At 39.4% G+C, this 72,089-nt stretch overlaps 1 pseudogene across 1 annotated transcript; it reads right to left on the reverse strand.

Annotated features, from left to right (window-relative positions):
- Positions 1-29,678: 29,678 nt before the first annotated feature.
- On the reverse strand, positions 29,679-32,206 carry LOC128780768 (DNA polymerase delta subunit 3 pseudogene; annotated as a pseudogene). Its single transcript, XR_011651117.1, has one exon. The product of XR_011651117.1 is annotated as a DNA polymerase delta subunit 3 pseudogene (transcript).
- Between the last annotated feature and the right edge of the window lie 39,883 nt (positions 32,207-72,089).

Consider the following 72,089-nt stretch of genomic DNA (forward strand, 5'->3'; position numbering starts at 1 on the left):
AAAATTTCCTACAGTAAATTTCCTACAGTACATTTGTAATGTCTGTAGGAAAATTAAAGTGGTATGTGTAAAAGAAATTTTGAGAAGTTTAATAAGTTGAGGGAAATCATAGCCAGTTGAACAAAAAAGTGTCAATTTAGGAGAGATATTAAACTAACTAGCCATCAGTAAAAATACTAACATGGCCAAAGGTTCTATATATTTCCATAAGTGGTGGTTTTAAAGTAACATTTGAAAGCTCATATCACACTAGCTGTGGTGCAGCTGCTGTGCTGTTTTTCTTGGCATACATCAGGGTCCTTGTGGGGACTGAGCAACTCTAGAACCACAGTGTTGGATGGTTCTCCTGAGAGTTCAAGCATTTGAGTGAAAAGATATGCATAAAACTCACTTCTTGTTTGGATGCAAGGAAATATAGACACTTAACCAGGTGTGAAAACATGGCTGAGCTTCTGTAAATGTGGTATTGGATATCGCTGATCTCAAGGGATGGTGGGACATGAGCTTTCCCAGGCCACAGACTCTCAGCAGAAAAACTCACTTCCTCAGCTCACACTAAGGAGTGTCCATCTCTACTTTGTTGGCCCAGTTTCCATAGGGCTTTCAATTAGGAGCACATTCTTTTTCTCCCTTTACTGTTTTCAAGTTTAGCCCAGGTCAATAAGCACCTGAAGATTTTGGACAGCAAATAAAAAGCTTAATCAGCCTCCTGATGAGTGAAAATGCTCTCTGAGTCTTACAGCACTTGAGCCTTTGGCATTCTTCTATTCAAGATAAGCCTAGATAATATCTGGGATCAACGTAGTTGATGAGGTTTGAAGTGCCCAAATGCTTGCTCTTTTTTTTTCTTTTAGAGAGAACTTAACCCTATTATACTCAAAAGTACATTAAGAACATGGTTTCCTCACCAAAATGTTTTATATCTTTAAAGTTTTTCTTTAAAGACAAAATATAAAAGTGGCAAGAAATTTTTGCAGCAAAATTAGTTGCACATGGGATGCTAACAAGACAAAGAATATGTTTCAAATTGACAGAGCTGAAAAATACAATCTTAATATCTGCAGGAGTTACTGAAGGCTTTAATTTGAGAAGAGCTGGTATAAATTGAAAGAATAGTTTTATAGAAGTAAAAAATCCATGCATATCACTTTTACAAGAGATGACCACTTTTCCTGATTACTAGGGCATCGTTCAGTACAATAGAAGTCACAGTCATTTCAAAATGTACTTTACATCATTACTTACTGTCAAGTGATAGGCAAAAACATGTACAAGTCATATATATTCCTCATTAAAGGACCTAGTCTCCTTTTTCCATCTCCTGAGATGGAATTATAAAGAAAGACCTGTCACCCTATTGACAGAGAAACTTGCTTCAGTCAACTTGGCAACATAGGCCACCTGCCTAGAAAGAACCTTTTCTGTGGCACTTGACTTGCATTGTCCCTGCCTTTTAACTTATGGTTAAGGGCCCGCAAACATGACTTCCTGACTGGCTGCCCCCTCCCTCTCTGCAAACCCAAAGTCTACTCTGCACATGGCTGGGTGCGCCCAGCAGCATGCCAAAGAACAGAACAGTTGCTTCCTAAGTACACAATGACAGTCAAAGTACATTGCCATAATGTAGTGGTTAGTCATGACAAAGTGAACATCGTCTCTGTGACATAGTGGGGGAAACCCATGAATGACATGCATCCTTGTCAAAATTCACCTTCCAGTGCACCTTGGAGGTAAAGGTAAAGTGAGTGTGGGGTTTAGACACAGCTAGGGAGTGTTGGTTTGAGAAACAATACAGTGTCAAATGAGAATGTTTCAATTCAAATAATTTCAACTTATTTAATATTGTATGTTATAGGAACCCAGGGGGGAAAAGATCACTCTGACTAGGAAGTTTGGAAGAACTGTATAATGAAGGCAGCACTTGAGCGAGATTGGAAGATGAGACAGAGTGTGGACTCATCAGGTGGAGTGTTGAGGAGAGAGCATGTGGGCAGAGGGAATAGCCACAGTCAAGCAGCTGGCCAGCATGGGCATGGTACAGAGAGAAGGGGCAGCAGAGAAGCTGTGGTACAGCTGGGGTCCTATATCACTTGCTCTCACTTCTATGCCCAGAAATCTAGACTACTCTGTAGACAAAGGGGAGCCATTAAGGTTCCTGAATAAGAGACAATCAGGATCACAACAGTATTGTTAGAAAGGTGAATCTGACCGTGCAAATGGATTGGGAAGAGGAAGGACAGCACTTGGAAACTGTTGAGTAATCCCCATGTGAAGAGAAGATCTGAGTCACAGGTGACAGTGGGGCTAGAGGTCAGGGACAGATGGTAGAAACAGAACAAAAGATGGTCAAAGACTCAGACTTGGACCTGAGGGGTGAGAGAGGAGGAAACTACAAGATTACCCATGTCCCAAGCCCAAGAGATCAGGATGGCTATGTCACCAAGCATGGATCCGGAAAACCTGTCTTGGATATGTCTCATTTGAGGAGAAATCAGGCATTCAAGTCTAGCCTTGAATACAGAACTGCAGAATGAAAGAAGCTAAGAGCAAGAATGATGATGAGTAGGAGGGGGCAGAGAGTGGTGGAGTCTGCATAAGGTAAGACCCCAAGGCAACTAGCACAGTGCTGCTCACTTAATAAATATCAATAAGTACCCATTAATTAAATGAATGAGAGTGGAGAAGGGGGGAATATATGAAAGTGTATTCATTAGCCCCAGTTACAACAAAGATTGAACTCAACGAAAGTCAGATACAAATAAAGGCTGAAAAGTATCAGACACCTTAAAAAGCAGGTGTGCTCCAGAAAGCTTAATTAAATTGAAACTATTCCTGCCATCTAAAATTTTCTTAACAAAACAGGCAAATGTGATGTACTTGTATCATAGAGCATCACTTCCATTAATAAACTATAGCAACCACTTTGCAAATTCAAGAATATTTTGAGTACTACTCTGCTCAATCAATTATGAAATCAAATGAAACCATGACATTCTGCTAAAGCAGGGGAATTTCTGAATCCAAGAGCACAGGCACCCTGCTACCAGAGTGGCTCATTATACCGGATGCCCAATAGTTTGAATGTCTCCTTGATTACAAAGCTTCAGTTCATCAACTGTTGTAGATAGTTTTGTTTTGTGAGGATTTTCTTCCTGAAAAGAGCAGCATGTTATAGCAGTTGTTATAAACAATAGTTATTTCTCCAAACACTTGATTATATTTCTCTCTCATTTCTGGACAGGTTGGGTGTTAGTGGAAGATAAGTGTGGGTACTTGTCCAAAAACCTGTCAGTGGCAGAAAAGAAATGGAGAACTTTAATGATATTAACAACTTCTATTTCTATATCATTCTTACATAAAAGAGTTTAGAGTGATTTTAGAACTTTTTATTATACCAGTGTACATGGAAAATATAGTATTCATGTTATTAGTTTTTTAGCTTGGTCAATAAAACTTGTTGTACTCTACCAATAAAGAGTATTATTAAGATGTCAACTTTTAAATCTGAGCCCTCCTTTCATGAATGGTTAGGTTTTTTTTCTAAACCTTCATAGTGAATATATCATCTGAAATGATTTTCACTTGGCTGCAGAGCTAACCAGGATTAATAATTTAAAGAATGATGGCCTTTCATTTCGTTATTTTTTTTAAATAATTTTTTCACAAGAGTGATGATGGGGAATGGATATAGAAAGGAGAGAATGGGCTAGTGGAGATAGGAGTGTATAGAGAAACCCCATATGCAAAATTTAGCTTTTAAATATAAAAAAATAATAAATTTTTTTAAAAGGACATTCTACCTCTGTCAGTAAATTCCAGAAATTTCTTAGTTACTCCTCACTTTTTCTCAAGCCAGCTGCCAAGGATAAGATAAAATTAGTTCCAGCTAATGGAACTCATAAATCATTTGTAAAAGCCTGGGCATCTTTCAACTTTAGCATTCTTTGGTATTATTCTCTTAAAAATTGGCAGCAAAGGCATTTAAAATCCCTCTCAGCACTGTCCCGTACTTGCTGCTACAAACACACAAAGGAAAAAGGAAGTGAGGGACTGTTGGGAACTGTCTTGCCTGGTTTCAGAAGCTATAACCCTGCTGACAGGCAAAAAGGTCCCATGGCTAGGGGATCTTGGAACCATAGGCCACTAAGGAGACAAAATTTATCCTCCTGGCAGGGACGCAGCCTCTGCCCCCTTTACTTCACTGTGCTTGGCCCTTGGAGGATGACTGGATAGTCAGTGATGGGTAAGAGTCCTCAAGGGAGGAACAACCTAAGACAGGCACAGTCATGAAGGGACTATCAAGGAAGGACTTAGGGGATTGTGGAGGAGGGATAAAAGACTCCTACCCCTCAGCTTTATCATCACCTAAGTCCTCATTCTATCTGTAAAAAGTCTCCTAATCTCTTGGCTGCCTGCATCCCCCACCTGATTCAGGTCTGAAACAATGCTGAAGGGAGGTTCAGCCCTGTGCTGGAATGGGCGGTTCCTGGCAGGGGGCAATCAGGCCTAAGAAAGAATGTATAAAGTCTTATGAAACTTACTTTGCTAAGAATGTCCTCAATTTAAATGCTAAGGGTCCAAGCACAAAATAAGTTTGTTTCTCAAGGTTTTATAGTCAATTAGTGTCACCCTGTCTACCAGATCCTGACTCAAAATGACCCCCATGATCCCAGAAATGTTATCTGTAAACCATATCTCCTTTCTTTAATATGCATCCCTGTGCAAGCTAAACTCAATAAAGCCCATTGAGAGGCAGGCCTGACACACTTCTCCTCTGAGAGACTGGTCAGCCTTTCCTCCCCAGGCAGATCATGTCCTGGTAGACTTATTCTTATCCGCGGCGGCCAGGGGAACTCTGTGGACAGAGACCCCCCAACTGTTAGGGGGCTAACAGTTTTGCCTTCCTGACCTCCAAGTGATTTTGCCACAGGCAGATGGGACCAAAGACTGGATCTGGGTGGTTATGAGAACAGTTAGCAAAGGTAGAAAAGCACAGCATTAGTCCTCAAATATTCACGGAGAGGCTGCTGAAGCTGATCTTCTTAGGGATTCAACAATAAATAAAACACAACTCCCGCCCTCAAAAAATATATCAAAGGAGAAACTATAAAACTCCCCATTTTCTGCCACTGTTAGTGATAGTCTGGGCAAGGTTCCTTCACTCTGGACCCCTTGGGCTATTGCAGGCATCTCACTATACATGTTCTCAGCCTCAGGGATGTAACAAGGGAGAATGTGAACTGTTTAGTGTGTATTGGTCCCACTCTTTTCACTCCTTTGTGGTGCTGCTTCCTGGAGCTCCTCACCAGCCATTTCAGAAACCTGTCTTCTTGCTCACACCTTCCTCCCTTCTCTCATTCATCAAGAACCAGCATGCATTTCTCTTGTGATCAGACACAGCAATGCAACTTTAACTCTAAAGTTAGGAGGCTGCTATTCTTGCATGACATATGGAAGGCCAGGTCCTCCTTTACTTTAGAGCCACCATCATCATCCCAACCTTAACAAGAATTTAAGAGTCTGGATACTTACATTTCAGGTTTTTGGCTTAGTCAGCTCAGGCTGCTGTATCAAATTACCAAAGACTGAGTTGCTTAAACAACAGCCATTTATTTCTCACAGTTTTGGAAACTGGGAAGTGCAAGGTCAGGGAACCAGTACAGTTGGGTTCTGGTGAGGTCCTTCTCCTGGTTTGCAGATGGCTGTCTTCTTGTGTGTCCTCACACAGCTGAAAGCTGAGAGAGGAAGCAAGCTCTCACATGTCTCTTCTTATAAGGACATTAATCCCATTCATGAGAGCTTCACCATCTTGACCTAATTACCTCCAAAAGGTCCCACCTCCTATTGCTATCACACTGGGGGTTAAGATTTTGAATAGGAATTTGGGAGTGGAGGTGACACATTCAGTCTATAAGTAGCTTCATTGCTGTTTAACTTATTCCAAGCATTATGAGCTGGTAGGTGAGGCAATAATTTTGTAGAAAGGGCCCTTCCTGGTATCTCTGAAACCACTCCATTCACATGACCAGCCTGAATGATCCATTATGACAAACAATAGCCACAAGTGACTGTTTAAATTTAAATTAACTAGAAATAAAATTTTAAACTTATAGTCTCAATCACTTTAGATATATTTTAAGGGCCTAGTAGCCACCATATTGGACAACAAAAAAAATTCCATTTTTGCAGACATTTCTGTTGAACAACTCTTCTCTGAATCAATATTTAAAGCATGACTGAGGATCACTTTCGGATGTAAAGTTCACACAATAGGAATTTAATCACTTATATAAAAAGATCAACCACAATAAAGTATTTAAACTATAATTATACATAACAATTTATTCTCCCATACATGAAAGGATCGGAGACTGTATTTTTTATTATATATCTGAAAAAGAACATAACAAAGACTTTCTAGGTTCAGTAAGGACTCAACTGAAATGAATTTTTAAAAAACTGCTTATCTTTTAAACTGGCTTAGTCTTTGGAGATCTACATAAAGAGGTTCTTCATAATTATAGTAACCCTCACACATACTCTAAAATTCACATAAATATTATAATCTTTGTATTGTTCCTTTCATGTCTAATAAAAACACACGTGGAACGCCTGCAGTGTGAAAATCAGTTATATCATACACAGATCAATCTCCAGCCAATCACGGGCAAGGTTGTGAATTACAGAAACCAGGAGTAAAGAAAGCAGCATTCAGTGCAAAGAAGGTCATATGACAGCTACTCATAAAGACCCTCCTGGTGCTGTGGTATCTGGGGAATCTTGTCTGGCCTCTTAAAGCCCTGGTTGGCACTCTCTTTCTCACTGACAACAAATGAATGGCTTTCCAACCCAGAACACTCTTGGGCCTTTGCTTTCCATGGGCCTTTCCTGAAGCTCACCAGTAGCTGTGTCAGCATGGGCTAGTAAATGTGATGAAGGTGACACCACAGGAGAGAGCTGTGAATTGCAAGCCAACAAGATTTCCAGAATGGCTAGCTTGGTGACTGAACTTGATGGAAGAAATGTATTTCCATCCCTGACACCCCTCATCTCAACCCTAGTCAGGATCCCTCTCTATTTCCAACGCATCATTTAATACAATGAAAAAAATCAGAAAGCCATAAAGCAGGAAGCCAAGTGTAGATTCTACAGGTCTTCCCTACTTCTTCCTCCCTGCACACACTCCAAGTTTTGCCCAATTTCCAAAACTAATTCCCCTTGCCCAGGATGGCTTAGCCTTGGGGCAGCTCAGAATCACACAGAATCATAGTCACACAGAATCAGCTTCTTCATTTGAGTATGAGCTAAAATACAACCCAAAGACCCTTGTTCTGCCATACCTACAGCCTCACATGAACACTCTTGCTTGTCTATCTTGAGACCCGAAGAGCAATCATTCACAACCAAAGCCATCAGCCAACACATACAAGCATTCATTATAAATCCAAGCTCTTTGCCTTCATGAAACTTCAGACAGAAGTACTCTCTTTTGTGAAATGCAAATTAGAAATGAGAGCGACATGCAGTCATCGAGGCCCTAGCCATTGATGACTAACTGAATCTCTAATGCATGTGGAACAGCAGGGATAGTGGTGGGGCTCAGGGTCAAAGAGCAAAATGGACACAAAAGGGGGTAGGACAAATGTTGATGATGTTAGAGGTACTGAAAAGAGAAAAATAAGGATCCTAAAGATCAGCCTTGGCACAACTGTGGTTAAGAACTCAGCTTGGACCTCCTCCAATTCACCATCAAGAAGCTTCTGGAGATTGGAATGGAGGTCCAAGATGGCAGAGGAGTGAGTGGAGGCCACACTAATCTCCTCCCAGGACCAATCTGGAATTAAACTAAATTGTAGAGAAATCATCCTGAATAACCAGCTGAATAAGAGTTGGAGAGAAGCCTTATAACCAAAGACAGACAGAAAATAGCTCTTCACCACAAGAATACTGGTAAGGAGTACAGAGGAGTTTGAGAGGGCTGGCTAGGCTTCCATGGGTGGCAGCTGAAGTTCCAGAGGGATATTTCAGGGGCCAAGGGGTTCCACCTGAGAAGTGTAGGGTTTAAACCCAAAACTGGACTCCCCAGCCTATAGCAGCAGAGCCAAAAAGGAACCCAGATAACAGCCAGCTGTGAAAATAAGTAGGGTTTCTGTCTGCCAGGGAGAGACAGTTGGAGATGCAGAGAGCCTCTTAAAGAACCAACACACAAAATTTCATTTGTAGCCACTTACCTGGATTCCAGCACAGAGGGGCAGAGAAGACTAGAGCTACTTGGGGAGAGTCTGGTGTTGGTGGCTCTGGGGAGAGAATTGAAGGAATAGCCACCAGGTTCCCTGTGCTGAGTCATTCCCCATACTGCAGAAGTCATATTTCTCAGGCAGAGCACTCCTCTCCAAATGGCATCAACCTGAAGGAAAGCAATAGCCCTGCCCACAGGAATGTCCCAACCTGTGGTGTTTAAGCCCAGCTACTGATTACAGCTTGAGGCTATATCACTGATAAGTTTAACATCTAAGGCGGAAAATACAAAGAAGCAGCCAAAATGGCAAGACAAAGAAACAGACCCCAAGTGAAAGAACAAGATGGTTCTCTAGAAGAGGAACTAGATGAAATGGAAGCAAGCAATTTATCAGACAGAAAGTTTAGAATAATGATTATAAGGGTACTCAATAACATGAAAAAAAGACATAGGAAACATAGAAAAGGACCAGTAAGAAACAAAGAATGCAATATTTGAGATAAATAATACACTGGAAGGAATAAACAGTAGGTTAGACAAAGCAGAGGATCAAATCAGTGATTTGGATAACAAGGTAGAAAAAAGCACCCAGGCAGAGGAGCAAAGAGAAAAAAGAATTTAAACAAGGAGAACTTAAGAAACATTTTGGACAAGGTGAAGTGTCACAACGTTTGCATCATGGGAATGCCAGAAAGAGAAGGGATTGAACAAGGGATTGAGAACCCATTGGAAGAAATAATGACAGAAAACTTCCCTAATCTGGTGAAGAAAAAGACGCACCAATCCAGCAAGCTCAGAAAATCCCAAACAAATGGGACCTAAAGAAGCCTGAACTGAGATACATCATAATCAAGATGACAAGGCTTAAAGATAAGGAGAGGATCCTAAAAAGCACAAGAGAAAAGCAGGTAGTTACCTACAAGGGAGCACCAATTAGACTGTCATCTGATTTCTCAACAGAAACATTTCAGGTCAGAAGGGAGTGGCATGAAATATTCAAGTTGAAGAAAATGAAGGAGCTACAACCAAGGCTACATTACCCAGCAAGACTATCATTTAAAATTGAAGGAGAAATAAGGAGCTTCCCTGACAAGAAAAAACTAAAGGAGTTTGTTAACACCAAACCAGTACTGCAACAAATGTTAAAGCACTTGCTTGAAGAAGAAGGAGGAGTGGGGTGGAAGGGGAGTAAGGGGAAGAGGAGGGGAGAGGGAGGGAGAAGGAAAATAGTCTAACAATAAAATGACATTACATATGTATCTATCAATAACCACCTTAAATGTAAATGGCTTAAGTGCTCCAACCAAAAGACATAGGGTATCTGCATGTATAAGAAAACAAGACCCATATATATGCTGCCTCCAACACCCATCTCATATGGAAAGATACGCACAGACTAAAAGTAAAGGGATAGAAAAAGCTATTCCCTGCAAATGGAAAGGAAAGAAAAGCTGAGGTAGCAGTTCTTATATCTGACAAAACAGACTTTAAAACCAAGGCTATGGTAAGAAACAAAGAAAGACACTGCATAATGATAAAGAGAACAATCCAACAAGAGGATAAAACCTTAGTAAATGTTTATGCACCCAACATAGGAGCACCTAAATATGTAAAGCAAATCTGTATGGACATGAAAGGAGAGATCAACAGAAATATACAGTCATAGTAGGGAAGTTTAACACCCCATTGACTTCAATGGATAAGATCTTCCAGGCAGCTAATCAACAAGGAGACAGCGGCCTTAAATGACACACTAGATCAAATGGATTTAATTGATACCTGCATAGCATTTCACCCCAAAACAGCAGAATAAACACACTTTTCAAGTGCATATAGAATGTTTTCTAGGATATACAGTAGGACACAAACCAAGTCTCAATAAATTTAAGAAGATTGAAATCATATCAAGCATCTTCTCTGACCACAATGCTATGAAACTAGAAATCAATCACAAGAAAAACACTGAAAAACATTAAAAAACATGGAAGCTAAATAACAAGTTATTAAGCAATGAATGGGTAAAAATAAGATCAAGGAAGAAACCACAGCTACCTTGAAAGAAATGAAAATGAGGACAAAACAGTAGAAAATCATTCAGACATTGAGTAAGCAATCCTAAGAGGAAAATTCATAGCACTACAGGCCTATCTCAAAAAATAAAAAATAAAAAATTCCAGAAGAAAAAGCTCAAATAAACAATCTAACTTTACACATAAAGGTATTTGATAAAGAACAACAGACAAGCCCAAAGTGGGTAGAAAGAAGGAAATAATAAATATTATAGTAGAAATTAAAAAAACAGAGGCTGAAAAAAATGACACAAACATCAATGAATCCAAAAGGTGATTCTTTGAAAAGATAAAAAATATTGACAAACCTTTAACCATTCATCAAGAAAAAACCCAAATAAATAAAATCAGAATTTAAAGAGGTGAAATAACAACTGACACCAAGGAGATACAAAGGATTGTAAGAAAATATTATGAACACCTATATGCCAACAAACTGGACAACCTGGATGAAATGGATACATTTCTAGAAACAGGGAATCTTCCAATACTGAATCAGGAAGAATCAGAGAATCTGAATAGACAGATTACATCTAATGAAATCGGAGCAAGAATCGAAAAACTCACAACAAAAGCCCTCAACCAGATGTCATCACAGGTGAATTTTACCAAACATTTTGAGAAGAACTAACACATCTCCTTCTCAAACTACATATAAAATTCAACAGGAGGGAAGGCTCCCAAAATCATTTTACATGGCCAACATTATCCTGATACTGAAACCAGATAAAGACACCACAAAGAAACAAAATTATAGGCCAACATCCCTGATGAACATAGACACCAAAATCCTCAACAAAATATTAGCAAAGTGAATACAGCAATGCATCAAATAGATCCTACACAATGATCAAGTGAGATTTATTCTGGGAGTGCAAGGTTGGTACAACAATTGCAAACCAATGAATGTGATTCACTACATAAACAAAATGGAGGATAAAACCACATGATCATATCAATGGATGCAGAAAAAGCTTTTGATAAAATTCAACACCATTTATGATCAAAACTCTCAGCAAAGTGGGTATAGAGGGAATATACCTAAACATAAATAAGGCCATATATGACAAGCACACTGCCAGCATCATATTCAAGGGGCAAAAACTATAAGCATTCCCCTAAAGAATGGTAACAAGACAGGGATGTCTTCCTTAACCCTCTTATTCAACATAGTGCTGGAAGTCCTAGCCACAGCAATCATACAAGAAGAAGAAATACCAAATGAACTCAGCAAACTATCAACATATAAAATTAATATCCAGAAATCAGTTGCATTTTTATATGCCAATAATGAAATAACAGAAACGGAAATAAAGAAAATGATCCCATTCACAATTGCTATAAAATACCTAGGAATATATCTAACCAAAGATGTGAAAGACCTGTACACAAAAAATTATAAGACACCAAAGAAAGATATTGAAGATACAAATATGTGGAAACACATACCATCTTCATCGATGGGAAGAATTAACATCATTAATATGTCCATATTACCCAAAGCAATCTACAGATTCAAGGCAATTTCTATCAAGATTCCAATGATGTATTTCAGAGAACTAGAACAAATTTTTCAAAAATTTATATGGAACCACAAAAGGCCATGCATAGTTAACAGCAATCCTGAGAAAGAAGAACAAAGTTGGAGACATCACACTACCTAATATGAAACTGTAGCGTAAGGTCATCATAAACAAAACAGCATGGTACTGGCATAAAAACAGACACACAGGTGAAGAGAACAGACTAGAAAGCCCAGAGAATAAAAGCCTGTCAAGGCAAGGGTCAGGGCGCTCACCCCTTGAGAGAGTGGCCTCGCCATCCCTTTTTCTCAACAAGACTCAGTACTCCCTGTGAATTTGTGTTGTTCCAGCAACAACACTGCAGACACTGTGGGCCAGTGTCTGAGACAGCAGGCGTCTGGAGCACGGACCCAGGACTAAAAGCTGTCGTTGTGAACAAAACACCAACTTGGTTGGAGTATGCATATCACCCCAGGATTTAAAGATGGCGGTGAGATGGCTGGGAGCAGAGTCCACGTCCCCTCGGCACTAGTGAAACGCCTAGCTGATCTGAGGAACAGAGGGAACAGCCAATGGTATTCCAGCATAAATGAAGATCTGAGACCAAAGATAGAGGACATTGAAAGATCAGATGACAGGAAGACCAGCAGAACTGACCTGATGGTTTTAAGACAGCATAAGACTTTTTTTTTCCTTTCCCCCTAAATTCCTTCTTCCTTTCTGTCCTTTTTTCTTTTTTTTATTCCTTCTTCATTCCTTCCTTTACTTTTTATTCTTTCTTCCTTCCTTCTTTTATTTATTTGTTTATTTTAATATTTGTTAAAATTCCTTCTTTTCTTTCCTCCAATCTTTTTTATTCCTTCTTCCTTCCTTCCTTCCTTCCTTTCCTTTTCTATTCCATTTCATTCCTTCCCTTATCCTTTTTTTTCCTTCTTTCTCCTTTTCCCACAGGTGAGACAAGAAAACCTGGAGTGCCGAAAAGACCAGAGTTACACTCTGTTAGACCCATAAATGTCAGCTCAAGACTAGTGAACTCAGCAGATTAAGGAGACGGCACCACTGAATCCCACTGCATTCTACCATGGAAGTTCATACCATAAACTCAGGGAATCAGAACAGATCAATTTCAGAAGCAGAGGATAACAAGAAGAGTCTCACAAACAATCCCCAAATGAAAGGAAACGAAAAAGCCTCAGAAAGAATGTTAACTGAAATAGAGGCAAGTAAACTATCAGATACTGAGTTCAAAGAAATGGTTATCAGGAAGCTCACTGAGCTCAGAGAACTACCAGAAACTACAGGGAAACTACAATGAACTCACTGCAAACTACATCAACATAAAAAAGGAAATAGAAACTATCAAAAAGGGCCAAGAGGAAATGAAGAATACAATTTCTGAACTGAAGAACACACTAGAAGGAATCAAAAGCAGACTTGATGAAGCAGAGGATCGGATCAGTGAGCTGGAGGACAAAGTAGAAAAAAACACCCAGAAGGAGCAAGAAAAGGAAAAGAGGCTCAGAAAGAATGAAGAGGCAATAAGAGAAATGCAGGACAACATGAAATGTAACAATATCCGTATAATAAAAATACCAGAAGGAGAACAAGAAGAGCAAGGGATTGAAAACCTGTTTGAAAAAGTAATGATGGAAAATTTACCTCATCTGAGGAGAGAAAATGTCAACCAAATCCAGGAAACACAGAGAGTCCCAAGCAAGAGGAACCCAAAGAGGCCCACTGCAAGACACATCATAATTAAAATGGCAAAATTCCAAGACAAAGAGAGGATCTTAAAGGCAGCATGGGAGAAAAAGGAAGTAATATACAAGAGAGCCCCAATAAGGTTAGCACCTGACTTCTCAATGGAAATGCTCCAAGCCAGAAGAGAATGGCAAAACATATTCCAAGTAATGAGAACCAGAGGCCTGCAACCAAGGCTACTTTACCCAGCAAGGCTCTCAATCAAGATAGAAGGCCAAATACAGAATTTCCCAGACAAAAGAAGTCTAAAACAATACAACTCCACAAAACCAGCTCTGCAAGAGATGCTAAAGGGACGGCTTTAAGGAAAGGAAGGAAAAGAGAAAGAGAGAGGAACACAGATATGAAAAAATGACAATGAATAACTACCTATCAATAATAACCTTAAATGTAAATGGATTAAATGCTCCTATCAAAAGACATAGAATACCTGAATGGATAAGAAAGCATGATCCACACATATGCTGCCTACAAGAGACCCACCTCAGGACAAAAGACCTACACAGACTGAAAGTGAGTGGCTGGAAACAAATTTTCCAAACAAACAGACAGGAATAAAAAGCAGGGATAGCAATACTCGTATCAGACAAAATAGACTTCCAAAGAAGGCCATAAAGAGAGACCCAGAAGGTCACTTCATAATACTCAAAGGAAGAATCCACCAAGAAGACATAAACATTGTAAATCTACATGCACCCAACATAGGAGCACCCAAATACAATAAAGAAAATCTTGACAGCAAGATTTTCTTTCTAAAGAAAGATATTGACAGCAAAACAATTATAGTAGGGGACTTTAACACCCCACCATCAAAAATGGACAGATCTTCCAAACAAACTATCAACAAGGATATTGTGTCACTTAACAATACCCTAGAGGAAATGGACTTAAACAACATATAGAGAGCTTTTCATTCCAAAGAAGCAAAATACACATTCTTTTCAAGTGTACATGGAACTTTTTCAAAGATAGACCACATGATAAGACACAAAGCAAGCCTCAACAAATTCAAGAAAATTGAAATCATATCAAGCATTTTCTCTGACCACAAGGGACTGAAAATGGAAACCAATCCCAAAGGAAAAAAACCCAAACACTCAAAATCAAGGAGACTGAATAGCATTCTATTAAACAATGAACAAGTGAAGAACGAGATTAGGGAAGAAATCAAAAACTTTCTGGAAACAAATGAAAATGAACTCACAGCAACCCAAAACCTATGGGACACAGCAAAGGCAGTCCTGAGAGGGAAATTCATAGCAATACAGGCCTACCTTAAAAAGATAGAATCATTTCAAAAAAACAACCTAACCCTATGCCTACAAGAATTCGAGGAACAACAACAAAGGCACCCCGGAGCAAGTACAAGGAAGGAAATAACCAAGATCAGAGCAGAGTTAAATGACATAGAGACTAAAAGCACAATTCCAAGGATCAATGAATCCAGGAGCTGGTTCTTTGAAAAGATAAACAAAATTGACAAGCCTTTAAGCAGATTCATCAAGAAAAAAAAGAGGACCCAAATAAACACAATTAAAAATGAAAACGGAGAGATTACAACTGATACCACAGAAATACAAAGGATTATAAGAAATTACTACAAAGAACTGTATGCCAGGAAATTTGAAAACCTGGGTTAAATGGACACATTTCTAGAAAAATATAATCTTCCAAAATTGAGTGAAGAAGAAGCAGAAAATCTGAACAGACTTATAACAACAGACGAAATTGAAGCAGTCATCAAAAAACTCCCAACACACAAAAGCCCTGGACCAAATGTTTTCACAGGAGAATTCTACAAAGCATTTAAGGGAGAACTAACCCCTATCCTTCACAGACTATTCAAAAAATCCAAACTGATGGAAGACTCCCAAACTCTTTTTATGAAGCCAGCATCATCCTAATCCCAAAACCAGATAAAGACACAACGAAGAAAGAAAACCTAAGGCCAATATCTCTGATGAACATAGACGCTAAAATTCTCAACAAAATATTGGCAAACCACATCCAGCAATACATTAAAAAGATCATCCACCATGACCAAGTGGGATTCATCCCAGGGATGCAAGGATGGTACAATATTCACAAATCAATAAACATAATACATCACATCAACAACAGCAAAGACAAAAATCACATGATCATATCAATAGAGGCAGAAAAAGCATTTGATAAGGTACAGCACCAATTTATGATAAAAACACTCAGCAAACTGGGAATAAAGGGAGCATTCCTCAACATAATAAAGGCCATATATGAGAGTCTTACAGCCAACATCATATTCAATGGACAAAAACTTAGAGCTTTCCCACTATGATCAGGAACAAGACAAGGATGTCCATCTCTCACCACTCCTATTCAACATAGTATTGGAAGTCCTAGCCACAGCAATCAGACAAGAAAAAGCAATAAAAGGCATCCAAATTGGAAAGGAGAAAATGAAACTGCCATTGTTTGCAGATGACATGATAGTGTACATGGAAAATCCTACAGACTCCACCAAAAAACTACTCGACCTAATAAATGAATTTGGCAAAACAGCTGGATACAAAGTCAATACTCAGGAATAAAAGGCATTCCTGTATACCGACAATGAAACAGCAGAAATAGAAATCAGGGGGGGAAATCCCATTTGATATAGCAACAAGAAAAATAAAGTACCTAGGAATAAACCTAACCAAGGAGGTAAAAGACCTGTACTCAGAAAACTGCACAACACTGAAGAAAGAAATTAAAGAAGATACAAACAAATGGAAGTATGTACCATGCTCATGGACTGGAAGAATTAACATCCTCAAAATGGCCATACTACCCAAAGCGATTTATAGATTCAATGCAATCCCTATTAAAATACCCATGACATATTTTGCAGATATACCACAAACATTTCAGAAATTCATATGGAGCCATAAATGGCCCCGAATACCTGAAGCAATTTTGAGAAAGAAGAAAAAAGCAGGAGGGATCACAATACCTGATATCAAACTGTATTACAAGTCCACTGTAATCAAAACAGCCTGGTACTGGCATAAAAACAAGCACGTAGACCAATGGAACAGAACAGAGAGCCCAGAAATAAACCCAAGTCTTTACGGTCAATTAATATTTGACAAAGGAGGCAGGAGCATAAAATGGAGCAAAAATAGCTTCTTCAACAAATGGTGTTGGGAGATTTAGACAGCTACATGCAAAAAAATGAAACTCGATCACCAACTTACACCACGCACAAAAATAAATTCAAGGTGGATAAAAGACTTAAATATAAGTTGTAACACCATAAAAGTCCTCGAGGAAAACATTGGCAGGAAAATCTCAGACATTCCACGCAGCAACATCCTCAGAAACATGTCCCCTAAAGCAAGGGACATAAAGGAAAGAATAAACAAGTGGGTCCTCATCAAAATAAAAAGCTTCTGCATGGCTAAAGAAAACAGCATTAAAATAAGAAGAGAACAAACAGTATGGGAAAACATATTTGCCAATGTTACCTCAGAGAAGGGTCTGATCTCCAAAATATATTAAAAAACTCACACGACTGTACTCCAGGAAGACAAACAACCCAATTAAAGAATGGGCAAAGGACTTGAACAGACATTTCTCCAAGGAAGACATACAGAGGGCCCAGAGACATATGAAAAGATGCTCAGCATCACTAGCCATCAGAGAGATGCAAATTAAAACCACAATGAGGTACCATCTCACACTGGTGAGAGTGGCCAACATAAACAAATCAGCAAACAAATGTTGGAGAGGATGCAGAGAAAAGGGAACCCTAGTGCACTGTTGGTGGGAATGCAGACTGGTGAGGCCACTGTGGAAAACAGTATGGAATTTCCTCAGAAAACTAAAAATGGTAGTTTTGAGCCAGCAATCCCATTGCTGGGATTATACCCTAAGAACACTGAAACACCAATCCAAAAGAACCTATGCTGGGGATCTATGAACCCCAATGTTCATAGCAGCACAATTTACAATAGCCAAGTACTGGAAGTAACCTAAGTGCCCATCAGCAAATGAGTGGATCTAAAAACTATGGCACATTTACACAATGGAGTTCTATGCAGCAGAGAGAAAGAAGGAGCTTATACCCTTTGCAACAGCATGGATGGAACTGGAGAGCATCATGCTGAGTGAAATAAGCCAGGTGGTGAGTGACAAATACCATATGATGTCACCTATAACTGGAATATAATCAACAAAAGAAATAAAGCAAACAAAAGATAACCAGAGACATTGAAGTTAAGAACAAGCTAACAATAACCAGAGAGGAGTGGGGAGGGGATAGTGAGGGGAGGAGATTACAGGAACTGCTATAAAGGACACATGGACAAAACCAAGTGGGAGGGTGGAGGTGGGAAAGGAAGTTGGGTTCGGCTGGGGTTGGGTGGAGGGGTGGGGAGAAAAGGCAGACAACTGTAATTGAATAACAATAAATTTTTTTTTTAAAAAAGGGAAGCCCAGAAATAAACCCACACTTTTATGGTCAATTAATATTCAACATAGGAAGCAAGCATATTCAATGGGTTAAAGATAATTTTCTCAATACATGGTATTGTGCCCTGGCTGGTGTTGCTCAGTGGATTGAGCACTGGCCTAAAAACTGAAAGGTCATGGGTTCAATTCCTAATCAGGGTGCATTCCTGGGTTGCAAGCCAATATTTCTCTCCCTTTCTTTTTCCCTCCTTTCCCCTCTCTCTAAAAATAAATAAATAAAATCTTAAAAAATGGTATTGGTAAAACTGGACAGATACATTTAGAAAATGAAAGTAAATCCCCTTCTTAATCCACACACAAGAATAAAATAAAAATGGATGGAAGACTTAAATGTTAGACCAAAAAAAATGTACAAGAGAACACAGGCAGCAAAATCTTGGACATTGCTCTTAGCAATATTTCATTGGATGTATCTGTCTAGTCAATGGAAACAAAAGAAAAAATAAACAAATGGGGCTACAGCAAATTAAAAAGGTTTTGCACAGCAAAAGAAATCATCAACAAAATAAAAAGACAACCTAAATAGTGGAGAATATATTTGCTGACACAACTGATAAGGGCTTAATATCTAAAATTTATAAAGAACTTACAAAACTCAACACCAAAAAAACCCCCAAAACAACAACCTAATTAAAATATGAGCAGAGGACCTGATTACACACTTCTCCAAGAAGACTTACCAATGTACAATAGGCATATGAAAAGATGCTCAAAGTCACTAATCATTAGAGAAATGCAAATTAAAACCACAATGATATATCACTTCACACCTTTCAGACTGGCTATCACCAATAAATCAACAAACAACAAGCTACTGTGGAAAGCAGTGTGAAGATAACTCAAAAAATCAAAAATGGAACTGCATTTTGACCCAGCAATTCCACTTCTGGGAAAATATTCGAAGGAACCCAAAACACTAATTTGAAAGAACATAAGCACCCCTATGTTCATTGCAGTGTTATTTACAATCACCAAGATATGGAAGCCGCCCAAGTGTCCATCAGTAGATGAGTGGATAAAACCACTATGGGACATTTACACAATGGAATACTACACACCCATAAAAAATGCTTTAACATTTGCGACAGTGTGGATCGATGCAAGATCATTATGCTAAGTGAAATAAGCCAATCAGAGAAACACAAATACCATATTATTTCACTCGTATGTGGAATCTAATGAAAAAAAATGAACTAACAAGGAAAGTGGGGACAGACTCATGTGGAATCTAATGAACAAACTGAACTAACAAGGAAAATGGGGATAAACTCAGATGGAGATCAGGTTGACAGCCAGTGGAGGGGGAGGGGGAGGGATTCAGCAAAAAAGCAAAAGAACTCATGGACATGGATGACAGTGTGGTGACTGCTGGGGAGAGGTGAGTATAAAGGGACTAAATGGTAATGGGAAAAAAGCACAATAAAGTTAAATTTTAAAAAAGAAGCTTCTGAAGGATCATCACAAGCATATTTTTCTTCCTTAGTTTTCTCCATTTCTCCAAATACTTAGACATATAACACTTAGTTCATTGCTTCTCTAAAATTCATATATTAACATACAACTACTATAGACAGAATATTTATGTCCTTCCAAAAGTCGTATGTTAAAACCTTCCCTTCTATGTGATGCAGCTAAGAGATGGGGCCTTTCAGAGGTCAGAAGTTCTGAGGGTGGATGGGATAGTGCCCTGATAAAAGAGGCCTCAAGGAACTCCCTTACCCCTCCTGCCATGTGAGGACACGAGGAAAACGCTATCATCTATGAACCAGAAAGTGGGCTCTCATCAGACACTGAATCTGTCAGCACGTTGACCTTGGACTTTACAGCCTCCAAAATTGTGTGAAATAAATCTCTGTTGCTTATAACCTAACAAAGCTATCTTATTTTATTATAAAAGCTGAACAACACTAAGACAACAACCTTGAAGCTCTTGGTGGATGAGCTGATTATGGCCTGAAAAAGTTAGTACTGGGGTTGCAATGAATGACACATTTTTTTCTGGAAACACTGCATACAGGTGACGATTCTTAGGCAATTCAAGCATTTCTTCAACGGTTTAGAAAGATATTTAAACCAAAAGAGTTCAAGATAAAGGTTAAGGGAAAAGAAAGAGTATCTGCAACTGTGAAGGTTGAGTGGTGAAGGGGAAGTAGAGTTCAAAGGAGGCAGAATGATGGCTCACAAAAGTCAGTGATAAGTGGGAAGGAGCAATTAATTGGATCAGTCTGTTAAGGCCCAAAATAGTGTGATAGAAAGATGACATAATATCCTGATTCCCAAGTTAGGATCCCAAATCTTCCATATGACTAGTAATTAAAGCCAGCCCTTGAGAAATAAATTCATTAATTTGTATATTCAAAAGGGGGAATGAAGTTGGCCCTTTGACCTGACTCCAAATTTTTTTTTTCAGGGGGTGGGGAATTCTTCAAGATCCTAAAAAAAAAAAATTTTGAAGCATTCTATATAACCATGAGGAATTTGCAGTCCTAATGAGAGGACCAGGAAATAACCCTCACCTCTAAATGTTTAGCCACATCCTACACAACCCCCAAAGTTTGCTTTTGAAGACTCAGCTGCTAGCTTCAGCATGCACTTCAGAGAGTCTTATTGATGATAAGGTCATGTTTTCTATTTCTTCATTTTGTTACCCAACATTTATACTTGCAAGCACACATGTACATACACTAACACCACCAGGAATTTGGGCAGGAGCAGAACGTCTAGTTCCAGTACAGCAAGCAGAGATGAAAAACAAGCTGGTGGTTTGGGTCTCAGAATGGGAAGCAAGCACACATTGTGCCGGCACTCCTTCCCCAGCTCTTACCTGTGAGAACCCTGGACTATCAGAGGAAGAATGACTCCTGTATCTGTCAAAAGAGGTATTAGAACAATCAGGCTGAATGTTATAGATCATTTAATTTTTTTCATGGAGTTTTTAAACTGAATAATGGCCCTACCTCTACCACTGGGAAAGTGTGTTATTCAAGTTTTGTGACTTGGAACAAAATAAGTGAGAAAAAGCCATTGAAATACATGGTATTGGCAGTTGAGAAATGAAAAAGAAAGAAGTTTTGTTTATTCAAGAAGAATCTTACTCTCTACTTACAGGAATGGCCAAAGGTTCTTTTCCCTCATCAATAAGAAGCATAAAGTGGCCCCAATGTTAGAAGAAACAATGGACAGTAAATTGCATTGGTGGTGGGGTGGGGGAAATGTGCCAGCTGGGAGGGAACAACTGAAAGGCATCACTAGAGAGAGTGTGTGAATGTGGGTTTCACATCAAGAACAGCTGAGAGCAGAGAACTGGCAGAGGCCAACACCAAAGGCATGAAGAGACTGGGGAACAGAACAGCCCCTAGTTTTTGGACAGTACTGGTCAGAATCACCTGTTATCACACAGGGGCCAGTGAGGGTGGGGAGGGCCTCAAGCTCAAGCTCAGAGATTCTGATTTAGTAGGTCTGGGATGGGGCCAATAAATTTTCATATCTAACAAACTCCCAGGTGGTGCCAGTGCTGCTGGTACTATAGATAGATGCATCTTTGCAAGAGAGCTCAGTTATGATTCAAACTAGACTATTATGGAAAACAATCTCCATGTTCCTTTAACAGGCAACTCAATGTCATACCGCAGGTCCTCAGATAAACTCAGTTTGTTTAACATTGATGAAGTGCTACAGGAACTTAACTACTGTTTATATCAGTGTAGCCTGCAGTGAAATTGGTTTCATTATATGTCATTTCACTGGAGTTTCAAGAACCTATGGACAACAGTAAGTGAGGACATACTGTATTCTCTTAGGCCTTTTGATAGAAAATGATGTGAACTTGCTTGCAAATGAGAAGCATCAGCCAGTCCAGTGGGCCATGTTCCAAAAACCAGGGGAAAGAGCTCATTGCTGATTATTAGCTCTTTGTGACAGAATAATCTCTGACACAGGGGCCATATTGGGAACAATTTGGTTCAGTTGTATACACAGCTTTTTGAACCCTTCTCTAAATTAATGGAAAGCCTTGGTGTTCTGTTATCCCACTTCTTTATGTTCTCAGTTTTTAAGACACAACTCAAGATATTACTGAATATTATACCAGAATTTTTTTCTCCCCTTCTTCACAGCCACGGTTTATATCTAGGCCTATTAAAAGTCCTTAGAGACTTCTGAACATGTGTCAAGAGATCCAAGAATCACATTAGCTCCAGAAAGAGAGCTCAGGTTGTTCAACACATTGGCTTTGTTTGGCATTGAACTTGATTTGGTGGTGATGGGATCAGCTGCCGTCAAAGGGAAATTGCAGGACATACACAATACATTTAACTGAAAAAGTCAATGACTCCCAGACAGGTATATTCTGTTTGGCCATCTAAAAATTGTTTCCCCAGGTGATTTGAGTGAGGAGAGCCACTTTACCTAGTGGTTGAAAAGCCTTACTTCCACTGTAAAAACCATTTCAGCACTTGTTCATTAAATTTAAATTTAAAACATCAAAGCGGATTTGCAAATCTGGAAAACATTTATGGAAAATTTAAATGGGGTGTCACTTTGGCAGTATAAGTGGCATGAACTGTTTGATTTTCAACTATTTGCAGATGTATCTGACTCTGGGATTAATGCATATATATTCTAGAAGAAATTGTGTATGCAAAGCTTTGACCAAATTTGCCTGGAAAAGAAAATCAGTTTAAATATATGTAGTGTGGAACTATTCTCCTATATGTAGTATGTGTCTATTTGTGTATATGAGAAAAGAGAAACCTTTTTTTTCAAATTTGTATTTTTATAGCTCTTCATATCATAAATTCTGCATCAAAAAAACCCTGAAGAACTTAATGTTCTATTCTCATTTTTGTTTGGAATTTCTGAGTTCCAAATTTGCCAAGTCCTTTCTTTTTTGGTTCATATTTACATTTGAGAACTTCCTTTAAATAACTATCTGGTAATTGGTCATACCAGACAATGCCACAAAAACCACACAAACTAGAAACATCTACCCCTGTACAAGTCTAGAAGTTTTCTCAAATATTGTTTTTTTTTAATTGCAGATTCCAGTAAATGAATGATACTATGACTCAGAACTTCAAACCCTGGGGAAGAATTAAAAAATGAAGTTCAGGTCTTAGCCCAGAATACTTTAAAAGATAAGTGTTTTCTGTAACTCTCATTTTAGTTCATATTTATGTCACTTCTCACTCCTAAAATCATTTGATGTGACTTGCATAAGTACACATAAAAGCAAACCAAAAAAATGAGGAAAAACAAAATGTAATTGTCATAAGTATACTTTATTAGAAGTCTGCTATGTATGGGGATCTGCATTTTCTAGCAGCCAAGCCAAAGGACTCAATTTTTGAAACTATTTTTTAAATTTATTTTATCTTTTCTATTCTATTTATTTCCAGACAAAGGAGAAAGGAGAGAGAGATGGAAACATCAATGTGTGGTTGCCTCTCGCATGCCCCTCACTGGGGACCTGGCCCAGAACCCAGGCATGTGCCCTGATTGGGAATCAAATTGGCGACACTTGGTTCACAGGCCAGCACTCAATCCACTCAGCCACACTAGCCAGAGCTAATTTTTTTAACTATTTTTAAAAAATAAATTGTTCAAGCCCTGGCAGGGAGCCTCATCCCTGTTGGTTGGAGCATCATCCCATATACCAAAAAGTTGTGGGTTCCATCCCTAGTCAGGGCACATATCTAGGTTGCAGGTTCAATCCCTGGTGGGGGCACATGTGGGAGGCAACTGCTTTATGCGTGGTTCTCTCTTTCTGTCTCTCTCTCCCCACCACCCTCGCTTTCCTTTCTGCATAAGTTTATCAAGGATATGTTTATTGATTTAAACCTTGATAGGTTTATCCAAGATTAAAAAAATGAATTTTTCAAGAGAAGAATAATTAGTTCTGGTGCTAATACTGAGACCTAAGTGAAATTTTTGCATGGGTTGGTCGAAAGAGAATACTCTGGGATATTCTCAACAGCTTACATCCCTCCATATAGACCCATGGTTGCACACTAGAGGAGAACTCAATGAAATAAGGGCATGGGGCAGTAGAATGATGCCCTACAGTAAAACAGCTATACCCTCATCTGGCTTAATCCCAGAAGGATGTTTTGTGTATCTAGCCAAGTGGGTGGACTGCATATTCTTCAAGTGGTTGTTGTCCCTGGGCATTATCTTGAAGTCAAGCCTTTGAAAATGTTGAACAATATCTCCCAAGCCTCTTTCTGTGTATCAACTGGGGAAATTTTTAAAAATGTAGTCTTCAGTGATATTTTTGAAATCTCAATGCCATTTATCAATCTTTATTATCTTCTTTCTGCCACTGCCATAGGTTAATCATCATTATACCTCAGCTGGAATTATTGAACTCTAATCTCCTTCAGTCTAGGCACTTTGGAAAGAATTAGAATAGTTTGGATGGGATTAAGTTTTATAATCACAAAGCACACCTTTGACTTTAAAAGTCTGGTGTTCTTTTACTTAGCAGAATAAATTGTGATATATGTGGATCTCAACGTGCCTTTCCAAACATCCTGATCCCATACATATTCTGCACTTTCCCATCTCTTTATAAATGCTCACACTGTTTCCCCCAGTGGAAATGTTTCTTTGAACTCACCCCAAATGAGGCCCTAATCCCCCAAGTGTTCAAGGCCACTGAACTGTGTATCTCCCATGTCAATGAGAACAAATGTTTTTCTAAAGTTGGAGTTAATTAATATTGAGTGAGTAAGCAAATTAATGCTTATCTTATCATTTTCTCTTGGCTGCATCATCAATGAAAGTAAAACTTTTTTCATTGTTTTTCATTATTTAACTCAATCCTTTTGGGAAGAAATAGTCTTTTTGGCCTACCTTGGTTCTTCTTAGAAACCCTAGAGAAAAGCTTTCATATGTGACCCTTCACAGTAGGCAAGAAACCTTTCCAGTGAGCCACATGCATCCTCTTAAGACAACACGAATCCAAGCATCAGTGTGAGGCAAACCTAGTCATGACATGGGGAAATCCACAAGATAAGCATTTGCTCAAGATTGTGAGAGCAGGCCGCTGGGCATCAGAGCAATAGCTCAGTTAAGAGAGAGGCACTGCGGTTCAGAAGTATTGTTCGCTCCTCACCTGTCTGCTATTACAGGGGCAATGACACCACAGGACACTGTGATATATCAGAGGAAAATAGCCTGGTAATAGGAGTAGAGCTAGACCTCATTAAGATGAAACAGTGTCTGATATCCTTGAGTCAGACAAGACAGAATATGAAGTTGATGTGGTCAGCATTACTGCCAAGCTGCATGTGAAAAGAATCAAAGTGGCAATTCACAGCACTTTAGGATGAACGTACTCACAAATGCAACAGAAGCTGCTGAATGTAAACCTCTAGCCTTAAATGCATTCAAAAAAGACTTGATTTCCTTCCATACCAAGATCATTCAGAACAAATCTATAAAAGAAACAAGGTGTGTGTGTGTATTTAATATATTCTTGTCAAAGCCCTACAGCAAAGATGGTGGTAGGATTAATTTAATTCTCAAACTCTCATCCTCCTGAAGTCAGTATGGGCATGCTTCTAGTGCTGAAAAGACAAAGTATTTCATGAAAAAGGGGTGGGAAAGGACAGCTGGATACTCCTGACTTCAAGAACACTTCTAGAACACTCCTGTGATTGGCCACAGTCCTCGGAGATCTTTAACCATCTAATAAAAAGGATATCAGTTATTCAGTGATCCTTTGCTGTCTATCACTTCCTGAAATTGTAGGTAAGATGGAGGCACCTGTTTACAGTGCCCATTAGCTAGTGAGCCACTCAGTCTCTAAACGTGAAAAGCCTTTATTCACATGACAGTTCACACTCTCCAGTGACTTCAAAGGAAGATGGGCAACATGCACTTGTCTGAGAAGAAAATAGCACTTGTGGCCTTTCACTCAATATCAGGTTTGGTATTGCTTGTTGTTTTGTCTTATTTACTGATTAACAAGAAAATGTGATCATTTTTTTTCCCCAACCAAAGCGTTGTCCATAGGTACTACCTTTTGTCTCCCACCCAGGGGACCATCTCCAACATTTTATCTCCCCACCCTTGCCACATTTCTAAAACATCCAGAGAGCCACATTGGGCTGAGGAAGCATTCTTTAGACTCCTTGGGGTGCTACAAGGGTCATACCTATTCTGGAGACTCAACCTTGAGGGGATGGCTCCAAAACCCCTTCTCCCTTCCCTGGTGTTAATTATTTTTACAGTGAGAAATTTAGGGTCTTGAAATAATTGAAGTCACATTTTAAAAAAGCATGAACACATAATCTACTTCTTAACTTTAAAAATATCAAGTTAAATACATCTATATGTAGTAGGTATTGCAGTTTTAAAAAAATAAATTTCTTGTTAGACTATTGCTCTAGAACAAAATGTTTGTTGCATAATATAAATCTTTGTAGACTGTCACCTTATTGGACATAGAGCTCTTCTTCAGCCAACTGTGACAACAATAGTAAAAGATGAAGTTCTTACTGTGGGAAAAGATAAAGCAAACAAAAAAGTGCAACATGTTTCTTACAGAGATTTGCTTTGAACCATGACCCATAATAATTGCAAAAGAGGGAATTACTTTCCCATAATTCTTTTTTTAAAAGATTTTATTTATTTAGTTTTAGAGGAAAGGGAAGGGAAGGAGAAAGAAAAGGAGAAAAACATCAATGTGTGGTTGCCTCTTGCATGCCCCCTAATGGGGACCTGGCCCACAACCCAGGCATATGCCCTGGGTGGGAATTAAACCCATGACCCTTTGCTTCGCAGGACCATGCTCAATCCACTGAGCCACACCAGCCAGGGCTACTTTCCTGTAATTCTTTAGAAACCTACCTCATCTGAACAGTTGATTTAAAATTAAGAAACAATGGACTTTTCTAATTGTAATCCTACTTCTTAAAATAAACAAATTCTTTCAACAGGGCAAAGGGGTAACGTGGTCCAGGAGAAAATACTGAAGTGACACTGCAGAGTTTCAGTTCTGTTTCTGGGTGACAAAGACTCCATGAGCCAGTCTTTGAAACTTTCTCCACTTGCAAGTTGAGATTCAACAATTGGCTTCTCAGAGACTGCCAAAAATTCATCATAAGAACAACAGCAAAAAGAAAGCTTTTGAACTTTATGAATATCTAAATCACAATATTTACACTATTTTAAGGAACTGTCTTAAGGGACTTATCTTTCTGGCTTTGACTCTCCTGGTAAATTTTTTCTAAGGAGAATTTCAGTGACTCACAGGGTTAAAAATTTTTGTCCAAATAGAGATAAAAGAAATGCGGAGTATGGACAAGATGAGAGCAAAAGCAAGGAGCCTCACGTTGACCTGCTCCAGACCTATCTGCCAACACCAGTGAGGTATTTACCACTCAAGAGGAGATGGCAGTTTACTCCAAAGTGATGGGGGTCAGAAAACAAGCAAGCATTACAAAAAAATTACCCTTTAATTTACACTAAGAAATGTGAACATTTCATTTTCTCCATGTTTAGCATACAATAGAGACTTACTTGTTAATGAGCTCTGTGTTTGTGAGGGAGTTTTTGTATATGATTTAGAAAAGAAATGTGAAAATCCCACAAATAGAAGAACCATCATTTCAACATTAATATAACTCCCTTTCCTACCAATTTCTCACAATCATGTATTCTTGATGTATTTAATCTTTTGCAATGGTTCCCATAGCAACTGCTCCTGGTAGTGGCAGAGCTGAAGGCTACTGGATTTTTGAAACCTAGTTCTGCCATGAGTAGTGTTTTTTTCTTTCTCCCTTTTCATTTATTTGCTTACGTTACACCCCAGGTATCTTAGCACTCTCCTGCATTGACCCTCACAATCTTATCAGAGATGAGAACATGAGATCCTCTTTCCACATTTAAGGACAAAATATGTTATTTTTGTTTTGTTTCATTTTTGATTTTCAGAGCAGAGGCCCTGATTCACTTAAATATGCACTCTCTCACCACTTACAAATGCCTTAATAGCACTTACAAACCTGAGGAGGTGCTCCTTAAGGGGATATTAATTAAAACTGGTTCCTAAAGAGTGAAAACATCACCTCTGCTCTGCCCTCAGTTCCAGGGTGACCAGGAAAACAAGACACTGAAAACTCCATGTAAAAATTCATGGGGTGACACAGGCTGCTTTTGCAGTGAACTTGGGCTAGATAATGCTTCAGAATTCAAATAGTAGGACATAGTTCTCATTTCCTTCCTGCAATTTGTTTCTCTACCCCCAGATAATACCAGCTCTGAGGAGTGGGCTCAGAGAGTAGAAAATCAAATATTATTATTAATCACTGTAATTACTTTTTTTGGCCCAACTGTGGAGCTGGGACGTGAACCAAATTCTCTTGAGTGCAGTCATAACTAAGATATGTTAAGCCACCATTACCTCATCCTTAGTCACATACGACAAATATTACTGCAATTTTTTCTAAAATATAATTAAATTGTTTGCTCACATACATTTAACTCATATGAGACAGGTTTAAAGCTCTTTCCCTAAAGATGGGGAGAAGTCTTGCTCTTACTCCCAAATGTCCCAAAGACTTCAGTGTAAACAAAAACAGTTCAAAAATTATTTATATACATTGGTATTAGAATACACTTCTACTTACCAGCTGTGGAAGATTACAGTTTCAGAGTTAATAAAATTTAAATACCTTGTTTGAAATTATAGCAGTTACACTCCTAATACCTTAGTGATCCATTCTCTTTTCTGACTAAGGTGCATCTAGGACTGTTGCAGCGCTCTCTATAGGGTGCCATTCACATTGAAAAAAATCATAGATTTGTGTATTTATTATGACCATTTTCCAGCGATGGAGAAAATCTTTTGATCTTAAACAAATCAAAACAGCACATTATAACAATTTTCTGAAGAAAGTATACCTTTTTCTAATTTGTACAATATTGGATATATTAAATGCATTCCATTTAAAGCCACCAACCTGGGTCATAGAATACATCAAAATACTTTGATTGAGATTCCTGGTCAAATGAAAGTATTGGTTATTTCGTGCTATACTCATCAACTATTAAAAAGATTGTTTGAATTTTTAAACCAGTGGATTTAATATCAGGCAGTCAAGATTGATACCACATGAATGCAATATTTTGATCATTTATTTATATGTCACTGTGACTTAGCTTTATGGATGGTAAGAAACAAAAACTTTTATTTTTGTGAGCTAGTTTAGACATACTGAATTCTCATGTAATTTGGAGCACATTAATTTACCCCATCTACTTTAGTTTCTTCACCTAAAAAATTATTACAGAATCCCTGTCTCTTTGTTTATATAGTTTATAAGATTATGAATTTGATCCACTGACACTTTTAAGAAAGTATAATTGCAATGTAATCAAAAAGACACTGTCTTAATAATAAGTAAGTCAAATGACAGCATATGAGACATTCAAGTAGGTCAACTCCTATACTCTTTCTTTTTTTTTTTTTTTTTTTTTTTTTTTTCCTCCAGGAACAAATGAAAATATTTATTTAATAGCAGTTTAGACCTACTAGTAATTCAGTCTCTCCATCTCTTCTTGGGGAGCCTGTACTTTCAGGCAAATGGGAGGGTTAAAAATACAGAGGAGCAACACCTGTGCTATAAGTGTGTGCTTTTATCTCTTCCTCATGAACTTTCTGGAAAACTGTTGTTTCTGAGCGCTCAGTTCCCTTAAGAAGAAATTTTACTTAACTGGTACATACTGCATGGAGGAAAAGATTTCTTTTTAGCCTTCATTTCATTGTATGGGTTTCACTCTCTAGGTATGGAAAGTGGGAAAGGGCGGGGGGAGGAGACCAAACTCACAAAGAGCACATACATACAGCACACCCGTGCCAGCCACGTGACACGCCCTCTAACACGCCAGCGCCGACTCAGGGGTTTCTGGCGGGGTTGGACACACCATTGCATTTGATTGCATTTGTTCGTGCTCCGCCTGCCGTTTCCCTAACCGCTAACTGCGAGTGATGGTCCAGAGCGCTTCTGTGAAAGGGGCAGAACACAGGCAGTGCGCTGGTAAGTGCCCAGGTGTCAGTGCCCTTGCTAATGGAGGAAAGGATGATCATAGGGAGATTTTTGTTTCAGCCTTTAGTTCACCTGAGATTTGAAAGTTACAGAAAACGGCTTCACAAAGAACTGTGTTGGAGGGGAAGAGATGATAAGGGAGTGGTAAACACATCCAGTAAAATTCAGGGAGAAAAGAATACCGCACAAGTCCACAGAACACAAAGGAACGGGGAACACTCCCCGAGCCACACGCAGGTCAGCACACAGGTAGGCAGGGTGCAGCGGGTTAGCCACTAACTGGCTTCAGTGATCATTCTGAAACCTGTTCCAATTTTTTGGGTGGGAGTAAAGTCTTCTGCTGGACAGGTCAAAGACTGTGCTTTAGAAATGTCATTAGAAGGTAACAGCTTTTTAAATATTCTTTTGCCTCTTGCTTCCAGGTGATTTCTTTTTGGCTAGAAACCAGCAGCATAAACCTTACAAGACGGAAGAACGGTCCTCTGATATAGGTGAGGCGAGGCGCGGGATGAACTTACACAGTAAGTGAGAGTCTGCATGTCTCGGTCTCCTCCCTGACCGTTCCACATCTCTGACCGAACAGAGACCGCAGTTCACTTCCTCTGGAAGAAGCCAGTGATGGAAACTTGTCTGTTGGCTTTGCCCACAGCAGCTGTCCCTTTCTTGGGGCCCTTTCGTTCCTCTTTGGGCTCTTTTTTGACAGTCATTGCTGAGGGTCTGTGTGTGGACGATGTCTTCATCTTAAGTTCTTCTTCACTGTCTGTGCAGGATCCACTCTCATAGACTTTTTCAGTCACCATGCAGCCGTCATCATCTAGAAACATTTTAGATTTCAGCACACGCTTTCGTTTTCTTTTGTTTTCTCCGTCTACGATCTTGACAGAAGGAGGCTCCGGTTCAGTCTTCGGTGCCGGGTCAGGAGGTGGAGACGCAGGGGTCGGTGGGGACGGTGACACAGCTTCATAAGTCCCGGGCGAATCTGGTAGGACTTCATCTTCACTGCTATCGGACTCGGGAAGTTTGACTCTTCTCCTCTTTCTCTTCACGCTTACAGTTTCTCTTGTCTCATCATCAGATAGCTCCACTCGCTTCCCCCTTTTTTTCTCCTGCTGCATCTTAACAGGCTCTGCTTTTTTGCTGGATTTCTTTAGGCCTGTAGGGGCTGCCAGCTTTGGTTCAGTGACAGACATTGGAGGTTGTTCCACAATTTTTTCTTCTTTCAGTGCTGGCTCTGAATCCAAATTGACTTTAAGTTTATTCATAGCAGCTTTTCCAAAAAAATTGTTCATCACATTCCCTTTCCCTGGTACCTTGTTACCTGCTGAAGATGCATTTGTTACCTCTTTAACTTCTGTTTTGGATTCTTTGTTGGCGTCTTGGGTTTTAGAAGCAGCTTTAGAGGCAAACATTCCCATAATTCCTTTGGGTTGGTGGGAAATCTGTTTGGAGCTCGGCGGGCCATAACCATTGGTGGTCAACTCACTATTGGCTTGTGTCTCACTTGACACCTGAAGATCTGAGTGCTCAAGCTTTTCAGAAGATGAGTTTTCAGCAGAAGCTCTAGGGACTGCAGCCGCACACTGTATGGCACTAAACTTGCTGCAGTTCTGCAAGTTGCTTTTAAGGATGTCATAGTCGGTGTTGAACAGAGGCCCACTGTCCTTTAGCATGGCTTTCTGGATGCTGTACACATGGACGCTGGCAGTCACAGCTAGCTTGGACTTCACCGCTTCCAATTTATCTTCTCTCACTACTGCAACCTTGTGGCACAAATGTTCATTCTGAACAAGACTGCCAGACACTAAGTAGGTGACATGCAGCTGGGCTCCCGAATTTTCCTTTCGTTTCCTTTCGACATAATCATACAGCATCTGTTTGGCCTGGTTAACGTGAACTCCTAGTGTGTAGCTCAGCCATTTGTATGTCACGATCTTGTTTTGGTCCATGACGAACTCGTCTATATTTTCCAGATAAAACTGGTCAGCCATGGTGCTGCGGCGCTGGGCCCCGCAGCCTCAGATCTCCCCACGCCTCCACAACCGCAGCTCCCGCCGGCGGGAAACGTCTTTCCTCTCCTATACTCTTTCTTGAAAAACATACTATATTGATGGATAATTGACTTGCAATAAACTGCACATAATTAAAGTGTACAATTTGATAAGTTTTGATTTATGTATATACACAGCATCTCCACAATCAAGATAATGAACACATCCATCACCCAGATAAATTCTTAATGCTCCTTCATAATCCCTTCTTTTTGCCCCTCCCCTCCCCAACCCCATTCCAATCCCCCATTGATCCACCTTATTTCACTATAGATTAGTTAGTATTTTATATAATTTTATATAAAAACAATTATGTAGTATAAATTCTCTTCTGTCTGGATTCTTTCACTCAGTATAATTGAGATTCATCCATGTTTCTGCAAATATCAATAATCCATTCTACTTTATTGCTGGGCAGTATTTGATTATATGGCAATGCCAGAGTTTGTTTATCCATTCAGCTGTTGATGGACATTGCAGTTATTTTCATTTGGGATTACTGCAAATAAAGCTAATAGGAAGATTTGTGTATAAATCTTTGTCTGAACACATATTTTCATTTCTAGGAGTAAATTCACTGGATCATATAGTAGGTGTATCTTTAACTTTCTAAGAAACTTACAAGTTGTTTCTAAAGGGGTTTATTCATGTACACACCCACCAGCAGAATATGAGAGTTCCAGTTACTACAATTTCTTGCCAACATTGGTATCATCAGTCTTGTTAATTTTGCACATTCTAATAGGTGCTTAGTGATACATAATTGTGGTTTTAATTTGCATTTCCCTACTTTCAGCATTTTACCATAAGCTTATCTGTCATTCACATATGTAATTGGTGCAATGTCTATTAAAATCTTTTGCTCATTTTGTTTTTGATTGTTTATCTTATTACTGAGTCATGAAACTTCATTATATAGTCTGAATACAATTCTCCCCATCAGTGTCTATCTTTTCTTTTTCCTTACAATGCTTTCAAAGAGCAGAGTTCTTAAATTATTGAGCTCTAATTTATCAAACTTCTTTCTTTTATGGATTGTGCTTTTGATATTATATGTAAGACGTCTTCCCCTAACCAAACATCAGATTTTCTCCTATAGTGATAGGAGATTTTTTCTACAAGCTTTATCATTCTATGTTTTATATTTAGGTCTGTGATCTATTTATAGTTAATTTTTGTATATGCTTAAGGTGTGAACTGATGTTTACTTTTGCACATATGGTTATCCAATTGTTCTAATAAAATGAGTTGGACAGACTTTCCTTTTTTTCCCTTGAATTGCTTTGCAAATTTGTCAAAACTTTATGGACCTTATATATGTGTCTGCCTGTTTAGGAACTCTGGAATTTGTCTATTTTTCCTTGCAGTTTTATCAGTTTTTGCTTCCTATAATTTGAAGTTCTGTTATTAGATGCATTAATTCTTATAATGGTTGTGTTCTATAATGAATTGACCCAGTTATCATTACAAAATGACCTTTTTATCTTGATAATATCCTTTGCTCTAAAAACTTCTTTGATATTAATATAGTCACTAAAGCTTTCATATGTTCCATATTAGTTAGCATTATATAGCTTTTTCCATACTTTTACTTTTAACTTAATAATATCTTTGTAGTTAAATGGTGTTTTTCCCAGAAGCATATAGTTACTTATCTTTGTTTTTTTTCACATCTGACAATTTCTGCCTTTAATTTTAGTGTTAGGCCATTGTAATTTAATGTACTGATAAAAATGGATGAGTTATATCTATCATCTCACTATTAATTTGTATTTGTCCCACTTATTTCTCATTAAATAGTTGAATTATAGCTAACATTTTACTATTTATTTGTATTTGTCCCATCTATTTCTTGCTCCCTTTTTCCTTTTTATCTGCTCTTCTTTTTGGGATTGGGATTTTAATAATTCTCTCATTTTAGAACTATCCATTGACATCTACTCTGTGTCAGGCATTGCTATAGGCACTGAAAATATAACCATGCGTAAAAAAGACAAAATCCCTGCCTCCTGAGGGATGAATCCCGTACCCTCTAGTGGGAGAGATAACAAGGTGACCAGATGGCTAGAGTAGGGTGTGCAAGGAGAGTGGAAGAAAACGAAGTTAGAGGTTCAGTCAAGGGTCATATCACATAAGGTTTTGTGGATTGTGGTAGGTGTTTGGATTTTATTCTCTGTGGGATGAGAAGCCACTGACAGATTTTGAGTATGAAAGTAACATGATCTGGTTTACATTTTAACGGAATCACTCTGGCACCATGTGGCAAAAGTAGAGTAGAAGCAAAAAGTGCAACTGGGAGGCTATTGCAGTTTGCAAGGGAGAGAGAGGGATGAAGCAATTTAGATGGTAAGTGGTTGGACTCTGGCTATATTTTTAAGATAGAACTGACATAACCTACTAATCTACTGGATTTAGAAAAGAAAAAAGAGAAATCAGCATGAATTCTAGGTTTTTATCTGAGCAACTACATAAACGCTGGTGATATTTGCTGCAGATGATTAGGTTTTCTTTTGAACATTCTAAGTTTGGGATATTTACTAGATAGTCAAATGGAGAGACCAGTTAGGAAGCTGAATAGGAGCCTAGAAGATGAGTGGAGAGATCAAACTGGAGAAGAATCTTTATGAGTCATCAGTGGACCTGTGTAAACTTTTATGAAAATATCTCAATTGTTGTATCCCAGGGGAAGATTTTTTTTCTTGTGATGCAAATACAGTATGTTTCTTTGTGTTCCAAACCCAACACACAGAGCTTAGAGTAGTGACAGTTCTTTTAATCACATACAACAAAAACTGACCCTGAATAACAAAGGAAGGAAGGAAGGGAGGAAGGAAGGTAGGAAGGAAAATAAAATGGAAAGGAATTTTCCCATTCCATCACAGAATTGAAAGAATATTGAAAAGCATGACACAAGAAAGGCAACAACAAAGGTCAGACCAGAGATCTCCATAATAAGAGTTTGAATTGCTATTAATAAAACTCAGGTCTAATGGTATTAGGTCCCCCAGAGTCATTGCAATGGTCTATAACACCAGGGGAAGGGCCAAATATTCTTTAATTTTAAAGATAGAAGGGGAAGGATCAAGCCAAAGAACATGTATAAAGGACCCATAGACAAGGACAAGGACAAGGTGGGGGAAGATTGAATGTGGGAGGGGTAGGGAGGGCAAGGCAGGGGAGAGTAATGGAGGAAAGTGGGGAAAACTAACTGAACAACAATAAAAAATGTTTAAAAAGAAAGAAAAATAAAAAAATTAACTTTTTAAAAAGAAAGGGACTGAAATAACTCCTTGCCACTCAGAGTGTAGTCCCTGAATTAGCAGTTTGTTGGGAATGTAAAATAATATCCCATCCCAAATCTAATCAATCATAATTTTCATTACAGCAAATCACCAAGTGATTAAAATACACATTAATGTTTGAGAGATGCTAGAAAACTTCCAACCAAGATGGAGGCATAGGAAGATACACTTTGCCTCCTCACACAACCAAACAAATTTTAAAACAAAAAATAACCAGAATTGCCAGAAAATCAAACTGTATGGAAGTCCAACAACCAAGGAGTTAAAGAAGAAACATTCAACCAGACCAGTAGGAGGGGCAGAGATGAGCAGCTGGGGTGGGGAGGACTGGCAGGAAGGTGGTGGCTGGAGGACCAGGGCGGGCAAGGCAGCAGCTGGTGGAGCAGCCAGTTGCACATGTGCATGCAGATTAACCAGGAGGAACAACTGGGGAGCGAGATAGACCATGCAACCCAGGGTTCCAGTGCAGGGAAATAAACCCTCAAAACCTCTGACTGAAAAAATCTGTGGGACTTGAGGCAGCAGGAGAAACTCCCACCCCACAGGAAAGTTCACTGGAGAGACCCACATGACCCTAAAATGGGCACTAAGCCACCCACCCAGGAATCAGCACCAGAAAGGCCCAATTGGCTTGTGGGTAATGGGGGAAGTGACTGAAAGTTGGTGGAGAGCTGAAGTGGCATGGTTCCCTCTCAGACCCCTCCGCCACATACAGTGCCACAACGCAGCAATGTAGGTTGCCTTGCCCTGGTGAATACCTAAGGCTCTGCCCTTTACTACATAACAGGCACAACAAGACCATATATGTGGATGTATATATATATCCCAAATGAAAGAACAGACCAGAGCTCCAGAAAAAATACAATTAAGCAATGAAGAGATAGCCAAGCTATCAGATGCACAGTTCAACACACTAGTATTCACGATGCTCACAGAAATGGTTGAGTATGGTCGCAAAATAGAGGAAAATGTGAAGGCTATGAAAAGTGAAATAAGGAAAGTGTATAAGGAAGCAACAGTGATGGGAAGGAAAGTAGGACTCAAATCAACGGTTTGGAACAGAAGGAAGAAATAAACATTCAACCAGAACAGAATGAAGAAACAAGAATTCAAAAAAATGTGGAGAGCTTAGGAACCTCCAGGACAACTTTAAACATTCCAACATCGGAATCATAGGGGTGCCAGAAGGAGAAGAGGAAGAGCAAAATATTGAAAACTTATTTGAACAAATAATGAAGGAGAACTTCCCCAATCTGGCAAAGGAAGTAGACTTCCAGGAAGTCCAGGAAACTCAGAGTCCCAAAGATGTTGGACTCAATGAAGCACACACCCAGGCACATCATAATTACATCATCCAAGATTAAAGATAAGGAGACAATCTTAAAAGTAGCAAGAGAAAAGGAAACAGTTACCTAAAAAGGAGTTCCCATTAGACTACCAGCTGATTTCTCAAAAGAAACCTTCCAGGAAAGAAAGGGCTGAAAAGAAGTATTTAAAGTCATGAAAGGCAAGGCCCTACATCCAAGATTACTGTACCCAGCAAAGCTATCATCTATAATGGAAGGGTAGATAAAATGGTTTCCAGATAAGGTCAAGTTAAAGGAGTTCATCATCACCCAGCCCTTATTATATGAAATGTTAAAGGGACTTATCTAGGAAGAAGGAGATGATCAAATCTATGAACAGTAAAATGACAACAAACTCACAACTATGAACAACCAAATAAAAAAAAAAAAAAAAAGAACTAAGCAAACAACTAGAACAGGAACAGATTCACATAAATACAGATCACATGGAGGGTTATCAGTGGGGAGGGAGAAGGGGGAGGTTGGGGGAAATGGCACAGAGAATAAGGAGTGTGGATGGTGGGTACAGGGTAGAGAGGGGGAGGTTAGGAATAGTACAGGAAATAGAGAAGCCAAAGAATTTATATGTATGACCCATGGACATGAACTAAGGTGGGGGAATGATGGTCGGAAGTGGGGTACAGGATGGAGGGGAATAAAAAAGGAGTAAAAATGGGACAACCGTAATAGCATAATCAATAAAATATATTTTTTAAAAATGATTGAGAAACACTAAACTAAATAATATTCTGGCCATAAAGTTCTCTGACTGTCTGACTTGGGCAGATATTTTCGTACAGTGGCTTCATCAATGGAAGGTCCTTTTGGATTCTTACCCAAATTAACTTACAATTCCATGTTGATTTTTTAATAGTTTTTTTTTAGTGTTTTGTGTATAGTTTTCCCACTGCAGGCTCTGATTATTACTGTACATACATATGAGAGTAAATGTATGTATGTATCTTATGTTCACCTATTTGTTTCAACAGTTTATTACGTCAAGTGAGCTTATTTCTATTTAGATCTCTTGATCTTCCCCACTTTTAAATACCATTATCTTAAGTATTGGGTGGTGTTACAATTTTTGTTTTAGTCATCAGATTTGATTTGTGAAACTCATGAAAAAAGAGATGGTATATTGTATGTATATCTATCTGCTCTTTCCATTATTCTCACTTTCTGGTGCCTCAAAATTCTTTCTTTTTCATTTTATTTCTGTTTCAAGAACTTCCTTTACTCATTCTTTAGGGACAGGTCTACTAGCAAAAGTTTATTTTAGTTTTTCTTCATCTGAGAATGTCTTTATCTTCCCATCATTCCTGAAGGATAGTTTCACCAGTCATAGTCCCCATGACTGACAGTTCTTTCCTCTCAGCACTTAAAAATTGCTGTGCCACTTCTTTCCAGCCCCTATTGTTTCAGATTAGAAATCCTTTGTCATTCAGACTGATATGTCCCTGCAGGTTGTTCTTTCTCTCTAGCTGTTTACAAGGTTTTTATTCTGTCTTTACTTTTCAGAAATTTAATTTTGTATGTCTTCATGTTGATTTCTTTGAGTTTATCCAATTTGGATTTACTCCACTCCTTGAATATATAGGTTTATGTTATTTGCCAAAATGTTTAGCCATTATTTTCTTGAATACTTTTTTGGCCCCACTCTCTTTTTCTTCTCCCTCTGGGATTCCAGTGATATAAATGTTAGATCTTTTGTTATCATACTGTAGGTCCCTGTGGTTCTATTCATTTTTTCCAGTCTCTTTTTCCTCTGTTGTTCAGGCTAAATAAATTCTATTGACCTATTCTCAATCTCACTGATGCTATTTTCTAGCATATTCACTCTACTACTGAGCCCTTGGTGAAGCATTTTTATGATAACTGCTTTAAAACCCTGGTTCTTGGTGTGCAAGTGATATTTTATCACATTCTGGACATTTTGGCTTGTATGTTAGCAGACTCTGGGCTTTATCTAGATCTCCTGTGATAGCAAAAAGTCACTATATATAGGTTTAGCACACAGATGTTGGACTAATTTTTTGGACTGTGGTTCCAATGCCCGCTTAATTTTCAGAGCCATGGGGTGCTATTTTTGTCTGCTTGTTTTCTTTGGTGCCACTGGATTCCCACTAGTACTGCTAATATTGCTTGGAGTGATGGGATATATTTTCCCCAAGCCAGTATATGTAATGCCTCTAGGTGGGGAAAGGGATTCTTTGTCCAAGAGTACAAAGAGACTTTATGGACCAGGTCCTTATTCTGGTGGGTTTCCTTTGTTAGGGACACCCAAGCACTCAATGTCTTTGGGTGGAGGATGAGGGTCTCGGGTCTAGAGGGAAATTAGAGCACTTCCTCAGTTAGCTTCTTGTTGTAGTGAGATCTTTCTTGCCATTGCCTCTCAGTGTCTTTGGCTGGGGAGGGGCACCTCAGCCCCAGTGAGGAATGAGAGCACTTCCCCTGCCATTTATCACTACCAGCACTGTCAGTCAGTCCCTATTTCTAACTGTTAAGCTTGCATTTTTCTGGCAGGGCTCTCATTCAATCCAAGGAACAAATGAACCTACCTGAAACTGCTTTCTGTAGAGCCTGGGGGTCAGAAAATGTAAAGCCTGAGTACTATCTTCTGCTGGGTAAGGGGATCATGAGAAGCTCTGATGCTGTTTTCCCTCCAGTTCTGAGGTCTAATTAGTCATCTTTTCACTATTGAGATATTTTCTTCAATTTCATTTTGTATTATTTTCAGGGTATAGTTGTATACTCTGAAATATACATGAAATAATGTATAGTTATTTTCAGGGAGAAGTGAATCTATATTATTTTACCTAGACCAGAAGTCCCTGGATTGCGGGGGTATTTTGGGGGGTTTGGTTTTTGTTTGTATGTTTTATGATTCCATTTACCTCCTGTGTTTTATTAGCTACATTAGCTATAACTCTGTGGCATTATTTTAGTAATTGTTGTAGGGTTTATAGTATAGTATATATTTTAGCTTCTCAGAATCTATCCTCGAATGGTATTATGGCACTTCACACATAGTATAAGGACCTTATAGCAGTATAGTTCTGTTTCTCCCTTCCAGCCTTTATGCTATTGTGGTCATACATTTTATTTCTACATATGATGTGTACTCCATAATACATTGTTATTCCTTTAAGCAGTTGATTATCTGTTCAAGACATTTAAATAAGAAGAAGACATTCTTTATGTTACCTACAAAGTTCTTTGTGTATATATAGATCTCCACCTGGAATCATTTTCGTCTACTTAAAAAAACTTCCTTTAGGGAAAACCAAGATGGCGGCATAGGTAGACACACTGCGCCTCCTCCCACAACCAGAACTGACAGAAAATCGAACGGCAGGGAAGTCCGACACCAAGAAATAAAAAATAAACATTCATCCAGACCGGTAGGAGGGGCAGAGACGGGCACCAGGGCGGAGAGGACTCCCCGGACCGAGACTGGCGGAGTGTGGGACGAATGGGGCAGGCAGTATGAGCACTAGCAGACCCTGCAGCCCCACATTCACGCACAGATAAACCGAGAGGGCCAGACTCAGAGTGGCGGAGAACGGGGCAGGCAGAGCGGTGGGTAGCACCCTGCATCCCCACATTTGCGCACACATAAACCAGACAAACAGCGGGGAAACGAAGCAGACTGCGCAACCCAGGGCTCCAGCTCGGGGAAAATAAAGCCTCAAACCTCTGATTGGAAACGCCCGTGGGGGTTGGGGTGACAGCAGGAGAGACTCACAGCCTCACAGGAGAGGTCGTTGGAGAGACCCACAGGTGCCTAGAGTGTACACAAGCCCACCCACTCGGGAACCAGCACCAGAGGGGCCCAGTTTGATTGTGGGTAGCGGAGTGAAGTATTGAAGTCCAGAGGAGAGTGAAGCGAGCACCATTGCTCCCTCTCGGGCCCTCCCCAACGTACAGTGTCACAGCTCAGCGACCAACATTACCCCGCCCCGGTGAACACCTAAGGCTCTGCCCCTTAAAGTAACAGATGTGCCAAGACAAAAAAAAAAAATGGCCCAAATGACAGAATACTTCAAAGCTCCAGAAAAAATACAACTAAGCGAGGAAGAGATAGCAAACCTATCGGATGCACAGTTCAAAACACTGGTTATCAAGATGCTCACAGAAGTGGTTGAATCTGTTCGAAAACCAGATGAAAAAATGAAGCCTATGCTAAGAGAAACAAAGGAAAATGTACAGGGAACCAACAGTGATGCGAAGGAAACTGGGACTCAAATCAATGGTGTGGACCAGAAGGAAGAAAGAAACATCCAACCAGAAAAGAAAGAAGAAACAAGAACTTGGAAAAATGAGGAGAGGCTTAGGAACCTCCAGGACATCTTGAAACATTCCAACATCCGAATTATACGGGTGCCAGAAGGAGAAGAGGAAGAACAAAAAATTGAAACCTTATTTGAACAAATAATGAAGGAGAACTTCCCCGATCTGTCAAAGGAAATAGACTTCCAGGAAGTCCAGGAAGCTCAGAGAGTCCCAAAGAAGCTGGACACAAGGAGGAACACACCAAGGCACATCATAATTACATTACCCAAGATTAAACACAAGGACCTACATCCAAGATTACTGTATCCAGCAAAGGTATCATTTAGAATGGAAGGGAAGATAAAGTGCTTCTCAGATAAGGTCAAGTTAAAGAAGTTCATCATCACCAAGCCCTTATTATATGAAATGTTAAAGGGAGTTACCTAAGAAAAAGAAGATCAAAAATAGGAACAGTAAAAATGACAGCAAACTCACAGTTATTAACGACCACACCTAAAACAAAAACAAGAGCAAACTAAGCAAACAACTAGAAGAGGAACAGAACCATAGAGATGGAGATCACATGGAGGGTTGTCAATAGGGGAGTGGGAGGGGGAGAGGGGGGGAAAGGTACAGAAAATAAGTAGCATAGATGATAGGTGGAAAATAGACAGGGGGAGGGTAAGAACAGTGTAGGAAATGTAGAAGCCAAAGAACTTTTAAGTATGACCCAAGGACATGAACTATAGGGGGGGAATTTGGGAAGGAGGGGGTGGGTAGGATGGAGTGGAGTGAGGGGGAGGAAATGGGACAACTGTAATAGCATAATCAATAAATATATTTAAAAAAACTTCCTTTAAAATTCACTGTAGTGTTGCTAATAATTTTTTTAGCTTTATCTGACTGAATAAGTCTTCATGTGCCTTTATCTTTCAAAGATGATGTTTTCACTGCTGAAGACTCTAAATTTACAGTTTTTGTCTTTGAGTGTTTTAAAAATGTTGCCCCAAAGTCTTCTCACTTGCATGGTTTCTCGAGAGAATGCTGATTCTCTTTGTTTTTCTGCATTTAATGTGTCCCTTTTCTCTGCTTTTTTCCAATATATTCTCTTTATCATTGGTTTTTAACAACTTGATTGTGATGCACCTTGGTATAGTTTTCTTCATGGTTCTTGTTTTGAAAACTCCTTGGATCTTATTTATACTTTCCATACAATTAGGAAATATTTTGGCCATTATTTCTTTAAATAATTTTTCTGTCCCACCCCAATCACACAATATTAAATCCCTTAAAGTTTTTCCAGAGCTCACTGGTACTCTTCTTTTTTTCTCCTGTTCTTTTTTTTTTTTTTTTTTTTTTTTGCTGTAAACTACATCCCATGTATTTTTCACCTGGCATAGGTTTCATCTCAAGCAGTTTGAATCGGTTCATTTTTTGTAGTTTATATTTTATATATCTTTACTTCACATATTCAATGTTTCATCTAGCTTTTTATCATATTAAGTAGAGTTATAATAACTATTTTGATTAATATCATTGTCTACTAATTCTAACATGTGTCATTTCTGAGTCAGTTTTGATTTTTATTCTCATTATGTGCTACTTCCCTGCGTTTTTGTATGCCTGGTAAGTTTTGATTGCATACCAGACACTGATTTTTACCTATTGGCTGCTGAATATGTCTGCATTCCTATAAATTTTCATGCATTTTTTTTCTGGGACGTAGTCATATTACTTGGGAACAGTTTGCTTCTCTTGGATCTTGCTCTTAAGCATTGATAGGCAAGACCTGTGGAGCATTATGTCTAAGGAGAACTTTTCTCACTACAGACAGTATCCTTCTGAGACCTCTACTCGGTGAACTATAAACTATCAGGTTTTTTTGTCTGACTGCTGGGAGAAGTAAGCACTCTTTTAATTCTAATAGTGTTCTGGGTATTTTTCATTCTAATCCTTTTAGCTAGTTCTTTTCCTCTGTCCTGTGTAGTTTCCTCAGACATGCACTGATCACTATTCAGCTGAATACTTGCAGAGGATACCCAGCAGACCTCCAGACTCCTCTCTCTCTGCAGCTGCCTCCTCTCTGGTACTGTGCCCTATGATACCTAATGTGACCTCCCAGTGCTCCCCTCTCCTTAGCTCAGAGAGACTACTAGGCTCCATGTGGCTTCCATTCCCGGTGTCATGGCCTAAACACGTTCTCCATATAATAAGCTAGTTGTTCATGGGACTCATCATGTTTCTTTTGTCTCAGTTGCCTCTGTCTCGTATTGCCTGATGACTTAATGTACAATGTCTTGACAACTTTGTTTCAGATACTTTTTCTAATCTTTTAGCTTTTCTTGTGAAAGGATTAATCTGGCCTATGTTACTTTGCCTTGGCCTGAAATAGAAATTTTACTCTTATATTCATTCTTTATGTAAAAAAAAAATCTAGGATATAAAAAAGTAAATGTAGGGATATCATTTAGCAAGCTATATCCAGGTAACACCAGGATGGTGCAGTAAAGATGGAGAGAAGGGAATAAATTTGAGAGATATTTAAGAGGTATTACCAACAGTGTTTGATGACTGACAGGCTGTGCAGGAAGTCAGAGGAGGGGGAAGGAAGTGTTAACACGTGCCACTGGACACACTATAAGACTACTCACCAACAGAGAACTCTGGAGGAAGAGGTGGTTTGGGTGAGATAAGTTTAATTTAGGATATGTCCAACTTGATTTGATGAGCAGAGTGCCCATGAAATGAAGAATGACTTATTAAAAGGTAAGATTAAGTGAAGCAACAGCAATAAATAAAGTATTTTATAAAAGTAGAAGAAGATAAAGAAAAGAATTATGACCCTGGCTTTCTATGGAATTTAATGGATCATTACTACTCTTTGTATAAGGACATTTATTTTACACTGAGAAACATAGAAATTTCACTGACCAATACTGATTGCTTTTAGCACATCAAAAAAAATTAAAAATGGCTTTAACTTCTGATTTTAGAATTAGGAATGTTAAAGACTCCTATTAATGGAATAGATATTTGTCAATAAATTCCTTGTAATTTGTTATTTTTACACAATTGAAATTTTTTGACTTGCATCATCAGACTTTTGTGTTATAAGCTGCTATATCTTATCAAGAAAACACTGATGCTAAATGTATAGGGAAGACTGATATCTAGAGACATCAAAGCACTAAGCCAGACTGACAAAGCAAGGTACAGGAATTAACATCAACATTTGGAGAAGATTGTGGGCTTGGTTGTAACACAGCCAAGAGAAAAATGGAGCCTCATTGTATAAACTGAAAATTTCCAAATATGCAAAAATGATTACTTATAAGGGATTCATTATAAAAGTATCTACAATAATAATAATAAACTAAAATTCCTAATTCTAAAATCAAAAGATGAAACCATTTTCAGTTTTTACTGACATGTTAAAAGCAGACAGAATTGTTTCAGGTTGAGTATTAAAGTTCTGATTATGAGCCAACATCAAAAGTGTAGACAGTTTTAGACAGCAATAGCAAACAGTTGCTGAATTCACCATCATGTTTAATATTCTGCTGAATTTTGAGATATAAGATCACACTTTAAATACTTGTCCAACAAAATAGAATCAGGCTTAAGATATTAATCTTTATTTGCCTAAAACACACAGAACACTCTCTCTTGTCAATGAGCATGGCTCTTAAATGCGCTCTGTACAGCCACTAAGCACTCCCAAGATCGCAAGTTCAGGCATGGATATTAAGTATACATTTAATCAGTAGAAAGCAGCTGTATTCGGAGTTCCAGCCAAGGTGGAGGTGTAGGTAGAAACCCTTTACTTCCTCATGCAACAAAAAGGAGGATAACAACCAATCTAAAATCAATAAACAACCAGAAATCAATAGACAACCAGAGGCGCCAGAAAATCAAACTGCATGGAACTTCAACAACCAAGGAATTAAAGAAAAAAATCAACCAGAACAACCAGACTGGTGAGGTGGAGGACCGCACAGGCCAGCTCACAAAAACTGAGGCAAGGCATCGGATGGGGAGGACAAGGCTGTCTATGACAGGACAGCAGGCTGCATGGTGCGGAGGCTGATTTAAGGGGAAACTGAGACTCAGTTGACTGTGGCCTACAGCGGTTACTGAAGTGAGAGAAATTCCCAATCTCACATGAGAGTCCATTGGAAAGTCATTATAAAATATCTACAATAATCATAACAAACTAAAATTCCTACTTCTAAAATCAAAAGGTGAAACCATTTTCAGTTTTTACTGGCATGTTAAAAGCAGACAGAATTGTTTCAGGTTGAGTATTAAAGTTCTGATTATGAGCCAACATCAAAAGTGTAGACAGTTTTAGACAGCAATAGCAAGAGACTAGCAGGTGAGCTGCATTGTTCCCTCTCTGGCCCCTCCCCCACAGACAGTGCCACAGCCCAGCAAAAAGGGTTGATCTGCCAGGGTGAATACCTAAGGCCCCGCCTCCTTACAATGTTTCAGATGCACGAAGACAAAGAAATATGGCCTAAATGAAAGAATAGAGCAAAACCTCAGAAAGAGAACTAAGCAATGAGGAGATAACCAACCTATCTGATGGAGAATTTAAAGCCCTGTAATCAAAAGGTCACAGATCTGGTTGAGCTTCGTCGAAAAATGAAAAATCAAATGAAAGATACCCAAAATGAAATAAAGCAAAATATTCAGGAAACCAACAGTGACAGGAAGGAAACCAGGACTCACAGCAACGATTTGGAACAAAAGGAAAAAATAAACATCCAACCAGAAAAGAATGAAGAAACAAGAATTCAAAAAAATAAAGAGAGTCTTACAAACCTCTGGGACAAACTGAAATGTTTCAATACCCGAATTATAGGGGTGCCAGAAGGAGAAGAACAACAGCAAGAAATTGAAAACTTATTTGAACAAATAATGAAGGAAAACTTCCCCAATCTGGTAAAGGACATAGACTTCCAGGAGGTCCAGGAAGCCCAGAGTCCCAAAGAAGTTGGACCCAAAGAGGAATATACCAAGGCACATCATTATTACACCATCCAAGTTTAAAGATAAGGAGAGAATCTTAAAAGTAGCAAAGGAAAAGGAGACAGTTACCTACAAAGGACTGCCCATAAGACTGTCAGCTGATTTATGGAAAGAAACCTTGCAGGCAAGAAAGGCCTGGAAAGAAGTATTCAAAGTCATGAAAGGCAAGGACCTACATCCAAGATTACTCTAACCAGCAAAGCTATCATTTAGAATGGAAGGGCAGATAAAGTGCTTCCCAGATAAGGTCAAGATAAAGGAGTTCATCATCACCAAGCCATTATTATATGAAATGTTAAAGGGACTTATCTAAGAAAAAGAAGATCAAAACTATGAACAGTAAAATGACAACAAACTCACAACTATAAACAAATGAACCTAAAAAAAAGAAAAACAACAAAAACTAAGTAAACAAGTAGAACATGAACAGAATCAGAGAAATAGACATCACATGGAGGGATTTCAGTGGTGAGGGGAAGGGAGGAATTGGGGGAAAACGTACAGGGAAAAAGAAGCATGATTAGTAGGCATAAAATAGACGGGGAGAGATAAAAAATGATACAGGAAACAGAGGACTCAAAGAACTTATATGTACAACCCATGGACATGGACTAAGGGGGAGGGGCTGGAATGCTGCAGGGTTGGGGAGCAGGGTGGGGGGGATAAAGGGGAGAAATTGGGAAAACTGTAATAGCACAATCAATTAAAACTACTTTTTTAAAAAGTATACATTTAATCAGCTGGGAAAGGTGAGAAAGAACATTACACTGCCTAATTTCAGTAGGAAGTATAATCGGCCCTTAATTATATTTAGTGTCTGGTAGATTAATTTAGTTGCTGATTGCAAGACATAGTGGCAAATTCTGAGTAGGCTATATTTCTTTATACATATACACATTTTTTTGATTTTTTAAACTTTTTCTTTCAGGGATTTTTAAAATTATTTTATTGTTGTTCAATTACAGTTGTCTGCATTTACCCCACCACTCCCCCACCACAGCCAAGCCCACCTCCCTCCCTTGCCTTCACCCTCTCTTGGTTTTGTCCATGTGTCCTTTTTAGTTGTTCTTGAAAAACCTTCCCCTCATTATCCGCCCCCACCACCTCACCTCTTGTTAATGTCAGATTGCTCTTAATTTCAATGTCTCTGGTTATATTTTGCTTGCTTTTTTCTTTTGTTGATTAGGCTCCAGTTAAAGGTGAGATCACATGGCATTTGTCCCTCACTGTCTGGCTTATTTCACTTAGCATAATGTTCTCCGGTTCTATCCATGCTGTCACAAAGGGTAGGAGCTCCTTCTTTCTTTCTGCTGCATAGTATTCCATCATGTAAATGTACCATTGTTTTCTGATCCACTCATTTACTGAAGGGCACTTAGGTTGCTTCCAGCACTTGGGTATTGTAAATTGTGCTGCTATGAACATTGGGGTGCATAGGTTCTTTTGGATTGGTGTTTCAGAGTTCTTAGGATATAATCCCAACAATGGAGTTGCTGGGTCAAAAGGCAGTTCCATTTTTAGTTTTCTGAGGAAATTCCATACTGTTTTCCACAGTGGCTGCACCAGTCTGCATTCCCACCAGCAGTGCACTACGGTTTCCTTTTCTCCACATCCACTCCAACACTTGTTTGTTGATTTGTTTATGATGGCCATTCTCACCAGTACGAAGTGGTATATCACTGTGGTTTTAATTTGCATCTCTCTGATGGCTAGTGATGCTGAGCATCATTTCATATGTCTCTGGACCCTCTGTATGTCCTCCTTGGAGAAATGTCTGTTCAAGTCCTTTGCCCATTTTTTAATTGGGTTGTTTGTCTTCCTAGAGATGAGTCCTGTGAATTCTTTATATATTTTGGAGATTAAACCCTTGTCTGAGGTATCATTGGCAAATATGTTTTCCCATATAGTTGATTCTCTTTTCATTTGAATGCTGTTTTCTTTAGCCATGCAGAAGCTTTTTAATTTGATGATGTCCCATTTGTTTATTCTTTCCTTTATGTCCCTTGCTTTAGGGGACATATCAGTGAAGGTATTGCTGCGTGGACTGTCTGAGATTTTCCTGCCAATGCTTTCCTCTAGGACTTTTATGGTGTTACAACTTATATTTAAGTCTTTTATCCATCTTGAGTTTATTTTTGTGTAAGTTGTAAGTTGGTGATTGAGTTTCATTTTTTTGCACGTAGCTGTCTAAATCTCCCAACACCATTTGTTGAAGAGGATATTTTTACTCTATTTTAAGCTTCTTCCCCCTTTGTCAAATATTCTTTGACAATAGAGACTTGGGATTATTTCTGGGATCTTTGTTCTGTTCCACTGGTCTATGTGTCTGTCCTTATGCCAATACCAGGGTATTTTTTATTACAGTGGCCTTGTAATACACTTTGATGTCAGGTATTTTGATTCCTCCTAGTTTGTTCTTCTTCCTCAAAATTGCTGCAGCTATTCATGGTCATTTCTGGTTCCATATGAATTTCTGAAATGTTTGCTCTATATCTGTGAAAGGTATCATTGGTGCTCTGATAAGGATTGCATTGAATCTATAAATTGCTTTGGGTAGTATGGACATTTTGATGATGTTAATTCTTCCAATCCATGAGCATGGTACATGCTTTCAATTGTTTGTGTCTTCCTTAATTTTTTTCTTTAGTGTCGTGTAGTTTTCTGAGTATAGGTCCTTTACTTCCTTGGTTAGGTTTATTCCTAGGTACTTTATTTTTCTTGTTGCTATATCAAATGGAATTTTTTTCCTGATTTCTGTTTCTGCAGTTTCATTTTTGGTGTACAAGAATGCCTTTGATTTCTGAGTATTAACATTTTATCCAGCTGTTTTGCCAAATTCACTTATTAGGTCAAGTTGCTTTTTGGTGGAATCTGTACGATTTTCTATGTACACTATCATGTCATCTGCAAACAATGACAGTTTAACTTCCTCCTTTCTAATTTGGATGCCTTTTATTTCTTTTCCTTGTGTGATTGCTATGGCTAGGACTTCTAATACTATGTTGAACAGGAGTGATGAAAGTGGACATCCTTGTCTTGTTCCTGCTCTTAGTGGGAAAACTCTAGGTTTTTGTCCATTGATTATGATGTTGGCTGTAGGTCTCTCATACATGGACGGCCTTTCTTTTGTTGAGGAATGCTCCCTCTATTCCCACTTTGCTGAGTGTTTTTATTATAAATGGGTGCTGTACGTTACCAAATGCTTTTTCCTCATATATTGATATGATCATGTGATTTTTATCTTTCATTTTGTTTATGTGATGTATTAGGTTTATTGATTTCTGAATATTGTACCATCCTTGTATCCCTGGGATGAATCCCATTTGGTCATGGTGTATGATCTTTTTAATGTATTGCTATATGCGGTTTGCCAATATTTTTTTGAGGATTTTATCATCTGTGTTCATCAGCAACATTGGTCTGAAGTTTTCTTTCTTTGTTATGGCTTTATCTGGTTTGGGGATTACAATGATGCTTGCTTCATAAAAAGAGTTTGGGAGTCTTCCATCTCTTGGAATTTTTGGAATAATCTGTGAAGGATAGGGATTAGCTCATCCTTAAATGTTTTCCAAAATTTTCCTGTGAAACCGTCTGGTCCAAGGCTTTTGGGTATGGGGAGTTTTTTGATTACCACTTTGATTTTATCAGCTGTTACTGGTCTCTTCAGGCTTTCTGCTTCTTCTTCATTCAGTTTTGGAAGATTATATTTTTCTAGAAATTTGTCCATTTCACCCAGGTTTTCAAATTTCTTGGCATACAGTTCTTCATAGTAATTTCTTACAATCCTTTGTGTTTCTGTGGTGTCAGTTTTAACTTCTCTTTCATTTCTGATTGAATTTACTTGGATCCTCTCTCTTGTTTTCTTGATGTGTCTCCTTAAAGGCTTGTCGATTTTGTTTATCTCTTCAAAGAACAAACTCTTGGATTTATTGATCCTTTTAATTGTGCTTTTAGTCTCTATGTTATTTAACTCTGCTCTGATCTTGGTTATTTCCTTCCTTCTACTTGCTCTAGGTTGTCTTTGTCATTGTTCCTCAACTTCTTGTAGGCATAGGGTAAGGTTGTTTATTGAATGTTTCTATCTTTTTTAGGTAGGCCAGTATTGCTATGAACTTCTCTTTCAGGACTGCCTTTGCTGTGTCCCATAAGTTTTGGATTGTTGTGAGTTCGTTTTCCTTTGTTTCCAGAAATTTTTTGATTTCTTCCTTAATCTCATTCTTTACCCATTCATCATTTAATAGCATGCTATTCAATCTCCATGATTTTGAGTGTTTTGGGGTTTTTTCCTTGAGGTTGGTTTCTAGTTTCAGTCTCTTGTGTTCTGAGAAGATGCTTGATATGATTTCAATTTTGAATTTGTTGAGGCTTGTTATGTGCTCTGTCTTTGAAAATGTTCCATGTGCGTTTGAAAAGAATGTATATTTTGCTTCTTTGGGATGAAAGGTTCTATGTATATATCAGTTAAGTCCTTTTGATCTAGGGCATTGTTCAATGCCACAATATCTTTGTTGGTGTTTTGTTTGGAAGATCTGTCCATTTTTGACCATGGGGTGTTAAAATCCCCTAATGTAAGTGTGTTGCTGTCTATATCTTTCTTGAAGTACTCCAAAATTTTCCTTATGTATTTTGGTGCTCCTATATTGGGTGCATATATGTTTATAATGTTTATGTCTTCTTGAGGGATTCTTCCCTGACTATGATGAAGCGTCCTTCTTGGTCTCTTTTTTATGGCCTTTGTTTTGAAGTCTATTTTGTATATATAAGTGTTGCTAAACTGGCTTTTTTTTTCCTGTCCATTTGCATGGAATATTTTTTTTAGCCCTTCACTTTCTGTCAGTGTAGGTCTTTTTTTCTGAGATGGGTCTCTTGTTGGTATCAGATGTGTGGGTCATGTTTTCTTATCCATTCAGCTACCTTATTTCTTTTGATTAGAATATTTAATCCATTTACATTTAAAGTTATTATTAAGATTATAGGTACTTATTCATTGCCATTTTACTCCCTTTGTACCTTTGTTCCTTTCTCTATCACTGTTGTTCTCCCACTTCTTAAAGCAGTCCCTTTAGCACATCTTGCAGTGCTGGTTTGGTGGAGGTGTATTCTCTGAGGTTTCTTTTTTCCCAGAAGCTCCTTATTTGGCCTTCCATTTTCATTGAGAACCTTGCTGCACAGCATAGTCTCAGTTGCAGGCCTTTGTTTTTCATTACTTGGAGCATTTCTTGCCATTCCCTTATGGCTAGTAATGTTTCTGTTGACAAGTCAGCTCCTAGCCTTATTGGAGCTCTCTTAACAGGAAGTATGTTACTTCCGGTTTCTCCCTTGCTGCCTTTTAAATTCTCTCTTTGTATTTAAATTTTGCCATTTTAATTATGATGTGGCTTAAAGTGGACCTCTTTGGGTTCCTCTTGATTGAAGCCCTCTGGGCTTCATGGATTTGTGTGGCTTCTTCTTTCATCAAATTAGGGAAGTTTTCCTTTATTACTTTTTCAAACAGGTTTTCTATCCCTTGCTCTTCCTCTTTTCTTTCTGGTATCCCCCTTATAAGGATATTATTCTGTTTCATGTTGTCCTGCATTGCCCTTAACCCCTCTTTATTTTTTTTCAGGCTTTTTTCTTTTTCTTGCTCTTTTTGGGAGTTTTTTTCTACTTTGTCTTCCAGCTTACTGACTTGATCCTCTGCTTCATTGAGCTTGATTTTGATTCCTTAGATTCCTTATACTGTGTTCTTTAATTCAGAAATTGTATTCTTCATTTCTTCGTGGCCCTTGTTGGTTGTTTCTGTGTTCTTTTTTATGCTGATATAGTTTTCACTAAGTTCCTAGTAATTTCCCTGTTGTTTTTGGTAGTTCACACTGAGTTCATTGAACTTCCTTATAACCATTGTTTTGAACTCAATATCTGATGGTTGATTCTATTTCATTTAGCATTCTTTCTGAGGATTCCTCCTTTCATTTAGTTTCGGGGTTGTTACTTTGTCCTCCCATTTTTTGTAGGACTCTTCTCATTTGCTTCTGTTTCTTAAATTGATCTTTTTTGCCTTTCTGACTTTCTAGTGTGAACTTCTGTGGTGGGATACCTGTGAGATACAATGGTACAGTCTCCTTGATCACCTGAATTTCATGTTCTTGGGATGTCCTTTATGTTTTTTATGCTAGTTTTTAGGATGTAATTGGGTTTTGATTATTGCTGGGTCATTCTTTAGTGGGTTCTCCCTTGTCCCTGGTTGACTGAGGGTCACTCTGCCCACCACATCTTGTGTGCTATTGTGCAAGCACTGCTCGAACAAAACCACAGAGCCCAAGTAACAAACCCACACCCACAAATATAGCTCACCCCAAGAATCCCACTATCAATAGCAAATGAACCAGTATTATTAAGGATAATGAGATTAAGACTACCATAAGAAAATAAAGTGGATATGAGATGACCTACTAAGAGAGAAATTATTTTAAGAGGGTAGAGGGAGGAGCACTAATAAGAGTTTGGAGTAGGAGCAATGGAAGGAGAGAAGGTATAATTTATCTCATGGATAAAGAAAGGGAATGAAGGGACTTGAGACAAGATGGCGGCAACATAGGTGGGAGCGGAGTCCACTTCTCCTCAACGCCAGGGAAATACCTAGCTGATCTGAGGAGCAGAGCGAACAGCCAACAGTATTCCAGCATATACGAAGATCAGAGACCAAAGATAGAGGACACTGAAAGATCTGACGGTGAGACAACAAAACCTGGAGTGCTGAAAAGACTAGAGTTAGACCGTGTTAAACACATAAACGTCAGCTCAAGACCAGTGAGCACAGGAGAGTAAGGAGACAGCACCACCGAATCCCATTGGCATTCTACCATAGAAGTTCATATCATAAATCCAGGGAGTCAGAACAAAGCAATTTAAGACGCAGAGGCAACAAGAAGAGCCTCACAAACAATGGGAAGACAAAGAAACAATTCCCAAATGAAAGGAAAGGAGGAAGCCTCAGAAAGAATACTAACCGAAAAAGAGGCAAGTCAACTATCAGATACTGAGTTCAAAGCAATGGTTATCAGGAAACTCACTGAGCTCTCTGAGCTCAAAGAGAACTACCAGAAACTACAAGGAAACTACAATGAACTCACTGCAAACTATATCAACATGAACAAGGAAATAGAAACTATCAACAAGAGCCAAGAGGAAATGAAGAATACAATTTCTGAATTGAAGAACACAGTAGAAGGAATTAAAAGCAGACTTGACGAAGCAGAGGATCGGATCAGCGAGCTGGAGGACAAAGTAGAAAAAAACACCCAGAAGGAGCAAGAAAAGGAAAAGAGGCTCAGAAAGAATGAAGAGGCAATAAGGGAAATGCAGGACAACATGAAACGTAACAATATCCGTATAATAGGAATACCAGAAGGAGAAGAAGAAGAGCAAGGGATAGAAAACCTGTTTGAAAAAGTAATGATGGAAAATTTCCCTAATCTGAGAAGAGAAAAAGTCACCCAAATCCAGGAATCACAGAGAGTCCCAAACAAGAGGAACCCAAAGAGACCCACTGCAAGACACATCATAATTAAAATGGCAAATTTCCAAGACAAAGAGAGGATCTTAAAGGCAGCAAGGGAGAAAAAGGAAGTAACATACAAGGGAGCCCCAATAAGGTTAGCAACTGACTTCTCAATGGAAACGCTCCAAGCCAGAAGAGAATGGCAAAAAATATTCCAAGTACTGAGAACCAGAGGCCTGCAACCAAGACTACTTTACCCAGCAAGGCTCTCAATCAAGATAGAAGACCAAATAAAGAGTTTCCCAGACAAAAGAAGTCTAAAAGAATACAGCTCCACCAAACCAGCTCTGCAAGAGATGCTAAAGGGACTGCTTTAAAGAAAGGAAGGAAAAGAGAAAGACAGAGGAACACAGGTAGGAAATAATGGCAATGAATAACTACCTATCGATAATAACCTTAAACGTAAATGGATTAAATGCTCCAATCAAAAGACATAGAACAGCTGAATGGATAAGAAAACATGACCCACACATATGCTGCCTACAAGAAACCCATCTCAGGACAAAAGACTTACACAGACTGAAAGTGAAGGGCTGGAAACAAATCTTCCAAGCAAATGGACAGGAAAAAAAAGCAGGGGTAGCAATACTCATATCTGACAAAATAGACTTCCAAAGAAGGGCCATAAAGAGAGACCCAGAAGGTCACTTCATAATACTCAAAGGAAGAATCCACCAAGAAGACATAAACATTGTAAATATATATGCACCCAACATAGGAGCACCCAAATACATAAAGAAAATCTTGGAGGATTTCAAGAAAGATATTGACAGCAACACAATTATAGTAGGGGATTTTAACACCCCACTATCAAAAATGGACAGGTCTTCCAAACAAAAGATCAACAAAGATATTGTGTCACTTAACAATACCTTAGAGGAAATGGACTTAACTGATATATACAGAGCTTTTCATCCCAAAGAAGCAAAATACACGTTCTTTTCAAGTGTCCATGGAACTTTTTCAAAGATAGACCACATGATAGGACACAAAGCAAGCCTCAACAAATTCAAGAAAATTGAAATCATATCAAGCATCTTCTCTGACCACAAGGGTCTGAAACTAGAAACCAACCCCAAGGGTAAAAACCCAAAACACTCAAAAGCATGGAGACTGAATAGCATGCTATTAAACAATGAATGGGTCAAGAATGAGATTAGGGAAGAAATCAAAAACTTCCTGGAAACAAATGAAAACGAACTCACAACAACCCAAAACCTATGGGACACAGCAAAGGCAGTCCTGAGAGGGAAGTTCATAGCAATACAGGCCTACCTTAAGAAGTTAGAAACAGTTCACACAAACAACCTAACCCTACGCCTACAAGAACTGGAGGAACAACAACAAAGACAGCCCAGAGCAAGCAGAAGGAAGGAAATAACCAAGATCAGAGCAGAACTAAATGACATAGAGACTAAAAGCACAATTGTAAGGATCAATGAATCCAGGAGCTGGTTCTTTGAAAAGATAAACAAAATCGACAAGCCTTTAAGTAGGCTCATCAAGAAAAAAAGAGAGAGGATCCAAATAAACAGAATTAGAAATGAAAGTGGAGAGATTACAACTGATACCACAGAAATACAAAGGATCGTAAGAAATTACTATGAAGACCTGTATGCTAAGAAATTTGAAAACCTAGATGAAATGGACACATTTCTAGAAAAATATAATCTTCCAAAACTGAATGAAGAAGAAGCAGAAAACCTGAACAGACCAATATCAGCAAAGGAAATTGAAGAAGTCATCAAGAAACTCCCATCACACAAAAGCCCTGGACCAGATGGTTTCACAGGAGATTTCTACAAAGCATTTAAGGAAGAACTAACCCCTATCCTTCACAGACTATTCGAAAAAATCCAAACTGATGGAAGACTCCCAAACTCTTTTTATGAAGCCAACATCATCCTAATCCCAAAACCAGATAAAGACACAACGAAGAAAGAAAACTTCAGGCCAATATCGCTGATGAACATAGACGCTAAAATTCTCAACAAAATATTAGCAAACCGCATCCAGCAATATATTAAAAAGATCATCCACCATGACCAAGTGGGATTCATCCCAGGGATGCAAGGATGGTACAATATTCGCAAATCAATAAACATAATACATCACATCAACAACAGCAAAGACAAAAATCACATGATCATATCAATAGATGCGGAAAAAGCATTTGATAAGATACAGCACCCATTTCTGATAAAAACACTCAGCAAAGTGGGAATAAAGGGAGCAGTCCTCAACATAATTAAGGCCATATATGAGAGACCTACAGCCAACATCACACTCAATGGACAAAAACTTAGAGCTTTCCCACTAAGATCAGGAACTAGACAAGGATGCCCTCTCTCACCACTCCTATTCAACATAGTATTGGAAGTCCTAGCCACAGCAATCAGACAAGAAAAAGCAATAAAAGGCATCCAAATTGGAAAGGAGGAAATGAAACTGTCACTGTTTGCGGACGACATGATAGTGTACATGGAAAACCCTATAGACTCCACTCAAAAACTACTCGACCTAATAAATGAATTTGGCAAAACAGCTGGATACAGAGTCAATACCCAGAAATCAAAGGCATTCCTGTACACCAGCAACGAAACTGCAGAAACAGAAATCAGGAAAAAAATCCCATTCGATATAGCAACAAGAAAAATAAAGTACCTAGGAATAAACCTAACCAAGGAGGTAAAAGACCTGTACTCAGAAAACTACACAACACTGAAGAAAGAAATTAAGGAAGATACAAACAAATGGAAGCATGTACCATGTTCATGGATTGGAAGAATCAACATTATCAAAATGGCCATACTACCCAAAGCAATTTATAGATTCAATGCAATCCCTATTAGAGTACCCATGACATATTTCACAGATATAGAACAAACATTGCAGAAATTCATATGGAACCATAAACGACCTCGAATAGCTGCAGCAATTTTGAGAAAGAAGAACAAAGCAGGAGGGATCACAATACCTGATATCAAACTGTATTACAAGGCCACTGTAATCAAAACAGCCTGGTACTGGCATAAAAACAGGCACATAGACCAATGGAACAGAATAGAGAGCCCAGAAATAAACTCAAGTCTATACGATCAATTAATATTTGACAAAGGAGGCAGGAGCATAAAATGGAGCAAAAACAGCCTCTTCAACAGATGGTGTTGGGAGATCTGGACAGCTATGTGCAAAAAAATGAAACTCGATCACCAACTTACGCCATACACGAAAATAAACTCAAGATGGATAAAAGACTTAAATATAAGCCGTAACACCATAAAAGTCCTTGAGGAAAACATTGGCAGGAAAATCTCAGACATTCCACGCAGCAACATCCTCACAGACACATCCCCTAAAGCAAGGGACATAAAGGAAAGAATAAACAAATGGGACCTCATCAGAATAAAAAGCTTCTGCATGGCTAAAGAAAACAGCACCAAATTACAAAGAGTACCAACAGTATGGGAAAACATATTTGCCAACGATACCTCAGACAAGGGCCTGATCTCCAAAATATATAAAGAACTCACTCGACTCCACTCCAGGAAGACAAACAACCCAATTAAAAAATGGGCAAAGGACTTGAACAGACACTTCTCCAAGGAAGACATACAGAGGGCCCAGAGACATATGAAAAGATGCTCAGCATCACTAGCCATCAGAGAGATGCAAATTAAAACCACAATGAGGTATCATCTCACACCAGTCAGAATGGCCAACATAAACAAATCCACAAACAAATGTTGGAGAGGATGTGGAGAAAAGGGAACCCTTGTGCACTGTTGGTGGGAATGCAGACTGGTGAGGCCACTGTGGAAAACAATATGGAATTTCCTCAGAAAACTAAAAATGGAACTGCCCTTTGACCCAGTAATTCCGCTGCTGGGATTATACCCTAAGAACACTGAAACACCAATCCAAAAGAATCTGTGCACCCCAATGTTCATAGCAGCACAATTTACAATAGCCAAGTACTGGAAGCAACCGAAGTGCCCATCAGCAAACGAGTGGATCCAAAAACTATGGTATATTTACACAATGGAATTCTACGCAGCAGAGAGAAAGAAGGAGCTTATACCCTTTGCAACAGCATGGATGAAACTGGAGAGCATTATGCTAAGTGAAATAAGCCAGGAAGTGAGGGACAAGTACCATATGATCTCACCTTTAACTGGAACATAAGCAATAGAAGAAAAAAGCAAACAAAATATAACCAGAGACATTGAAGTTAAGAACAATCTAACAATAGCCAGGGCGGGGGTGGGGGGTGGGGGCGGGGATAGTGGGAAGAGGGTATTACAGGAACTACTATAAAGGACACATGGACAAAACCAAGGGGGAGGGTGGAGAGGGGGGAGGGAGGTGGGTTCACCTGGGGTGGGGTAGAGGGATGGGGAGAAAAGGCATACAACTGTAATTGCATAACAATAAAAAAAAAAAAAAAAAAAAAAAAAGAAAGGGAATGAAGAGTGTGGAATGGAGTATGAGAAAGGAAGTGTATAATATTAGGTTTAAACAGAAATTAAAATAGTATAAAATAAAATAAAGTGATAGAGGGAAAGAAAAAGGAAGGAAAATATTAAATAATTCATAAAAATATGGGAGCCAAATTGGAGAAAAAGGTCCACCAGAGTACTATCAACAACAAACGGGTTAAAATTAGTATAGGTGGTATGTGAATAAGAGGGAAAAAAGAAAGAAAGAAAAGTCTAAGAGATATTTGGAGGAATGGGAAGTGATTTTGTAATGATAGAGAGAGAGGAAATACTAAGAGTGAGGAACAAAAACTAGACTAAGTGAGGGAAAAATTCAAATGTGGGATGTAAAAGAAAAGGAAGAAAAGAAAAGGACAGGATGAAAGAAAATAGAAGAAAGACAAAAAAAGAAAAAGAAAGCAGGCTAAGATGGCATAATTAAAATTTGAGTCAAAAAAAAAAAAAGAGGAGGAGAGGGATCCAGTAAAATTTGTTATTTGAAATACAGAAGTAGTGAAGCTCTAGAGATAACCTTGAAAAAACATTGCAATGTCAACTATCTTACCCACAACCAACAAGCAAAGTTTGTTACAAGTGTAAAGAGAGCATGGGTATTTTAATAGCTACAAAAAGGAATATGATATGACACTTGACAAGAGAATTCATTTTGAGTGTCTGGACAGGGGATAAATAGTAAGAGTGTGGAATGAAAACAAGTTGTAGCTAGAGAGAAAACCAAATTTGAAATGAGAATATTACAAGAAAAGAGAAAGGTGAGACGGGCTAAGAGAAGGGAGGGGCAAAATATGTGGATTGAAATACACTACAGTATAAAATCTAGTGACTTATTATACACAAATTCTCTGGACAAGAAATGAATGTTATAAAACTATGCAGGAAAGAAAATATCGCAAATCATGAAGGAGACCACAGTGGCATTCATATCAGTAGTCTCATATTTACCACTGTTTTTTTTTCTTTCTGGATCTGCCTCTGGTGATGTCAGATGTTGGCCCCATCTGACCTTAGGCAGCCTGTTTGATACTTCCAGTGATTGGCTGTCACTGGCTGTCTCCTTCAATTATTAATATGGTCCCTCTGCACTCAGCAGTCAGGTTTAGCACTGTAGGGTGGGGCTGAATCCCTCCTGTGGTGGGGGCTATTGTTTCCCCTCAGGTAGCTGCTGCTTGGGGAGCAGTGGTCTGCCTGAGTAGGATGATTGCTGTTTATGGGGGTTGGCTCAACACCGGATCCCAGTGGCTACTTTCTCAGTTCTCTCCCAAAGCCTCTGTCCCCAGTCTGTCACGTCTCTCTAGTCCACTCTGACCTTTCTTTGCCAGTGATCTACTGTCTTTGGCTGTCTCCTTCAGTTTATCTGGTCACTAGAAGTCAGCAGGCAGGCTTAATCACCAAAGGGCCACGGCTGAGACCCTCCTTGGGTAGGGGCTATTGCTTCCCCTCAGGCTACTGCTACTCAGAGGGGAGTGGTCTGCCTGAGCACAAAGGCTGCTGCCCTCTGGCAGATGACTCAGTACCAGATCCCAGGAGCTACTCTTTCAGTTCTCTCCTCAAAGCCTCTGAACCCAGTCTCTCCTCAAGTATCTCCAGTCCATGCTGCCCCTGCCTTTGCCCAAGTCCCACATAAGTGGCTACAAAGGAAAATTTGTGTGTTGGCCCTTTAAGCAGCCCTTGCATCTCCAACCGTCTGTCTCTGGCAAAGAGCAACCCTGCTGCTCTTTCCACGGGTTGTTATCTGTGTAGTTTTGGGACTCTGGTGCTCTAGGCTGGGTATCCTAGCTTAAGGTTTAGACCCCAATCTTCTTCAGGGGATCCAACCAGCCGCTTAATTATTCCGCTGGTGCTGCCACCCGTGGGCACCCAGCCAGCCCTCTCGAGTCTCCGCCATACTCTTTACTGGACTGGTTGTGCTGAAGTTGGTTCTGTATGTCCAAAGTTACATACTTCTCTCTGGCTATTGCTCAGTTGTTTGATCCGGGTGGTTTCTCCACAATTGAATTGTAATTCCACAGTGGTCCTGGAAGGAGGTCAGTGTGACTTCCATTCATTCTTCCTCCATCTTCCCTCCTCCTTTTGGATTTTTTTGTTTTGTTTCGTTTTGGTTTTTTTATTTTTTTTAATAGTTATTCAATTACAGTTGTATGCCTTTTCTCCCCATCCCTCCACCCTACCTCAGCTGAACCCACCTCCCTCCCCCACCTCCACCCTCCCCCTTGATTTTGTCCATGTGTCCTTTATAGTAGTTCCTGTAGTCCCCTCTTCCCGCTGTCCCCACCCCACTCCCCCTGGCTATTGTTAGATTGTTCTTAACTTCAATGTCTCTGGTTATCTTTTGTTTGCTTTTTTCTTCTGTTGATTATGTTCCAGTTAAAGGTGAGATCATATGGTATTTGTCCCTCACTCCCTGGCTTATTACACTTAGCATAATGCTCTCCAGTTCCATCCATGCTGTTGCAAAGGGTATAAGCTCCTTCTTTCTCTCTCCTGCGTAGAATTCCATTGTATAAATATACCATAGTTTTCGGATCCACTCGTTTGCTGATGGGCACTTAGGTTGCTTCCAGTACTTGGCTATTGTAAATTGTGTTGCTATGAACATTGGGGTGCACAGGTTCTTTTGGATTGGTGTTTCAGGGTTCTTAGGGTATAATCCCAGCAGCAGAATTGCTGGGTCAAAGGGCAGGTCCATTTTTAGTTTTCTGAGGAAATTCCATACTGTTTTCCACAGTGGCCTCACCAGTCTGCATTCCCACCAACAGTGCACTAGGGTTCCCTTTTCTCCGCATCCTCTCCAACATTTGTTTGTGGATTTCTTTATGTTGACCACTCTGACTGGTTTGAGATGGTACCTCACTGTGGTTTTAATTTTCATGTCTCTGATGGCTAGTGATGCTGAGCATGTTTTCATATGTCTCTGGGCCCTCTGTATGTCTTCCTTGGAGAAATGCCTATTCAAGTCCTTTGCCCATTTTTTAATTGGGTTGTTTGTCTTCCTGGAGTGCAGTCCTGTGAGTTCTTTACATATTTTGGAGATCAGGCCCATGTCTGAGGTATCATTAGCAAATATGTTTTCTCATACGGTTGGTTCTCTTTGTAATTTGGTGCTGTTTTCTTTAGCCATGCAGAAGCTTTTTATTTTGATGAGGTCCCATTTGTTTATTCTTTCCTTTATGTCCCTTGCTTTAGGGGATATGTCTGTGAGGATGTTGCTGCATGGAATGTCTGAGATTTTCCTGCCAATGTTTTCCTCAAGGACATTTATGGTGTTACAACTTATATTTAAGTCTTTTATCCATCATGAGTTTATTTTCGTGTATGGCGTAAGTTGGTGATCGAGTTTCATTTTTTTGCACGTCCAGATCTCCCAACACCATTTCTTGAAGAGGCTATTTTTGCTCCATTTTATGCTTCTGCCTCCTTTGTCAAATATTAATTGACCATAGAGACTTGGGTTTATTTCTGGGCTCTCTGTTCTCTTCCATTGGTCTATGTTTTTATGCCAGTACCAGGCTGTTTTGATTACCGTGGCCTTGTAATACAGTTTGATATCAGGTATTGTGATCCCTCCTGCTTTGTTCTTCTTTCTCAAAATTGCTGCAGCTATTCGGGGTCATTTATGGTTCCATATGAATTTCTGAAATGTTTGTTGTATATCTGTGAAATATGTCATGGGTACTCTAATAGAGATTGCATTGAATCTATAAATTGCTTGGGGTAGTATGGCCATTTTGATTATGTTAATTCTTCCAATCCATGAGCATGGTACATGCTTCCATTTGTTTGTGTCTTCCTTAATTTCTTTCTTCAGTGTTGTGCAGTTTTCTGAGTACAGGTCTTTTACCTCCTTGGTTAGGTTTATTCCTAGGTACTTTATTTTTCTTGTTGCTATATCAAATGTGATTTGTTTCCTGATTTCTGTTTCTGCAGTTTCATTGTTGGTGTACACGAATGCCTTTGATTTCTGAGTATTGACTTTAGGAGTGGTGAGAGAAGGCATCCTTGTCTTGTTCCTGATCTTAGTGGGAAAGCTCTAAGTGTTTGTCCATTGAGTCTGATGTTGGCTGTAGGTCTCTCATATATGACCTTTATTATGTTGAGGAATGCTCCCTTTATTCCCACTTTGCTGAGTGTTTTTATGACAAATAGGTGCTGTATGTTATCAAATGCTTTTTCTGCATCTATTGATATGATCATGTGATTTTTGTCTTTGCAGTTATTGATGTGATGTGTTATGTTTATTGATTTGCGAATATTGTACCATCCTTGCATCCCTGGGATGAATCCCACTTGGTCATTGTGGATGATCTTTTTAATGTATTGCTGGATGCGGTTTGCTAATATTTTGTTGAGAATTTTAGCATCTATGTTCATCAGCGATATTGGCCTGAAGTTTTCTTTCTTCGTTGTGTCTTTATCTGGTTTTGGGATTAGGATGATGCTGGCTTCATAAAAAGAGTTTGGGAGTCTTCCATCAGTTTGGATTTTTTCGAATAGTCTGTGAAGGATAGGGGTTAGCTCTTCCTTAAATGCTTTGTAGAATTCTCCTGTGAAACCATCTGGTCCAGGGCTTTTGTGTGTTGGGAGTTTTTGGATGACTGCTTCAATTTCGTCTGCTGTGATTGGTCTGTTCAGGTTTTCTGCTTCTTCTTCATTCAGTTTTGGAAGATTATATTTTTCTAGAAATCTGTCCATTTCATCTAGGTTTTCAAATTTCTTAGCATACAGTTCTTCATAGTAATTTCTTAGAATTCTTTGTATTTCTGTGGTATCAGTTGTAATCTCTCCTCTTTCATTTTTAGTTGTGTTTATTTGGATCCTCTCTCTTTTCTTCTTGATGAGCCTACTTAAAGGCTTGTGGATTTTGTTTATCTTTTCAAAGAACCAGCTCCTGGATTCATTGATCCTTAGAATTGTGCTTTTAGTCTCTATGTCATTTAACTCTGCTCTGATCTTGGTTATTTCCTTCCTTCTGCTTGCTCTGGGCTGTCTTTGTTGTTGTTCCTCCAGTTCTTGTAGGCGTAGGGTTAGGTTGTTTGTTTGAACTGTTTCTATCTTCTTAAGGTAGGCCTGTATTGCTATGAACTTACTTCTCAGGACTGCCTTTGCTGTGTCCCATAGGTTTTGGGTTGCTCTGAGTTCATTTTCATTTGTTTCCAGAAAGTTTTTGATTTCTTCCCTAATCTCGTTCTTGACCCATTCATTGTTTAATAGAATGCTATTCAGTCTCTATGATTTTGAGTGTTTTGGGTTTTTTCCTTTGGGGTTGGTTTCTAGTTTCAGTCCCTTGTGGTCAGAGAAAATGCTTGATATGATTTCAATTTTCTTGAATTTGTTGAGGCTTGCTTTGTGTCCTATAATGTGGTCTATCTTTGAAAAGTTCCATGGACACTTGAAAAGAATGTGTATTTTGCTTCTTTGGGATGAAAAGCTCTATACATATCAGTTAATTCCATTTCCTCTAGGGAACTGTTAAATGACACAATATCCTTGTTGATATTTTGTTTGGAAGACCTGTCCATTTTTGACAGTGGGGTGTTAAAGTCCCTTACTATAATTGTGTTACCGTCAATATCTTTCTTGAAATCCTCCAAGATTTTCTTTATGTATTTGGGTGCTCCTATGTTGGGTGCATATATATTTACAATGTTTATGTCTTCTTGGTGGATTCTTCCTTTGAGTATTATGAAGTGACCTTCTGGGTCTCTCTTTATGGCCCTTCTTTGGAAGTCTATTTTGTCTGATATGAGTATTGCTAACCCTGCTTTTTTTTCCTGTCCGTTTGCTTGGAAAATTTGTTTCCAGCCCTTCACTTTCAGTCTGTGTAAGTCTTTTGTCCTAAGATGGGTCTCTTGTAGGCAGCATATGAATGGGTTATCTTTTCTTATCCATTCAGCTGTTGTATGTCTTTTCATTGGAGCATTTAATCCATTTACGTTTAAGGTTATTATCAATAGGTAGTTATTCATTGCCATTTTTTCCTACCTGTGTTCCTCTGTCTTTCTCTTTTCCTTCCTTTCCTTAAAGCAGTCCCTTTAGCATCTCTTGCAGAGCTGGTTTGGTGGAGGTGTATTGTTTTAGACTTCTTTTGTCTGGGAAATTCTGTATTTGGCCTTCTATCTTGATTGAGAGCCTTGCTGGGTAAAGTAGTCTTGGTTGCAGGCCTCTGGTTCTCATTACTTGGAATATTTTTTGCCATTCTCTTCTGGCTTGGAGCGTTTCCATTGAGAAGTCAGTTGCTAACCTTATTGGGGCTCCCTTGTATATTACTTCCTTTTTCTCCCTTGTTGCCTTTAAGATCCTCTCTTTGTCTTGGAAATTTGCCATTTTAATTATGATGTGTCTTGCAGTGGGCCTCTTTGAGTTCCTCTTGCTTGGGACTCTCTGTGTTTCCTCGATTTTGGTGACTTTTTCTCTCCTCAGATGAGGGAAATTTTCCATCATTACTTTTTGAAACAGGTTTTCTATCCCTTGCTCTTCTTCTTCTCCTTCTGGTATTCCTATTATATGGATATTGTTACGTTTCATGTTGTCCTGCATTTCCCTTATTACCTCTTCGTTCTTTCTGAGCCTCTTTTCCTTTTCTTGCTCTTTCTGGGTGTTTTTTTCTACTTTGTCCTCCAGCTCACTGATCCGATCCTCTGCTTCATCAAGTCTGCTTTTAATTCCTTCTACTGTGTTCTTCAATTCAGAAATTGTATTCTTCATTTCCTCTTGGCCCTTGTTGATAGTTTCTATTTCCTTGTTCATGTTGATATAGTTTGCAGTGAGTTCATTGTAGTTTCCCTTTAGTTTCTGGTAGTTCTCTTTGAGCTCAGAGAGCTCAGTGAGCTTCCTGATGACCATTGCTTTGAACTCATTATCTGATAGTTGACTTGCCTCTTTTTCAGTTAGCATTCTTTCTGAGGCTTCCTCCTTTCCTTTCATTTGGGGATTGTTTCTTTGTCTTCTCATTGTTTGTGACACTCTTCTTGTTAGCCTCTGCTTCTTAAATTGATCTATTCTGACTCCCTGGGTTTATGGTGTGAACTTCTATGGTAATGCCAATGGGATTCAGTGGTGCTGTCTCCTTAATCTCCTGTGCTCACTGGTCTTGAGCTGACGTTTATGGGTGTAACAAGGTCCAACTCTGGTCTTTTCAGCACTCCAGGTTTTCTTGTCTCACCTGTGGGAAAAAGAGGAATGGGGGCAAAAAAAAAAAAAAAAGAAGAAGGGATGGAGGGGAAAAGGGAAGAGAAAAGGAAAGGAAGGAAGAAAGAAGGAATAAAGAAAGATCGGAGGCAATATAAGAAGGAATTTTAACAAAAATTAAAACAACAGAATAAATAAAAGAAGGCAGGAAGAAGGAATAAAGAGGGTAAAAGATGGAAGGAAGAAGGAATAAAAAAAGAAAGAAGGAAAAAAGAAGAAGGAATTCAGGGGGAAAGGAGGAAAGAAAAAAAAAAGTCTTCTGCTGGCTTTAAACCAATCAGGTTAGTTCTGCTGGTGTTCCTGTCTGTGGAACAGGAGGGGGTGGTTGGAAGTATTGGTTTCACTCTTCTCCCTTCCTGAGCCACACTCTTCATGTTGTTCAGCCTTCAGTCCAGTTCTTCTGGGTCCTTCTGCTTCCCACTAGGCCTTTAGTTCACCAGCTGTGCTGTCCTTGAGTTGTACCAATTAGGGGCAACTCACATTCCACCTTCTTGCTCTTTGCTGTCTTAGATGCTAGGGACTCTGATTGCTGCTATGGGGGTAGTTCAGCCCCCCTACTGGGTCAAGTCTTTCCGGGGAATGCAGTCTCCTCTAGCCCTGCAGCTCCCCTCTGCTGGGCGTTCTGCCTTCCTCCTAGAGAGCCAGTAGGCCCTCCAGGGTTCTGTTCGCAGGGGCTAGGTAGGAGTTTTTCAGAACCGGTGCTTTTGGGTGTGGTCGCCTGCCGGCAGCCAAGCCTTTGATCCGGGTGTGTGGCCGTCCTCTACTTTGGACTTGGGTTGGCTGCCAATCCCCCGCTTTGGCTCTGTGCAAGGGGGGCCGGGGTGGGGCAGCCAGCCATTGATCCGGTTGCGCGCCCACCCAGGCGCTTTTTGTCTGTGGGCCCCCGGCAGCGGAGCCGCTTATCAGGTTGCCTGCCCACCCGGGGTTTCAGGTGTGGGCCCCCAGTCTGCTAATCTGGGTGCACGCCAGCCAGGCTTCAGGTGAGCGCTGGGGCTGCTTTTCCGCGTTTACAGTCCAGGGGCTGAGGGGGGAGGGGCGCCAGAGGCCATGGCTGCTGTGGAGAATTCTCTGACTAGCTGCTGCGTGCCTCTATTTTCTTTTCCTTTTTGAGAAATTCTTCCTATTCAAGCCCCCCTGGTCCAAACAAGCACCTGGCTGCTTACACAGCCCAGCCTGGCTCCCTCCCAAGAATCCTGCAGCAGACCCTGCACCCTGGCCGGGGCTTCAGCTGCCCTGGTCCCCGCGCTGGTCCCCGGGCCCTTATTGTCCTTAAGCACTCTTCTTACCGTCTGATCTTTCAATGTCCTCTATCTTTGGTCTCCAATCTTCATATATGCTGGAATACTGTTGGCTGTTCGCTCTGCTCCTCAGATCAGCTAGGTATTTCACTGGCGTTGAGGGGAAGTGGACTCCGCTCCCACCTATCTCACCGCCATCTTCCGACCCTCCTTTTGGATTTTTAATGGAGGTTCCCCTAGGCATGATTGCTTAAACCATTGGTAGTTGATGACTCTCTCACTCTTTTTCTTTCTCTTCTTATAGCAGTTCTTTTAGCATATCTTGCAATACTGGTTTCGTGGAGGTGTATTTTTGAGACTTCTTTTGTCTGGGAAACTCCTTATTTGGCGTCCCATTTTCATTGAGAGCCTCACTGGTTATAGTAGTCTGTTTGCAGGCCTTTGCTTTTCATTACTTGGAATATTTCTTGCCATTCTCTTCTGTCTTGCAGTGCTTCTGTTGAGAAATCAGTTGCTAGACTTATCAGAGTTCCTTTGTATGTTACTTCCTGTTTCTCCCTTGCTGCATTTAAATTTCTCTCTTTTTCTTTAAAACTTGGCATTTTAATTATTATGTGTCTGGAGTAGGCCTCTTTGGGTTCATCTTGATTGGGACTCTCTATGCTTCCTGAACTTGTGTGGTTTTTCCCCTCTCCAAGTTTGGGAAGTTTCTGTCATTATTTTTTCAAACAAGGTTTCTATATCTTGCTCCTTTTATTCTCCTCCTGATATTCCTATGATTCAAATGTTGTTGTGTTTCATGTTGTCTTACAGTTCCCTTAAGCTATCTTCATATTTTTTTAGTCTTTTTTCGTGCAGTTGCTCTACTTGGTATTTCTTTCTACTTTGTCTTCCAGCTAACTGATTCAGTATTCAGTACTCTGCTTCATCCAGCCTACTTGTAATTCCTTCTAGTGTATTTTTTATTTCAGAAATTATATTCTCTATTTCTCCCTGGGCCTTGTTTATAGTTTCTATTTCCTTTTTCATACCATTGTAGTTCCCACTCAGTTCCTTGTAGCTGTCTATGAGTTCATTGAGCATCCTTATAACCATTCTTTTGAATTCTATATCTAATAGTTTGTTTTTCTCCATTTCATTTATCTCTTGTAGTGGGGAGTCTTCCATTCCTTTTGATTGCAGGTTCTTTCTTTATCTCCCCATTTTAGGTGAGTCTTTTTGTTTGTTTCTGCAACTTCTGAGGCTCTGCTTTGCCAGCTGTCTTTGTAGGGCGACCTTCTGTGGTAGGCGTTCTGTGGGGTTCAGTGGTGCAGTCTCTTTGATCTCCTTGTCTGGACGCTCTAGGTTTGCCCTTTCTTCTGTTTGTGTGGGCTCTCTTCTCGTACTTGGGTTTTACCTCTTGGTGGCTCCTTCGTTTGTGGGCTCTCTCCTCCAGCAGGTTTCCTGGTATTCACAACTGCCACCTTACCTTGTAGGTGATCCAGAGCAGGGGAAAGGTGAAATGGATTAAGACAGTGGGAGAGTATTTTATGGGATTTAAAGCACCAACAAGTAGAAATCAGATAGGAGATCCTTTGGAGAAGTACAGCAATGACCTTGATATTTCACCCAAGTAGCCACTTTTTATGAAAGGCAAAAAAGAGGTAAGACTCTTATTAAAGGGGAAAAAGAATGTGAGCTGACTCCAGAAAGCAGAGTGCTTATGCAAGGTTAAGTGGTAAGATATAATGACAGTAAGGGATAGCAACTTGGTGTAGTGTGGGAGAGAATAAAGTTAACCCCAACAGTAATAAAGCTCAAGAAGATAGTGAAATGGACCAAGACCAGGGAAGGGTGCTCTGTGGGAATTGGAACAACAATATGACAAGAAATATATAATCTGAATAAAAAGAATAAAAAGTAAAAAAAGTCCAAGAGTAGTGTGTTATTGGAATATGAGTCAAGTGAAGGAAGAGAAATTAAATGCAATATGAAACGGAGAAGAAAGAGAACCAAACAATGAAAGAAAACAAAACAAACTAAATGGAAGGAAGAGAAATTTAAAAATAAAACAATAATAAAACAATAATAATAACAAAATATAAAAATAAAAAGTAAAAAATAAAATGCAAGTTCTCTAGGATAGCAAAGTGAATTTTGCCTCAGTTGTTGGCATTGGCCTTCTGATCTCTCTCTGGATCTGTCTTTTGTCCTTTCACAGCTCCAGGTCTTATTGTCTTAACACTTGAAGGAAAGAAAAGAAAAAAGAAAAAAAGAAAGCCTCCTGCTGACTTAAAACACGCCAAGCAGGTTCTGCGTGACCCCCAGGTCCATATGTGCCAATCCAGCGCCTTTAATCCACCTTGTTGCGCCACCCTCTGATTAGTCCATGAGGCACACTGAGTGGGAGCAACTTGCACCCCTCCTCCCTCTTTGCTGGCCTGGGCGTTACACACTCTCAAAGTCCATTCAGGGCAATTTAGTTCCCCTATTAAATTAAGTCTCTCTGGGGACTGCTAACCCTCTGAGCCCTTGCTGCCCCACTTTGATCAGCCCTTGAGGTGCCTTGATTTAGAGCAAATCTCATCCCTCTTCCTCCCTCTTCACTGGCCTGCTGCAGCGTGAGAGTTCCTTACACAGAGGCTGAGAGCTCTTTTTTGAGCAAATTACCCTTGGCTGCTGCTGGTCATTCTTAACAAGCACTGAGCTTTTCACACAGCCCAACTCTCTGACCAGTCCTGAGACTGTCTCAGTCAGGGTCAGTTGCAGCCCAACTCTTCACTCATCTCCAGGTGTCACCTGGCTCCCCAATTTCTCTGGTACTATCCCAATCCCAGCCAGTGACCATAGTCCCAGTTGGGGAACACCACCTCTGTGTCCTTCCCACTGCATCTTTATCCTCCCAGTGACTTCAAGTATCCAGGTTTCTCCTGGGGCAGAAACTGGCTTCCCTGCTCTGGGAGGGGAGGAAGTTGTGAAGTTACACTCCCTGACCTGGCTCTCCTCCAAAGCTCCTGTGGCAGCCACAGTCCCTGGTGCCAGGCCTGAAGACCACAGCAGCCGAGGTCCCAGCGCAGGTTCCAGAGACATTCCCATCATCCTATGTAATCTCCTTACCATCTGTTCTTAAATGTCCTCTGCAGTCTTTGGCTTCCAAACTTCATATAAGCTGTTATTCTATTGGTTGTTTACTCTGTTCTTCAGAAGATCAGCTAGGTGTCCCAGCTGAGTGCATGAGCAAGTGAGTTCAGCTCCCACCTACCTCGCCACCATCTTCATCCCATGTGATCTCCATTTCTGTGATTCTGTTCATGTTCTAGTTGTTTATTTAGTTTTTATCTTTATTTTTTAAGTTCATTTGTTGATAGTTGTGAGTTTGTGGTCATTTTACTTTTCATAGTTTTTGATCTTCTTCTTTTTCTTAGATAAGTTCCTTTAACATTTCATATAATAAGGGCTGAGCAATGATGAACTCCTTGAACTTGACCTTATCTGGGAAGCACTTTATCTGCCCTTCCATTCTAAATGATAGCTTTTCTGGATAAAGTAATCTTGGATGTAGGTTCTTGCCTTTCATGATTTTAAATACTTCTTTCCAGCCCCTTCTTGCCTATAAGGTTTCTTTTGAGAAATCACCTGATAGTTTTGCGGGAACTCCTCTGTAGGTAATTGTCTCCTTTTCTCTTGCTGCTTTTAAGACTCTCTCCTTATCTTTAATCTTGGGTAACTTAATTGTTATGTGTCTTGGTGTGTTCCTTCTTGGATCCAACTTCTTTGGGACACGCTGAATGGCCTGGACTTGCATGTCTGGTTCCCTCTCCAGATTGGGGAAGTTTTCCTTCTTTATTTGTTCAAATAAGAACTTCAAATAGTTCTCAATTTCTTGCTTTCCCCCTTCTCATTCTGGCATCCCTATGATTCGGATGTTGGAGCATTTAAAGTTGTCCCAGAGGTTCCTCAGCCTCTCCTCATTTTTCTGAATTCTTGTTTCTTCATTCTGTTCCATTCAACATTTATTTCTTCCTTTTGTTGCAAATCGTTGATTTGAGTCCCAGTTTCCTTCCCTTCACTGTTGTTTCTCTGTATATTTTCCTTTATTTCACTTTGTATAGCCTTCATTTCTTCCTTTATTTTGCAACCATACTGAGCCATTTCTGTGAGCATTCTGATCACCAGTGGTGTGAACTCTGCATCTGATCAGTTGTCTATCTCATCACTTAGTTATTTTTCTGGAGTTTTGATCTGCTCTCTCATTTGGGCCATATTTATTTGTCTTGGTGCACCTGTTACATTTTAAGGGGAGGAGCCTTTGGTATTCACCAGGGCAGGGCAACCCACTTCACTGAGTTGTGGCACTGTATGTGGGGGAAGGGTCAGAGAGGAAATAATACCACTTGCTTGGCTCTTGCCCTACTTTCCATTCACTTCCATTACTTAGCACAAGCGGATTGTGACCTTTCAGGTGCTGATTCTTAGGTACATTCTAGGATCTCATGGGCCTCCCGTGGGCATCTCCAGTGGACTCTCCTGTAAGACTGGGAGTTTCTCCCACCACCACAACCCCCACAGATTTTTACAACGAGAGGTTTTGAGGCTTTATTTCCCCACACTGGAACCCTGGGTTGCGTGGTTTATCTCTCTCCCCAGTTGTTCCTCCAGGCTTGTCTATGTGTGAATGTGGGACCACCCAGGCTGCCAGCCTCTGCCTCACCTGCCCAGGTCCACCAGCCACCACTGCTCTCCGGCTGCCTGTCTCCACTCCTCCTACCAGTCTGGATGAATGTTTCTTCTTTAACCCCTTGGTTGTCAGACTTCCATGCAGTTTGACTTTCTGGGAGTTCTGGTTGTTTTTGTTTTTAAATTGGTTGTTATCATTCTTTTGGTTGTGCAAAGAAATGAAGCATATCTACCCATGCCTTCATCTTGGCTGGAACTGAGTTTTCTGATTTCTTAGGCAGATGACATTAACAATATTTGATGATGTTTTTTATTTATTTATATTAAATTTATTGGGATAACATTGGTAAAAGATTATATAGGTTTGAAGTGTACAATTCTATGATACATGATTTGTATATCACATTGTATGCCCACCACCCAAAGTCAAATCATATTCCATCACCATGTATTTGGTTCCCTTTACCACCACCCCAAATCCCTTTCTTTCAATGACTTTAAAAGCAGTATTTTAACATTACAAGAAGCAAAGCTAGAGCATGAAGCCACCTTGATCTTTGGGGAAAAGCTTGGTTGCTCTCTGGACTGTCCTTTGACATTGCATAACATGAGAAACCAGTTAGGTTCTTAGTTTCATGTATTCAGGACCAAATGGAACATAAGTTCTTTCCCTCACCTTTATTTTGATTCACTGCCCAGAGTACTTTAGGATTAAGTATTAGTAAATTATATAACTAGCACCCTTGCTAAGCTGTTTCATGGTTGAGAGGAGTCTCAATGTATGGATACCACATTTTTAAGTATATTCTTACATGTACATTGTTACCAGACAG

This window comes from Desmodus rotundus, chromosome 4 (assembly GCF_022682495.2).
Source record: "Desmodus rotundus isolate HL8 chromosome 4, HLdesRot8A.1, whole genome shotgun sequence".
Taxonomy (NCBI): Eukaryota; Metazoa; Chordata; class Mammalia; order Chiroptera; family Phyllostomidae; genus Desmodus; species Desmodus rotundus.